Source organism: Bombina bombina, chromosome 5, assembly GCF_027579735.1.
Source record: "Bombina bombina isolate aBomBom1 chromosome 5, aBomBom1.pri, whole genome shotgun sequence".
Classification (NCBI taxonomy): Eukaryota; Metazoa; Chordata; class Amphibia; order Anura; family Bombinatoridae; genus Bombina; species Bombina bombina.
In genome coordinates, this window is record NC_069503.1 from 877,870,524 (window position 1) to 877,942,612 (window position 72,089).

Here is a 72,089-nt window from a genome sequence, read left to right on the forward strand (position 1 = left end):
AAGTGTTATCTGATGATCAGGGGGTTTGTCAGGCTGTTAATGCTGATCCATTCCCCTCAGTGTATGCTCAGTATGAGCATTTTGATAATGTCCCTAATGTGGATGATGCTATTTTTGCCTTTGTTAACAAAAACTACTCTTCCTATAGAAAATTGTTTCTCTTTTAAAGGCACATTAGATAGAAAACCTGATTCCTTGTTAAGAAGGTCTTAGCTCCATTCTGGTTATATTTTTAAATCTGCTGTTGCTATTGCTTATGTCAGTTGCTATCTCTAAACGGTTAGTGAATTCCTCTGTTCAGCTTCTTGTTAAATCTGACAGAGACAATTTTTAGGAGTTTTTGTAAATATTTAAATATGCTAATGTTTTTGTGGGTGATGCCATTCTTATCAGATTAACTCTAAGATTTTGTGTCTTTCAGTTGTTGCCAGACGTGCTCTATGGCTTAAAGGGACAGTTTACTAAAAAAATTTCTTCCCTATGATCCACTTTACCTGCTGTGTATTAAATTGTTTACAAGTATTTCCATTACCCTTATATTGGCATTTGAAATAGTTTATTTAGCCTGTGGTATCCCCACCCATCCTGAAAGTTTTTGGGCTCAAGGCCAAGCTGTGTTAACACAGCCAGTAGAATAAATTACACACCCAGTGGGTTATAGAAGAGATAAGGTAATCAAATGTTAATTTTCTATTGTTCTCTCCAAGTACTGGTGATTGGTTTATGTACAAATATAAGATAAAGAAGCAGGTATATGTACACAATGTGATAAAGTAATGAGATCTGATTATACCTACAAGCTCAACCCATTTTATTAGGGTGTGGCTTCAAAACACAAAATCAGATAATTCATATACACAAATAAACCTTTAAAAAAGCAAATCTCATACATTTTATACCCTGCAGCTGGTAAAAAAAAAAAGTAATTGGAAGCACATTAAAGGGATACTGAACCCAAATTTCTTATTTCGTGATTCAGATAGAGCATGCAATTTTAAGCAACTTTCTAATTTACTCCTATTTTCAATTTTTTCTTCGTTCTCTTTCTATCTTTATTTGAAAAAGAAGGTATCTAAGCTAAGGAGCCAGCCAATTTTTGTTTGAGAACACTGGACATCACTTGTTTATTGGTGGGTGAATTTATCCACCAATTAGCAAGAACAACCCAGGTTGTTCACCAAAAATGGTCTGGCATCTAAACTTACATTCTTGCTTTTCAAATAAAGACACAAAGAGAATGAAGAAAATTTGATAATAGGAGTAAATTAGAAAGTTGCTTAAAATTGCATGCTCTATCTGAATCACAAAAGAAAAAATTTGGGTTCAGTGTCCCTTTAAGGAAAAACTATTTAATTGTATACTGTCCATTTAAATATTGGTCTGCTGATGCAGCCTCTAAGAATAAATTACTTTCCATTCCTTTTCAAGGTTATAGACTCTTTGGGACTGAACAATATTATTTCAGCAACTACTGGTGGCAAGAGTATGTTTCTTTCACAAGATAAGAAGTTTAAGGGTAAATGTAAAACTTCTGGTCAATTTAGTTCCTTTCTTCAAAATAAGGACCAAACGTTGTCTGCCTCTTCCTCAAATTAAAGCGGCTCAGGTAAGCCCGGAAGGCCTGGTGTCAATTGGCACAAGTCCAAGCAGTTCAAAGGTTTACCCCTACTTCTAAGTCAGCATAAAGGTGCATCCCCCAGTCCAGTATCTCTGGTTGGGGTAGGTTGATGCATTTTGTTCCTCTTTCAGAACAGGGGAAGAGTTTTTTATTCAAATCTCTTCATAGTTCACAAGAAAGAGGGAACTAGATTTGAACATTTTGATCAACTTTGTCAGGATTCCTACTTTAAAAATGGAAATTTGTCAAGGTTTTTATATGTTGACCATAGACTTAAAGGATGCTTACCTGTATGTTCCAATTTATTTGGATCACCACCAATTTCTGAGGTTTACCTTTTTGGACAAACTTTATCAGTTTGTGGCCCATTTGGTCTATCAACTGCACCGAGAATCTTTACAAAAATTCTAGGTGTCTTGGTCTCAGTCATAAAATCTCAGGGTATTTCAGTTTTTTCCTAGTTTGACAGTATTTTGGTTAAAGTTACATCTATAATTTTAGCAGAATCTCATTCAACCTACTGTAGTAATTTCTTCAGCTTCGTGGTTGGATTCCTCAGACAGAGATAACTTTTCTGGGATTTCAAATAGATTTAGGCTCTATAAGACTGTCTTTAACAGAGACAAGGATGTCAAAATGAATGTCTACCTGTCTGAATCTTCAGGCTCAGCCTTTCCCTCAGTAGCTTCCTGTATGGAAGTAATAGGTTTAATGGTGGAAGAATCAGGTGCAGTGCCTTATGCCCGACTGCGTATGAGGCCTCCTCCGCTTTGCAATTGCATGCTCAATCAGTGGAACAGGGATCTATATGAGCATCTTTATTTTGTTTTAAAAACGTCATGAAGCAGTTATAAGGGGTTAAAGTGAGGGGATGTGGGGTGTTAGAATAAAAACAACACTGAAAGTGCTTTTACATAGAGGTCAATGGGGGGGGGCGGCTGTGTTTTCACTATAATTATATATTATATCCTTATATAGATATATATTTATGTGTTAATATGTGTATAAACACATATAAACACATAAATATATATGTATATATTCATATATATACAGATTTATTTATTGCTGCCCAACGCTGCGTGAGTTGCCCCCTGCGCTGCGCTAGGTGGTTTGCTGTATCTATCAACATCAGAACGATACAATAAATTGATAGATGTTTTTATAACCTGAATATTTTATTATTTTATATCTATTAGACCTATATGCTTATTCTTTTTGACCACATATATAATTAAAGAGAGCACACACTCACAATACCTTATTCCTAATTGGATACTTCACACATATTTAGAAGGTATATCCTGAACACTCAATTACCTTACTTTTTTAGCGCCTGTTCAAATCTCTTTTTTGCCTAATATATGATTACACTTGGGAGGAGTGTATTCCTAGAACGTGGCACAGGTACACAACTAGCGCCTCTGACTATCTCACTTCTATTATCCTTGCCTTTATGGTTGCAAAGTTTCCAAGGTTCCTGTTGCAGTGTTATCGAAAACCTGCCACCATAATTGTACTGAAACCAAGGGGGGAGGTAGACAGTGACGGAGAAGCAGTTCCTCTTGATGGTGCCTGTTGATTTCTGTGTGTTATTTTTTGCTGATAGTGCGGGTTACTTGTGATGACAAGTTCTCAAGTGCCTGTTATTTTGAGTGATTGTGACATAGCATGATGAGCAATAAGCGATTAGCATTTTTTTCAAATGCTTCAACAGCTGTTTTTCATGTTTATATTTCATATTTTTACTATTAATGACAAGCTATTTACAAAATACAAGGACAAAAGAGTGTTACAAACTTGCCTTAAAATGCCCAGGACTAATCTTGGTCCCAGTCTGGCCTTGAACATTGCACTTTCAGCTAGATCACAAGTTTTGCGTTATGAGTGAAAAAGCATTGTTATGCTTTATAACGCTGCTTTTTCCCTAACGCTGCTATTACAAGTCTTGTAAGTATAGCTGTACCGCACACCTTTTTGGCTGTCACGCAACGTCAGTACCGCACTTTTAAAAAAGTTTGAAACTTTTTCAATGGGACTCCCATAGCGTCGGTATTACGAGTTTGCCTGGGAGGCCAAAAAGTGAGCGGTACACCCTATACTGACAAGTTCTGTGCCGCCATCTAAAGTCAGTAGTTATGAGTTTTACGTTACAAAGCTGTAGCATAAAACTCTTAACTAAAGTGTTAATAAACCTAATAACCCCTAAACCGCCACCCACCCGCATCGCAAACACTATTTAAAGATTATTAACCCCTAATCTGCCGTCCGCCCACACCGCCGCTATAATGAACCTATTAACCCCTAAACCGCAAGCCCCCCACAACGAAATATACTAAAATAAGTTATTAACCCCTAAATATCTAACCTCCCACATCACTAACTTTACATGAATATATTAACCCTAACGTAACCCTAAGTCTAACCCTAACGTAACCCTAAGCCTAACACCCCCTAACTTTAATATAATTAAAATAAAGCTAAATACACCTTACAATTATTAACTAATATATATACCTATTTAAAACTAAATACAAACTTACCTGTGAAGTAAAACCTAAACTAGCTACAATATAACTAATAGTTATATTGTAGCTAACTTAGGTTTTATTTTTATTTCACAGCTAAGTTTGTATTTTTTTTAACTAGGTAGACTAGTTAGTAAATAGTTATTAACTATTTAATAACGACCTAGTTAAAATAAATACAAAGTTACCTGTAAAATTAAACCTAACCTGCCTTACACTAAGGGGGATATCTATCAAGCCGTCAACTTTGTTGCATTCAACGGCACCAATACGCTTGCCTAACATCGCAGCCGCAGACCTGAATACGATCTGCATAATTATAAAAAAAGCCGGCAAAAAGCCGCGCACCAAGTACGGGACGATGAGCATCGGACTGTTGTTAACTAACAGTCATCGATCTCGTATCTATTCGGCTTTTTACCAACTTTATTTATACCCTGTCACTAAACGCCGCCACTATAATAAAATATTTAACCCCTATCCCGCCGCTCCCAGACCCCACCGCAACTAAATAAATGTATTAACTCCTATCCCGCCGCTCCCGGACCCCACCGCAACTAAATAAATGTATTAACTCCTATCCCGCCGCTCCCGGACCCCGCAGCAAATAAATAAATGTATTAACCCCTATTCCGCCGCTCCCGGACCCCACCGCAATTAAATAAATGTATTAACCCCTAAACCGACAGCCCCCCACATCGCCATAAAATAAATTAAGCTATTAACCCCTAAACATAACAACCCGCTAACTTTACATTAAAATTACAACATCCCTATCTTATAATAAATTAAAACTTACCTTTAGAATTAAAATAAACTATATTAAACTATTATTTAACCTACCCTAACTATTATACTAAAATTACATTAAACTAGCAATTAAATTAACTATATTACAAATTAAAAAAAAACAACTAAGCCTACTCAAATTATTTAAATCTACTATTAAAAATTACTAAATTACAAAAAAAAATAAACGCTGTTAGAAAAAATAAAAAACACTATGTTACGAAAAAAACCCACAGTATCAAAAATAAAAATGAATTACACCTAATCTAATAGCCGTATCAAAATAAAAAAGCCCCCCCCAAATAAAAAAAACCCTAGCCTACAATAAACTACCAATGGCCCTTAAAAGGGCCTTTTGCGGGGCATTGCCCCAAAGAAATCAGCTCTTTTACCTGAAAAGAAAAATACAAACACCCCCCAAGTCAAACCCATCACCCAACCAACCAACCCCCCCAAATAAAAAGCCTATCTAAAAAACCTAAGCTTCCCATTGCCCTGAAAAGGGCATTTGTATGGGCATTGCCCTTAAAAGGGCATTTAGCTCTTTTACATGCCCAGACCCTACTCTAAAAATAAAACCCACCCAAAAAAACTTAAATAAACCTAACACTAACCCCCGACGATCCACTTACAGTTATCGAAGTCCGGACATCCATCTTCATCCAGCCGGCGAAGTCATCATCCAGGCAGCCTCTTCTATCTTCATCCGGGCGGCAAGAAGTCTTCATCCGGGCGGCAAGAAGTCTTCATCCGGGCGGCTTCTTCCATCTTCATCTAGCCGGCAAAGTCTTCATCCAGACGGGCTCTTCTATCTTCATCCATCCGGCACGGAGCGGGTCCATCCTGAAGACAACCGGCACGGAGATCCTCTTCAATACGGTCGCCGCCGTAAACTGGAACTTGAATGCAAGTGACGTCATCCAAGATGGCGTCCCTTGCATTCCTATTGGCTGAAAGGTTCTAATTAGCCAATAGGATTAGTGGTGCTAAAATACTATTGGCTGTTGATTGGAACAGCCAATAGGATGAGAGCTCAATCCTATTGGCTGATTGGAACAGCCAATAGGATTTTAGCAACTCTAATCCTATTGGCTGATCGGAACCTTTCAGCCAATAGAAATGCAAGGGACGCCATCTTGGATGATGTTACTTGCATTCAAGTTCCAGTTTACGGCGGCAACCGAATTGAAGAGGAACTCCGCGACAGATGTCTTCAGGATGGACCTGCTCCACGCTGGATGGATAAAGATAGAAGAGGCCGTCTAAATGAAGACTTCGCCGGCTGTATGAAGATGGAAGAGGCCGTCTGGATGATGACTTCGCCGGCTGGATGAAGATGGATGTCAGGGACTTTGATAACTGTAAGTGGATCGTCGGGGTTAGTGTTAGGTTTATTTAAGTTTTTTTTGGGTGGGTTTTATTTTTAGTGTAGGGTCTGGGCATTTAAAATAACTAAATGCCCTTTTAAGGGCAATGCCCATACAAATGCCCTTTTCAGAGCAATGGGGAGCTTAATTTTTTTTAGATAGGCTTTTTATTTGGGGGCTTTGGTTGGTTGGGTGGTGGGTTTTACTGTTGGGGGGTGTTTGTATTTTTCTTTTCAGGTGAAAGAGCTGATTTCTTTAGGGAAATGCCCCTCAAAAGGCCCTTTTAAGGGCCACTGGTAGTTTATTGTAGGCTAGGGTTTTTTTTATTTTGGGGGGGGGGGCTTTTTTTATTTTGATAGGGCTTTTAGATTAGGTGATATTCATTTTTATTTTTGATACTGTGTTTCCACCCCCCCATAATTTAGTGTTTTTTTATTTTTTGTAACTTAGTGTTTATTTTTTTTTTGTAATTTAGTAATTTTTAATAGTAGATTTAAATAATTTGAGTAGGGTTAGTTTTTTTTTCATATGTAATATAGTTAATTTAATTGCTAGTTTAATGTAATTGTAGTATAATAGTTAGGGTAGGTTAATTAATAGTTTAGAATTAGTTTCTTTTAATTCTACAGGTAATTTTTAATTTATTATAAGATAGGGATGTTGTAATTTTAATGTAAAGTTAGCGGGTTGTTATGTTTAGGGGTTAATAGCTAAATTTAGTTTATGGCGATGTGGGGGGCTGGTGGTTTAGAGGTTAATAGGTTTAGTTAATGGTAGTGATGTAGGAGGCCAAAGGTTTAGGGGTTAATACGTTTATTTAGGTGACAGCGGGGTCCGGGAGCGGCGGGATAGGGGTTAATAACTTTATTTAGTGACGGCGGGGTCCGGGAGCGTTGGGATAGGGGTTAATAACTTTATTTAGTGGCGGCAGTGTTGGGGCGGCAGATTAGGGGTGTTTAGACTCTGGGCTTATGTTAGAGTGTTAGGTGTAAACGTTACTGGTTTTCAACCATAGAAATTAATGGGATACCTGGCAGCATTAAACATAAGCTTTCGCTGCTTTCAGACTCCCATTGATTCCTAAGGTATCCGCGGCCTCCAGGGTGGCGGATTGAAAACCAGGTACACTGGGCCGGAATAGCCGAGAGCGTACCGGTTAACTATTTGATAACTTTGAAAAAAGTGTCAAATAGTGCTGAATGTGTATTCGGAACATCTGTAATGACATAAGCATCGATCTGTGTCGGATTGAGACTGGTGGATTGTAGGTTTCGTCACAGATTTCAACTTTTGCCAGTCTGTAGGCTTTGATAACTAGGTCGAATCAAGCTTGCCACAATTACGCTGTGGAATTCCAGCATATTTGCGGGTGACGGCTTCATAAATATCCCCCTAAAAACTAACATTACAATAAAATAAAATAAATTAAATTAATAAAATACAATTTACTAACTTACAAAAAAAAATAAACACTAAATTACAAAAAATACAAAAAGAAATTATCAAAAATAAAAACGAATTACTCCTAATCTAATAGCCCTATCAAAATAAATATAACTATTATAATATAACTATTAGTTATATTGTAGCTAGCTTAGGTATTATTTTACAGGTAAGTATAGTATCTCACAAAAGTGAGTACACCCCTCACATTTTTGTAAATATTTTATTATATCTTTTCATGTGACAACACTGAAGAAATGTCACTTTGCTACAATGTAGTGAGTGTACAGCCTGTATAATTTGCTTTTTTTCTCAAAATAACTCAACACACAGCCATTAATGTTCAAACCGTTGGCAACAAAAGTGTGTACACCCCTAAGTGGAAATGTCCAAATTGGGCCCAAAGTGTCAATATTTTGTGTGACCACCATTCTTTTCCAGCACTGCCTTAACCCTCTTGGGCATTGAGTTCACCAGAGCGTTACAGGTTGCCACTAGAGACCTCTTCCACTCCTCCACGATGACATCATGGAGCTGGTGGATGTTAGAGAACTTGTGCTCCCCCACATTCCATTTGAGGATGCCCCACAGATGCTCAATAGGGTTTAGGTCTGGAGACATGCTCGACCAGTCCATCACCTTTACCCTCAGCTTCTTTAGCAACGCAGTGGTCATCTTGGAGGTGTGTTTGGGGTCGTTATCATGTTGGAATACTGCCCTGCGGCCCAGTCTCCGAACGGGAGGGGATCATGCTTTGATTCAGTATGTCACAGTACATGTTGGCATTCATGGTTCGCGCAATGAACTGTAGCTCCCAAGTGCCAGCAGCACTCATGCAGGCCCGGACAATGACACTCCCACCACCATGCTTGACTGTAGGCAAGACACACTTGTCTTTGTACTCCTCACCTGGTTGCCGCCACACACGCTTGACATTATCTGAACCAAATAAGTGTATCTTGGTCTCATCGGACCACAGGACATGGTTCCACTTGCAGGCTGACCCCCCCACCCCTTCGACCTCTGCAGCAATGCTGGCAGCACTCATACGTCTATTTCCCAAAGACAACCTCTGGATATGACGCTGAGCACATGCACTCAACTTCTTTGGTCGACCATGGCGAGGCCTGTTCTGAGTGGAACCTGTCCTGTGAAGCCTCTGTATGGTCTTGCCCTCCTTGCTGCAGCGCTAAGTTTCAGGGTCTTGGCAATTTTCTTATAGCCTAGGCCCTCTTTATGTAGAGCAACAATTCTTTTTTTCAGATCCTCAGAAAGTTCTTTGCCATGAGGTGCCATGTTGAACTTCCAGTGACCAGTGTGAAAGTGATAACACCAAATTTAACACACCTGCCCATTCACAACTGAGACCTTGTAACACATTGTAGCAAAGTGTAATTTCTTCAGTGTTGTCACATGAAAAGATATAATAAAATATTTACAAAAATGTGAGGGGTGTACCCACTTTTGTGAGATACTGTATGTATTTAGTTTTAAATAGGAATTATTTAGATAATAATTGTAAGGTTTATTTAGATTTATTTTAATTATATTTAAGTTAGGGGGTGTTAGGGTTAGATTTAGGCTTAGGGTTACGTTAGGGTTAGGGTTAGGTTTATGGGTTAATATATTTATTTAGTGTTAGTGATGTTGGAGGCCAGAGGTTTAGGGGTTAATAACTTTAGTATAGTGGCGGAGACATTGGGGGTGGCAGATTAGGGGTTAATAACTGTAATGTAGGTGGCGGCGATGTTAAGGGCGGCAGATTAGGGGTTAATAACTGTATGTAGATGGAGGTGATATCGGGAGCGGCAGCTTAGGGGTTAATAGTTTTATTTAGGTGGTGGCGATGTTAAGGACGGAAGATTAGGGGTTAATAACTGTATGTAGGTGGCTGTGATGTCGGGGGCGGAGGATTAGGGGTGTTTAGACGTGGTTTATATGCTAGGGTGTTAGGTTTAAACATAACTTTTTCTTTCCCCATAGACATCAATGGTGCTGCGTTACGGAGCTTTTGTTTCCGCAATCGCAGGTGTAAGGCTTCTTTTTTGCCGGCTCTCCCCATTGATGTCTATGGGGAAATCGTGCACGAGCACCTCAAAGCAGCGCTTGTATTTGGGTACGGTATGGAGCTCAACGCCACCATATCGCCCGTACAAGCCGACTTTTTGTAAACCTGTAATAGCAGCGCTATAGGGAGGTGAAATAACACCGCTTTTGAGGCTGTCGTTAATTTCCCTATAGCGCTGAAAACTCGTAATCTAGCTGATTATGTGCACAGGTATTCCTGAGTGGAGCGCAAATATCGCACTCACCTAAGCGCAATATTGCGCTCGACTCGTAATCTAGCCCAAAGTCATTCAAATTTTGTGCAACTCTATTTCTTTATTTTAAAGCAAAAAAATAAAAAATAAAAACGTTTCAACACTGCGAATGACAATGCTACATATTATCTACATTGAATTTTTCATTAAAGTACAATTTTGTTTTTGAGTATGTTAAGCTCCAGAGTTGACTCCCCAATAGGTAAATCACAAAAAGCTGATTTCTCTGACTAAATTCAGTATTTTATGTGGTTTGCAATTACAATAATATTATATGGTCAAGCAAAGAATTTAGAACTGTTATTAACTTAATCAAACTGGCACCGTAGGATTTCTTCTTTTATTCATACAATCTCTCACTCATTCTTTTATTCATGATATTTTTAGGATTTCAAAAAATAAGTGGTAACTCCTATTTGTAGAAGGGGAATTAGCTCAAATGGTAGAGCGCTCGCTTAGCATGCGAGAGGTAGCGGGATCGATGCCCGCATTCTCCAAATACTTTTAAAATTGTATTAATGAATGTTACACTAATCTGCACCAATATATCTTCATAGTTTTAGAATATTAATGAATGTTACACTAATCTGCACCAATATATCTTCATAGTTTTAGAAAGACGAGTAATTGATTATTAATTATATATTTGCAATAGATGTCCTCCTCTTCCTTTATATTTATTTGTGTACGTATTATGCCGTTTACTTTGTTTCTTCTCAGTGTTTATTTAAATACAAGTTAATATGATAACGGTTTCGTAACTTTTTTTCTGGTTTATATTCTGTTTGTGATCAAAACAATGGTTTACTAAAAGTTAATATGATATAAAAGATTATTTGTTGTAAAGTGCCCAGGAGACTAATTAAATAGATATATATCTTGAATAAATAAACACCTGGATAAATTAATCATTGCACTATAAACAATAATAAGCTAACATTTTTATGGAAAACATTTATTTTAGCATTAAGGAGTTCACTATTGGACTAAAAAAACAATTGGAGAATGCGGGCATCGATCCCGCTACCTCTCGCATGCTAAGCGAGCGCTCTACCATTTGAGCTAATTCCCCAGCCATACTGGAGTGATTTTTCGTCATTTCTTTATTCATTTGAAGGTTTTAGCGAGTCTAATTCTAAATGTTTTAGTGATTCTATTACTATCTGTAAAAACAATGCTGTGCATCGCGCACATAGCATAAGTAGGAGGAGTGTTTGTAATAAAATGTAATGGCAAGAAAAAGGACAACACTTTGCAAAATATATCAAACATATCCATGGGAATTACTTTCTTTTCTCTGCTTTGCTCTTGTAAGATACATTAAAATGATTTATAACAAAGTAAAAAGGTGGAAAGATAGAGCAGTAAGGGGAATTAGCTCAAATGGTAGAGCGCTCGCTTAGCATGCGAGAGGTAGCGGGATCGATGCCCGCATTCTCCAGAGCATTTTTATGCTTTACAGGTATCTGTAATTCTAAAATAAACGCTGCGGTACACTTTACATTCTATTTTATTGTAACGTATAAATATACTTTATTTTGATACGATGCAAAAGAATATTGTACATATATACTGAATAAGCAATTGTGTAATAATTGTAAAAAATAACGTATATAAGCAGCATTTAAATTAACTGGCAAGCATACTACGTGTGTTGAATATTATACACATTTATTTTTCAAAATAATAGAAATAAAATTATCCTGGAGAATGCGGGCATCGATCCCGCTACCTCTCGCATGCTAAGCGAGCGCTCTACCATTTGAGCTAATTCCCCTTGCAAATTCAAATATAATGCGCGCTGTTTCGATTCTCATAAGCTCATTTGTAGTCTGCAACAAATATCTATTGGGTCTTGCTGGAAAAGGAAGTGACGACTCATTTCGGCCTGAGGTTGGTAATCGGTGTTTCTTTTCTACGCGCTGACGTCAACTTAGTGCGTGGGCTCCGGTCCAGGGCGGCGGAGAACATGGCGGTTTGTACAGGTTTGTGTTTTTCGGATAGGGTGGGTCTGTTTTCTAGGTAACGTCATTAAAGAACTGTTAGCATTTTTTAAACTGTGCTACCCTTATGTTTTCTCCTTATATCTAATTCCCATCAGCTCCTCGCTACCACTCTCAGTTCCGCTGCCTCACAATGCCTGGCCCTGCTGATCACGCAGGGCCTACCGGTTTTACTGCTTGCTCCGCGCTATTCATTCATTCTGGTCTCTTATTACTGTTATGGCCGCCACGTATTACTAGGTGCACAAAACATTAATCTGCACTCAGCGCCGCATTTGTTTCATTACTGCGCCTTCTCATTCTGGCATTTCCTCTCCCTTTATTTTATTCTCCGACACAGTATGTCCCGACGGCGCATCTGGCCCCAGTTCCCTTCATCATCCTTACATTTACTGCTTCCTTACACTACACGTCCTTAACCATTTGGCCTCTCGGCCACACTTCTGTCTCTTGTTCCCTTCGTCTTGACAGTTCCTTCCTCGTCCGTCACTCCCCTCTGGCCTTTTTTTTCCTGTGCCATTTTTTCATTTACCGTTTGTGTCTCACTAAGCTACTCTGACACTTGCCTCCCTATATTTTCCTCTCATTATTTTTAGCTTAATCTTTCCTCACTGAAACTTCTTGACCCCTCACATTCTGTGTTTTCTTACACTTCATACTTATTTCATTTCTTTTTTTCAGTTTGCAATTCAATAAGAATCCTGACCCTGGTTATTTATTTTCTCTATAGCTTATCTTTAGTACGACAGCTCCAAAATATTATTCTGATAAGATACAGACCAGTAGGTCCTGGTCCCCAACACGTTTGTAATTAATACTAATTATGAGTGAAAGAAGTTTCTAAATTACTGTTAATAATAATAATAATAATTTATCGTGCATACTTTAATACTGAAATGGTTATAAAAGATATGTTGCTGCAAAGGGTTCTACATCTATTTAAAGCGGACTATTACATTTCTATATAATTATGATAGGGTTAGAGAGTATTTTTGGTTTTATATGCATATACATTTATTAAAAAATAAATTGGTGTGTAATAATAAATGATTACTATAGATGTAAACAAAATGCTTAAAGAAAACTTTAACCTTAGTATCTATTTAATACACACAAGTTGACAGTCTGTACTGTGCTACACATGAGAAGTTATTCCAGGTGCATGTTTGTCAATATGTATCGCATTCTGTCACCATTGCACAGTAGTAATATTCAGAGGGATTTCAGTTTCACCCTACAGACATGATTTACACAGACCTTCCCCTATTTGAAAGGGACAGGCCCTGATTCTGAGCTTTGCCCCTATTTACATAATTTCCCTGAGCACTACCCACAGACCCCCCAGAAACACAATCTCGCCCACTAACCACCCATGATCACTCCCCTCCCAGCATGGCTCCACCCACAAAATGGTGACAGGCTCCTTTCAACCTCCTGGGTACCTCATTCTCAGCCACAAGTGTTGGGAGCTATTGATTTACATTTCAGAGGCCAGTGTCCCTTTAAAGGGACAGTCAACCCGAAAACCGTTTTGTTTTACCTATAAACTTTCCATGGATCATCATTTACCAATGTAGCCCAGTTTTCTAATATATAGTGTTTGTCAGTTAAATCACTTACTGTTCGCCCCACCACCGTTTCAAAATGTCCGTTAAACCCCTCCCCTTTTTTGTCAACAGTGACATGTTCTTGTGATTTGTAATTTTTTTATGCTACTCGTAACCAGCTTTTGCGCATGCGCAATGCACCTATTGTATTGAACGTTAGGTACATTAAGCACAGTTCATATATAACAATAAAACTCTAGCCACAGCAAGTGAGCAAATGTATTGGCATTAAATCAAGTGGATAATAAACAGTAGTAATGTACCCAACGTTCAATACAACAGGTGCATTGCACATGCGCAAAAGCCGGTTACGAGTAGGATAGAAAAATTACACAAATCACAAGAACATGCTGATGTCACTGATGATAAAAAAGGGATGGGGCTTAACGGACATTTTGAAACGGCGGCGGTGCGAACAGTATGTGATTTTACTGAAAAACACTATATATTAGAAAACTGGGCTACATTGGTAAATGATGAGCCATGGGAAGTTTATATGTATAACAAAACGGTTTTCGGGTTGACTGTCCCTTTAAACAGGCTTCTCAAAGGGTCTAAATGTCAAATGCTTTCAGAAAATAAGGTGTTAAAGTGATAGGAATGTCAAAATGAAAGGTGCATGATTTGGTTAGAGCATGCAATTTTTATAACACTTTTAACCTTTTTCGTGACAGGGTTAAAGTGCCTACATCTGAACAACTGTTCCAATGTAGACAAATTGAAACTACGCGATCGTGCATACGATCTCGAGATTTCAATTATTGGATCGCATCTGGGGGGCGTCCCTACAATCCTAGGAACGCCCTCCAGACCGCGATTAAATCCTTGAAGCACAGAAGGCTTCAGGACAGCCGTTAGCTATGACGTTCTATTCCGTCATAACGGCTTTAAAGCCCAGTCTAATTATGACGGAATAGAACGTCATAACGGCTTTAAAAGGTTAAATTCACTTCTATTTTCAAATGTGCTTTGTTTTCTTAGTATCTCCTTTGAAAATGAATACACACATATCCTGCACTAGTGGGAGCTGGTTGCTGATTGGTGCCTGCACACATTTGTCTCTTGTGATTGGCTAACTGGATGTGTTCAACTAGCTGTCAGTGGAGCAATGTGGTTCGTTCAGCAAAGGATAACAAGACAATTAACTTTCCAATTTACTTCTATTATCAAATTTGCTTCAAATTGCATGTTCTATCCAAATCATGAAAGAAAAATTTGGGGTTTCCTGTCCCTTTAAATCTATATAATCATTTGGTAATCAATTCAATTATCCAACTGTTATCTAGTATATAAAATTTAAGCAATGATTTTCAGATTGAACTTCATGATATTTAAAGGATGGGTACATAAAGAATCATGGAAATATTTTGTTGTATGTTAAAAGGTTTTATTAAGGGATAATAAACTCCTGGGTACAACTATAGTAACATGGTTACTACTCACCATGCTAGTGTTGCTTCTGTACCTGCAGCTCTCTGTAAAGGGACATAAACCTCCCCCCCAAAAAAAATCACGATTCAGGTAGCATATCATTTTAAACAACTTTCCAGTTTACTTCTATTATCAAATTGTTTTTGTTTTCTTGTTACCCTTTTTTGAAAAGCAGGGATGTAAGCTCAGGAGTGTGCACGTGTCTGCAGCAGTTTATGGCAGCAATTTTGCAACAATGGTATACATTAGCAGGAGCACTAGATGGCTGTACTATTTCCTGTCATGTAGTGCTTCAGGCATGTTCCTAGTGCCTATTTAGGTATCTCTTCAACAAAGAATAATATGAGAACGCAGCAAGGAAACTGGAATTCTCTAGCTGAATCATGAAATAATTTTTTTGGCTTTCATGTCCCTTTAAAGTCTTTCTATAACCCACTACAGAAGCCAATTGGTAAAGCGAGGTGTCTACACTGGGAGCCGCCATCCTGTAGCAAGCATATTGTTGCATCCTGTGATAGAAGCAGTGAGTTTTCACAGATCTGTGATGTTACTTGCTTTTGACAGATGTACCTTGCACTTTATATTATCTCGCACAATAGAAAGCAGAAGCTTTTATATATTTCCAGTTGAAAAGTTACATCACAAATATAAAAAGCCCCTAAGGAATAATATAGAGAAATAAAAAGTAGCACAATGCTTTAGGCAAAGGGTAATGGCTCACTGCCCCTGCAACATATTAACCCTTATATAGCCACATTCAGATCACTTTCTATTAAGAGATTACTCCTATTTTTGTTAAAGGTACATTGTTTAGTTTCAGTTACAAAATCTATAACAACATATTTACACATGTTCATGTTTCATTAGGAATTATGTTACAAATATTGACACCAATTAATGTTACTTATTAGCGAGAAACTGCTGACAGATCATTGGTGAGGTTTATTTATATCCACCTGTGAATTTAAACCCTATGGATATCTGGTGTCTAAATACAATATCTAATATACCTCACTTCTATCCAGCAGTCTCTCCTTATCACCTCTAGTCTGTATGGGTATAAAATTAATACCCTGTATAAGTGTATATGCAATAAACTTGTGTCCAAAATGTCTTCCAACTGGGGTCTCAGATTCAGGATCCTTAATGGATCTCAAATGTTTCAATAATCTACCTTTCATAAACCTTTTGCTTCTACCTACATACTGTTTTTTGCAAGCTGTGCATTTGAGAAGATAAACTACATGGGTAGTATTGCAGTTAATTGGATGTTTAATTTAATAAATGGTACCTGTAGCTGCAGATTCAAAAGTTTCTCCTCCTTTGACAAATTTACATGTATTGCATCTTCTGCCTCTACACTTAAAGCAGCCTTGTCTCCTGGAAAGCCAGAAAGGGTTCCTGTTTTTAGGTGGCAACATGGAACGTGCAATAATGTTTCCATTTATTTTGGCTTTCCTGGAGACAAGAGGGGGCAATAGGGAGAGACTGCTCTATGAAAATGAGGTGTATTGGATATTTAAGACAATAGATATCCACAGGGTTAAATTCAGACATATATAAATTTACTTTATTAAACCCCACCAACCATCTGTCAACAATTTCTCACTAACAAAGTAACATAATTTGGTGTCAATATTGGAAACATAATTCCTAATGACAAATGAACATGTGTAAATATGTAATGCATTTTGTAACAAACTAAACAATGTTGTACCTTTAAGAAAAAAAGGGCTAGTTTCTTTAAGAAAGTGATCTGAATGTGACTATAAAAGGGTTAATATGTTTCAGGGGCAGTAAGCTAGTGATCAAGGGTGGGGATCAGCCTGAAATACGTACTGCGATGCTATTACCCTTTTCCTTCTCTAGCGGTCATGTGGTGAGTCTCCTCAGTGTGCTGATACTGAAGCACGCCAAAAAGGTAGATGGGAGGAAAGGCGAGCACCTGGTCTAAGTAGCTTAGCTTTAGCGTGAATTGCTTCAATCAGGGTTTATCATTAAATTGGTTAGGCTCTGGGAACTCACTTATCCCTTATTTGTATTTTGTATTGCTAACTGCCTTTAACCCTTTAAGTGTGTACAACACGTGGTCATCATCCACACTATGTCTTTAGTGTGGATGTTGACTACATATTGTCATCTTAGGAGAAGGGGGCGCTTTTAGAACGCCCCCCCCCCCCTATTTCCCGCACTTACCCTCACAAACGAGGTGGCCAAGTAGCCAGCATCTCCTTGAAAACCCGGGGGTAACATCACCACTCATGGGCAAGGTGATGTCACCAGCCCCGGAGATCCAGAAGTACAGGCAGCAGCTAGGAGCGTAAAGGGACATAATACTCATATGCTATTTTAGTTGAAAGTGATGCAGCATAAATATAAAAAGCTGACCGGAAAATAGCACCTGAGAATCTCTATATAAAAAAGGAAGATATTTTACCTCACAATTTCCTCAGTTCACCAGAGTAAGTGCTGTGTAAAACGCTGTCTTTCAGTTACTGTTCAGCTGCAGGTAAAAAAAAAAGGAACAAATGAACAGCAGCCAATAGGCATCAGCAAAGTCATGGACTCTCTTACTGTGATCTCATGAGATTTTACTTAAAGTGAAGGTAAAGTAAAACATACTGTATTAAATAATTCAATATTTCAATGCAAAATAATAGTAGTTTCATTCATGATTATTTTTATACCTCAATATAAATTTAGAATTCTTAGATTATTCTCATCGATCCGGCTCCCAGTAAATCAACCCGTTTTTTTGTTTTTTTTCTGTACAACGATCACGTTGTTTGAAGAGCCAATTGATTGTCTGGCCGTTAGGCGGCCGTCAATTGACGTCAGCATGTTTAGTACAGTATGCGCATGCGTAGCCTTCTCTTGTTCTTTGCGGCCAAGCGAGCGCGTCCTCGTTTCGCGCATGCGCACAAAGAAATTTTTGGGCAAGCAGTGAAAGCCCATCTCATCAAGAACGGCAACAAAATATTCGCATGCGCAGTTCCTCCATGCTCGATGTGCACGAGCTTACTAGACACGTATAGAGCGGGTGGGACCGCTCTATACGTCACAGCATCACAAACCAGGAAATGGAGGATGGGAGGAGATTCTGCAGGGAACGGTATGAGAAATCAAGTTAAAAATATACCGAAATAAATACATTAGTTTAAAAAACAAACCTAGCGACTGTATTTGAATAAGTAAAAGGTACATAAATACAATAGTTAATTAACCTAACTTTACCTTCACTTTAACTCTCGTGAGATTTCATAGTAAACTTCCTTAAACTGAATAGGGAAATAACATGAGTGCATGAGGCACGCTCCCTTGCAGGTCCTGAGACAGGCATACTGATTTGCTGCTTGAAGTCCTTTACAATGGGGTGTGAATACTTAGACATTTTGAGGTAAATATCTTTATTTTTTACATATAGATGTTGAGGTGATATTTTCTAGTCAGCTTTTTACAGCTATGCTGCATCACTTACAAGTGTTTCAACATTTGGGTATCATGGCCCTTTAAAGGTACATTAAACCCAACATTTTTCTTTCATGATTCAGATAGAGAATACAATTTTATCTAATTTACTTCTATTATCTAATCTGTTTCATTTAGGGTTGCACCGATACAGATACTAGTATCTGTATCAGTGCAGATACCAAGTATTTGCATGAGTACTTGTACTCGTGCAAATGCACCGATACTAACCATGCACCATCTTGTGGCGTTTTTCAAACTGCATGTTACCATTTCATTTTAAGCTGGAGTGGAGACTTAACTAAAAATGGCTCACTTCTGTTCTGCCAATACAAATTGCTGTTATTTGTATTATTGTACGTCAGAGCAGTGCTCCAAAAGCTGCTACTTTACAGCTGGAAGCTTACCTGGGAGAGATCACTGTACCTCATTCAGACAAACCCCTGAACTACTGGGCAGTTAATAAACTGAGATTTAATGGCCCAAAATATCTTTCTGACCCATGCAGTAGTGTGAAAAGTGAAAGACTGTTCAGCTTAGCGTCAAACGTCCTGACTGATAGCATAAACAGACTTATAGCTGAACATGCAGAGATGCTTCTGTTCCTTGCCACTAACTTTTTTGAAAAAATATTCTAATTGCTAGATTGCCTGTTATACTGCTAGTTCTCATCTTGCACAATTATGATCAAAACATACTGTACTCTGAGGAACATCCTTAGCCAGGGCTGGACTGGGAACAAAAAGCAGCCCTGGAAAAATATGAAGATCAGCCCTATTTTCTGTTGAATCAATAGAATGCAAATGCCCCATTTTTCTCAAAGGGGATAACTGGGATACTTCTTCCCCAATATTATTTTCAGAATTAAATTATATTACTTTGTATTAAGTACAAATGTCAGATTGATTAGTTATATAGGCACCCTACAACCCAATTGCATCCAGTAATCACCCCTTTAAATTGTAGCTTTCCAGTCCCAGCTGTTGCAGCTGTTATTTATTGTTGTCATTATTAATATATTTTATTGTAATATTTTTATTTATAAACATGTTCTGTGAACTTTGTGACAACAAGCACATAAAACTCTTATTATTTCAAAATGTCTTTTCAGATACAGTTCATAATTATAAAGAAGCGATCTTAAATCATTAGTCTGTATTGTGCTTGGTAAACTGTCATATGACATAAAAAAACTATCAGGAATTGGTATCGGAGAGAATTTGAAAAAAGTATCGGTACTTGTACTCGGTCTTAAAAAAATGGTATAGGTACAACCCTAGTTTCATTCTCTTGGTTTCATTTGTTGAAGGAGCAGCAATGCACTACTGGTTTCTAACTGAACACATGGATGAGCCAATCTCAATCAATATATATATGCAGCCACCAATCAACAGCTAGAACCTAGGTTCTCTGCTGGTCCTGAACTTGCCTAGATAAACCTTTCAGTAAATAACAAGAGAAGGAAGCAAATTAAATAATAGAAGTACATTTTAAAGTTGTTTAAAATTGTATTCTCTATCTGAATCATGAAAGAACAATTTTGGGTTTCATAAGAGAGCTGGATGGAGGGCTAAATATTCAAAACCTTCAATATCGTCTCTCTTAAAGGGACACTGAACCCAAATTTTTTCTTTCGTGATTCAGATAGAGTATGCAATTTTAAGCAACTTTCTAATTTATTCCTATTATCAAATTTTCTTCATTCTCTTGGTATGTTTATTTGAAAAGAAAGAATGTAAGTTTAGATGCCGGCCCATTTTTGGTGAACAACCTGGGTTGTCCTTGCTGATTGGACAGCACCAATTTTTTATTTTTATTTTTTTATTTTATTGAGGAGCAGGTTCAAATATACATCTGTAAGACAATCAAACAATAACACAAAAACTTCATAATGAACAATAATATCAACCACTTATACGACATGGGCTAGCATCAAAACTGTACGAAGTGCTTATACCAAAATCAACAACCTAATCCACTTATAATTTTTAGAATGGTTATTGTACATAAAGTCTAGAACCCTGTACCTCAGAGTTTTTTCACATATAGTGACCAATAGGAAAAACGTAAAAATAAGACTGGGAAAAAGAGAGAAAAATAAAGGTAAATAAAAAAAAAAAGCCACACATAAGGGGGGGGGGGGTCTCTTCCCCGCACCACCGACAGAGTGGGACCACCAGACGTTATACGATTACTCCACTACCAATTTCTCCTCAATACTGCATTCTGAATCCATTCAGAGTGTTTAAAAGGTTCAATGAGACTTCTTTGAACTTTTAGTGGATTGGAGAAAATATACTCTCCCCATTTCCTAAAAAAATGATCAATTTCTCTTTCAGAAGATATCTGAGTTTCATATTGTTCATAAATTAATTTGGAATTTAGCATGTTCAGAAGGGTGGTAAACATAGGGCTTCTATTAGATTTCTAAGAGGAGAAAATATTTCTGGCACATAGGATTACAAAATTAATAAATTTTATATTTTCCTCCCTTCCTTCATATTCCCTTAAAAAGATAATTTCCTCCATATTCAGGAGGATTTTGGACTTTAATATTTTTGAGAGCCAAAATGAAACTTTTCCCCAAAACTGTTTAACTTTGGGGCATGCCCAAATACAGTGAATCAAGTTAGCGTTTGGGTGACAGCAGCGTGCACATTCATACCTTTGCATTTTATTCCACTTCCCTAACTTCTCTGGGGTGATGTATGTCCTATTAATTAGTCTAAGGTGAGATTCGCGCCAGGATAGCAAGGGAGTCGCTGACCAAGCCCTAACAACACTTTCTTGAATTGTCTTAAGCTCTATTTGAGGAATGTCTAGTGACCATCTTTCGCAAAGCCGTTCCATACCATATAGTCCTTCTTTAACCAATAATAAGCTGTACCATCGTGATATGGATGCTTTGCCTATCTGGCAACAGATCAGGGCTTTATTTAAAGTTTCCCAGTTTGTGTTAAAGTCTTCAAGTGCTGTGGTATTGAGAAAGTGCCTAATTTGAAAGTATCCAAACATGTCACGATTAAGGAGATTATATTTTTCTTTTAGGTAACCAAATGTATGTATAACTTGTCTATCCAAATCAATACATTGTACAAAATACACTAGACCCTCTGCCTTCCACCTCTTGAAAATTTCGGTGTCAGAGCCTGCGGGGAAGACTGGATTATTTTGTATTGGCAAATATTTAGAACACTAGAAATTAGCACCGACAGCCGAACATAGTTTTTGGCAGGCTATGATAGAATATTTAAATGTATGCATCTCTTTAAAGGGCCACTGTAAGTAAATATTTTCTATGCCTGTTACTAACTAACTACCCCAAATACGCTTTTTATCAATAGCATTTCATTAACATATCTCTACCGTATATCAGAAATCTTGTCTGCAAATGTAATTGTTTTCCAAACCCACTCCATGGGTATCCTTTGCTCTGTACCAATCCGTTTACAATACCTAGGTTTCAAAATGGCGCTTTAAACGCAAAGTTATTGGTTTAAGTATTTTGAACACGCAGTGCTGAAAATAGTGGGCAGGATAACGTGACATCATCAGCAAATAAAAGAGAACTTTTAGAACGTTATGAAACTTCGTTTTGGAGAAAATATAGGTCAGTAGGTTTTAATTAATGTTTATTAACTTTAATATGTTAGTTGTTTAGCTTAAAAATTATAACAGAAAGTAATCCTTTAAGTAGAGGAGGCCAATCTTTTTGCCTCATATGTATTACAGCTTTTAAAGTGTAAGGTTTGAAAAAACTATTTTTTATATCTTTAAGCGCTAACTGTCCCTTGTCTAATAGCCAGTCTGGGACTATCTTCATCAAACAGGCCAGATTATAGTAATTGAAGGGAGGGCAAAGCCTGCCTTTTCATTTGGTTGATTTAGTCTTTTTAGAGATAACTTATGCTTAGCTTTTCCCCATAAAAATCGTTTAATATTTTTATATCTCCTTTTCGGAGGAAAAGTGGGATGTTCTGCATTATATACAGGAGTTTGGGCAGTGCGATCATTTTTATTAGGTTTGTTTTAGCAGCTAATGTTAATGTAAAGGATGTCCATCTAGAGACATCCTCTAAGATTTTCTTAATTACACCAGCAACATTGACTCAATACCACTCTTCCGGGCAATTTGTTACATTAATGCCCAAATATTTTACCATTTTGACCTCCTTAAAGGGCAATGCCGCCAGAGATTCTCTGGACCTGTTTAACCACAAGATCTGATTTTTTTGAATTTATTGCATAACCTGAGAATGATCCGAATCTATCCAATAAACTCAATCAGATCGTCTACATATAAGGAGATTTGAATATCTATCTCCCCAAGTTTAACCCCCTTAATGGAGTTGTGTAATACTATAGCCAAGGGTTCAATGCAGAGGTTAAATAGTAATGGGGAAAGTGGGCACCCTTGTCGGGTACCCCGCGCCAATTGGAAACATTCTGTACTCCTACCATTCACTATTAAGGCGGACCTTGGTTTATCATATAATGCTTGTATGAAGGAGAGGAAGGCACCCCTAATTCCAAATTGTTCTACTGTGGTAAATAAGTGATCCGAAATTATGGAATCAAATGCCTTTTCGGCGTCAAGAGCAATGATTGCCTTATCCTCCCTGTCGACTCTGTGTGATTTCTTTCTGATATTATAATATTCTGTTGTTAATAATAATTTCCTTAAGTTTGAAAAAAGGGACCTACCCTTTAAAAAACCAGTTTGATCTGGATGAATTAGCTTGTCCAAAATTTTTTGTAATCTAGTCGCCAAAATGCTTGTTAATAGTTTATAGTCAGCGTTGAGTAAGGATATGGGACGATAGGAGTCTAAGTTTTCCGCATCCTTGCCCTTCTTTAAGATTAACACTATTAAGGAAGCACTAAAGTTACTCGAAATAGCATGTCCTTGCAAGTAATATGCATTAAACAATTTGCATAAAGGATCCGTTATTTGCTGTATAAGAATTTTATAGTATTCTGCCGGAAATGTATCCGGACCTGCAACTTTATTAAGCCTACTTCCTTTTATTGCCTGAGTGACTTCCTCTCTATTAATTGGTGCGCACATAGACTTGCATGCATCCACATCCAATGTAGGAAGCCTACATGTATTCCAAAAAGCTTTTTTATTAGCTTCATTAATATCCTTAGATAAAAAAATTTGAGTATAATATTCTAGAAATTTTTCGCTTATATCCTTAGACTGTGTTAACCTTCTGCCGTTAACTGATATTGCAGCTATATAATTAGAGCCCCGATTTTGTTTAACTAGATTAGCTAAGTTTTTACCTATCTTTCCCCCGTACTTATATAATCTTGCATTGACCCTAGCAAGTGTGCTGGCAGCTTTTTGTTGAAGGAATATATCTTTCTTTTTTTGCATTGGCATAACTCTGCCAATTAGACGGCAAAGCTATATGTAAATAGGTGTTATAAGCATTTGATAGCTGGTTTGTTAACTGTCCCTCCCTGAGCTGTTTTTTTTCCATAGCTTATGTAAGTATGCTTTTATTTCGCCACAAAGTACTGCCTTCGAGGCCTCCCAGTATGTCTCAGAGCTTTTAACTGAATTCTTATTAAAACATTCATACTTTTTTCCAAGAATCTATTAACCAATTCTGAAATTTAAGATTTGAGTATAAATATTTTGGGAAAGGATATGTGGGGTGATTTTTTCTGGAAGAACCAATTGATAGGGATAATGATATTGGAGCATGATCTGAAATAGTAATCATGTTTATGTCTGCCTGAACAATCCCTATGAGCCTTTAGTTTATTAATATATAGTCTATCCGTGATAGCGATTTGTACGTGTTGGACTTACATGTATAACCTTTTAGCTCTGGATTCGCCAAACATCCTTTAGATTTAGCGCGTTCCTGAATTTTCTAAAGCGAGTGATATTACATTTTTCTCGACCCATCCCTCTCGTCTTGAGCGGCCATCTATCTAATGGAAGTTGAGCTATTAAATTAAAATCACCAGCAACTATCAGATTGCTTTCTATATATGGTGTCAATTTAGCTTTTATTTGGACATCACCTATAAACAAGTGCTGTCCATGGTCTGAACCAACAATTTGCTGGCTCCTTAGCTTAGATGCCTTCTTTTTCAAATAAAGATAGCAAGAGACCAAAGAAAAATGATAATAGAAGTAAATTAGAAAGTTGCTTAAAATTGCATGTGCTATCTGAATCATGAAAGAAAAAAATTGGGTTCAGTGTCCCTTTAAGCCATAGAAACACCCAAGACCCACCGTTTGAAAGGCAATTGCCTGCTACTTCCAATGGTGTGTGTCTTGGGTATGTGAAATTTAATACACATTGTAATAAAAAAACACACACATTTTAAATGCACTTATTCTTATAATAGACATCAAAAAGGCATAGGCACCCCCATTATAAAGCCCATAAGCACTTTAAAAAAAGCACTTTTATGTTTTACTTGCCATGCGAGCACTGAGGTAATAGGTAATTTGAGTAGAGGCTTATGGGACCCCCTGTGTGCAAATCAAAGTTATATAAATATACCCACAAGCCCTGAATTATGAGGATGACCCTTTCTTATTTAGCTATTCAGTTTAGAAAAAACACACACCATTGTCTAACTTTAATTATAACATATAACACACACAAACGCACACACACACATATATATATATATATATATATATATATATATATATATATATATATATATATATATAATATATATATATATATATATATATATATACACACATATATATATATATATATGTGTATGTGTGTATATGTGATATGTGTATGTATGTATGTATATACAGGGAGTGCAGAATTATTAGGCAAGTTGTATTTTTGAGGATTAATTTTATTATTGAACAACAACCATGTTCTCAATGAACCCAAAAAACTCATTAATATCAAAGCTGAATAGTTTTGGAAGTAGTTTTTAGTTTGTTTTTAGTTATAGCTATTTTAGGGGGATATCTGTGTGTGCAGGTGACTATTACTGTGCATAATTATTAGGCAACTTAACAAAAAACAAATATATACCCATTTCAATTATTTATTTTTACCAGTGAAACCAATATAATATCTCAACGTTCACAAATATACATTTCTGACATTCAAAAACAAATCAGTGACCAATATAGCCACCTTTCTTTGCAAGGACACTCAAAAGCCTGCCATCCATGGATTCTGTCAGTGTTTTGATCTGTTCACCATCAACATTGCGTGCAGCAGCAACCACAGCCTCCCAGACACTGTTCAGAGAGGTGTACTGTTTTCCCTCCTTGTAAATCTCACATTTGATGATGGACCACAGGTTCTCAATGGGGTTCAGATCAGGTGAACAAGGAGGCCATGTCATTAGATTTTCTTCTTTTATACCCTTTCTTGCCAGCCACGCTGTGGAGTACTTGGACGCGTGTGATGGAGCATTGTCCTGCATGAAAATCATGTTTTTCTTGAAGGATGCAGACTTCTTCCTGTACCACTGCTTGAAGAAGGTGTCTTCCAGAAACTGGCAGTAGGACTGGGAGTTGAGCTTGACTCCATCCTCAACCCGAAAAGGCCCCACAAGCTCATCTTTGATGATACCAGCCCAAACCAGTACTCCACCTCCACCTTGCTGGCGTCTGAGTCGGACTGGAGCTCTCTGCCCTTTACCAATCCAGCCACGGGCCCATCCATCTGGCCCATCAAGACTCACTCTCATTTCATCAGTCCATAAAACCTTAGAAAAATCAGTCTTGAGATATTTCTTGGCCCAGTCTTGACGTTTCAGCTTGTGTGTCTTGTTCAGTGGTGGTCGTCTTTCAGCCTTTCTTACCTTGGCCATGTCTCTGAGTATTGCACACCTTGTGCTTTTGGGCACTCCAGTGATGTTGCAGCTCTGAAATATGGCCAAACTGGTGGCATCTTGGCAGCTGCACGCTTGACTTTTCTCAGTTCATGGGCAGTTATTTTGCGCCTTGGTTTTTCCACACGCTTCTTGCGACCCTTTTGACTATTTTGAATGAAACGCTTGATTGTTCGATGATCACGCTTCAGAAGCTTTGCAATTTTAAGAGTGCTGCATCCCTCTGCAAGATATCTCACTATTTTTGACTTTTCTGAGCCTGTCAAGTCCTTCTTTTGACCCATTTTGCCAAAGGAAAGGAAGTTGCCTAATAATTATGCACACCTGATATAGGGTGTTGATGTCATTAGACCACATCCCTTCTCATTACAGAGATGCACATCACCTAATATGCTTAATTGGTAGTAGGCTTTCGAGCCTATACAGCTTGGAGTAAGACAGCATGCATAAAGAGGATGATGTGGTCAAAATACTCATTTGCCTAATAATTCTGCACTCCCTGTATATATGTGTGTGTGTATATATGTGTGTGTGTATATATGTGTGTGTGTATATATGTGTGTGTGTATATATATATATATATATATATATATATATATATATATATATATATATATATATATATATATATATATATATATCTCTCCATCTCCAGATAGGACAGCACAATCTCACCAGTGATAGAAATGCCACGGTGCACTGCTGTACATCATCCAAGTCATCCAAAAATGCAGGCACTCATTGGTCTTTATAGTAAAAGTATAAACTTTATTGATCCATATTAAAAGTGAAAGACATAACGTTTCGGCACCAAATCGTGCCTTTGTCAAATGTCACACAGCATCAATAATAATGCAATCACGCACCTAAAATCAGCTAACACACATTTAAAAACATACCCCTTATAAAGCCAAAGTTGAATAAGCTTTGCCGCCACCCGTCCACTCACGTCTTCCTGTTTGGAGCAATGACGTCACGCAGACATGTTAACGTCCCTAGCGTGATGACGCATGGCACGACGTTGTCATAGTAACGTTTGTTATGCTAAGTGGCAGAGAGTCTGACTACATGAAGGATCCATGCTGCGGCAATGTGCATGCGTGGAACGTGCCTGCTCACAGGACGCTTAGGTAGTCAAGGGCAACCAGTAGTAAATAAACATAAAATAGCCGACAGTACTCCGAAACTTATATACAACAGGTATAGACGGGTGGTGGCAGATCATCATAAATGACAGATGCCCAATCAGCACGCTCACTGTGTAGCCATGTCAGTCAGATCAGCTAACGGATCATAACAAAAAGATTTTTGAGTGACAAACACTCACCCCACACATCCAAACGTGCTGAGAAACAGGCAACTGAGACCTATTAATATGAAGACAGATACAGCAGATGACAAGTTAGCAAAAATGAATAATTAAATGATTCTTACATAAGGGATAAGGAATACATCGGGTACCACAACAAATGGCGATATTGTCAGTTTTAATCTAACAGCCAACATTAGATCATAAGCAACATCCAGGAGCAACACGTCTCCATGGAGTATTATTAGAAACTTTCCCACACAGTGAGCACCCAGCTGAGGAAAAATGTAAGTCCAATAGACCCAAGTGAGTATTCCAAAAATGGGCAGTACAAGTTAGTAGAATGGGCTGAAATCCAGTGACGTATTCAGGCCCTTTGGAGCCAGAGTGTCCAGTCTGTGGATCCACCTACTTTCTAATTGTAAGAGTCTCCTAACTCTGTTGCCACCTCTCGGCATAGATGGTACATAGACCTGATACTTGAGACAGAATGTTTATGCTTTACACAGTGGTGTGCTACAGGTTGATCGGATCGGAGTTTCTAATAATACTCCATGGAGAGTGAGCATGCTGATTGGGCATCTGTCATTTATGATGATCTGCCACCACCCGTCTATACCTGTTGTATATAAGTTTCAGAGTACCGTCGGCTATTTTATGTTTATTTACTACTGGTTGTCCTAGACTACCTAAGCGTCCTGTGAGCAGGCACGTTCCGCGCATGCGCATTGCCGCAGCATGGATCCTTCGTGTAGTCAGGCGCTCTGCCGCTTAGCATAACAGACGTTACTATAACGACGTTGTGCCATGCGTCATCACGCTAGGGACGTTAGTGTCTGAGGGACGTCATTGCTCCAAACAGGAAGACGTGAGCGGACGGGTGGCGGCAAAGCTTATTCAACTTTGGCTTTATAAGGGGTATGTTTTTTAAATGTGTTAGCTGATTTTAGGTGCGTGATATATATATATATATATATATATATATATATATATATATATATATATATATATATATATATATATATATATATATATATATATATATATATGTATAATATTAATATGGGGGATCTCTTGGCGCTTATAATAGGCTTTCAAAAAGGACCCCCAAGAACCCTTGTTTTAAAGCATAGAAGCCCTCTAAAACTGCTGGGTCTGCTTCGAACAGGAATATACAGTATGTGTGGGTTTCTCACTAAATAATGTCCTACAGTAGGGTAAATGTTAGCAGACTCTAAAACAGCTCAGCACAGGGCTGGAAATGGCTGAGCAGTTAAAGGGACAGTAAACATTAAACAATTTTACATAATTCTGCACTATTTGCAGAATTATGTAACACTCTACTGACACCTTCAAAAAGGAAAGCGTTCTGAGAGATTTAACCCCTCAAATGTATACTTAACCTCTACTCCTCACCAGCCTCTTATGATTCCCCCTCCTCTTAGGTGCTTTACGGGTGCGCTGTGTTATCACATTGCAGCCGATCGTGGCATTGAACTGAATGTAGCACGCTCCTGCATCTGTAGTAGCCAGTGTGGAAGCGTACTATATTTAACAGCATGCCCGTGATGCACTTTTGAAAAAAAACACAGAATCAGAAGAGGCAGGTGAGGAACGGAAGGTAAGTATATCTGTGGGGGGTTACATTTCTCACATTGCTTTCGTTATTTAAGGTGTCGCTAGGATAATTATGTAACATTATTATTTAAGTTTACTGTCCCTTTAAGATGTTAAGGCAGCACTTGCCAAATTTCTTTCAAGTTCAGGAGCCAGCCTCAAAAATTATTTTTGGCGTTGCATTTTCTATAATGAAAGTGCACACGCTTATTAAATATCATATCGTTTTAGGGGGCATATACTTTGTATTTTGCATATTTGTTAAATATCAAGGTAATGTTTAATAATTATGCTTAGAATAAATTTAATGTCCTCTAAAATAGCATAATATTTAGGAATATGTCTATGGCACACATTTTACAATGACTATAATATATTCTTGTGTTGTATAAATTATAAACATAAAAAATGTTGGCAATAACAAGTCTATGAAGACTTTTGAATACGTTTCCTGGGCAAATAACCTTTATTGGGACACATTGTATAAAATTATACCAGTATCTACCATTCTGGTGTTCATAGTATATTCTAATATGAATTATACCGTATCTGGGGCCAATTCAAAACGAAAGCAGCCTGATTTCAGTGAAAATAGCATCCGTACTAACTGCCAGAATACTTGACAGACAGTAGCTCTCCCTGTGACAAAGATTTGTGCTCGTTATTCAGAACTTTTCCCCCCTTAAATTTCCCATTAATCTGTCACATTTTGTTCTCATGGTATTCTTTGTTAAATAGCTTGCCTAAGTAATTAGTATATAGCCTCCATGTGTCTGGAGCACTAGAAACGTTTAACCATTTTATACAATGTTGAACACTAGATGGCAGTAGTGTTTGCACAATGTATAAACTCCAGACATGTCATGAAAGAACTTGCTTCCTGTGAGTATGATCCTACACTTTGTTTTCTTGGGGTGTCATTGGTCTGGGCTGCCAGCTAATTGTCACACCCTCAGACCCATGGAATCATATTCCCAGGAGCGAAGGTGAGGTATCCAGCTGTCAGGCCTTCACTTCTCTACTTCCAAGGAGCAGGACAAGGGCTTTCTCCAAGGTCCAAATACTTTCACGTTTAGGGTTTATTTTAATTTTTGTTTCCTTTTCAGCTTATAATATATTTTTTTTATTAATTTTATAAGCTAAGCATTCAAAAGTTGTAGCTTAAAGTGATGGTAAATCCTAGCATTTTTTAAACAGTAGGATTTACCAGTGGAACAAATAAAGGGGGCTTTCAGTCATGAAGCATAAAATACTTCATGCTGAAAGTTCCTTTATTTGTTGGAAGCGTTCACTGCACTGAGCTTCTCAGGATTATTTGCAGAGGCTCAGATGTGTGCTGGGTATGTGTTATACATACACACACAGTAGACTAGAACATAACATTATGTTGTACTGTGCCTTTAATTGCATAGACAAATATTTAGGGAAGATCATTTAAGTGCTTGTTTGGGAACTCTGTTTAGTTATGTCTATGATGAAGCCAAATGGTAATTGTGTATAAAGTTACTTGGATTAAAAAGTATATATTTTTTTCATATTGCTCAGTTAATAGAATATCTGATTCATTTTAAGAAATAAACAGTAATTTATTTATCTGATGCAAAATGTCAAACCAGGGGTGTCCATTCTTTTCACATCAGGGGACACTTTTCTATAACACTTTAAATGAGCACTACTTCAGATAGGTACTCACCATAGTTTTGGCATGTGCCAATATCTGCATAACAAGCACATATCAAGACAAATTTGTACAGGATCTCAACTAATAATCTGTTCCATTTATTCTACTGTACACATTTTGTTCTTTAATGTAAATATAATTATATCAAATTATGTTAAAACAACAAAAAACATTTTTTTTCAGACAAAGTTTGAAGAATTGGAGGACCAGATAAAATCTTCTGAATAGTCATCAGCAGTGTGGACATAATCTAAAGGGACAGTCTCTACTCAAGAATTTTGTATAGTTTGAAAGATAGATAATCCCTTTTACCAGTTTAGCATAACAAACACGGCTATATTAATATATATTATTTTTACCTCTGTAATTACCTTGTGTCTAAGCCTCTGCAAACTGCCCCCTTATCACAATGCTATCTACAGACTTGCACTTTAGCCAATCGGTGCAGACTCATTTGTTACTCCACAGGAATGAGCAGAGTATTCTCTGTATGACACACGTTACCTAGCACTGTCTTGTTGTAAAAACCTAATAAAATGCACTAAAGGTGGCCTGCACGCAGAGATTTAGAGTTTTAAAAGTTATAAAAGTATAATGGATAGTAAAGGCTTTATCTTTCTTTTTAAACAATAATATTTTTTGGAGTAGACTGTCCCTTTAATGGAAACTTAAAAAAATATTTTCATTAGCTCCTCCTGCCATAGCTTTCAAATTAACAATATTTTGTTAATCTTAAGAGTTTGTTTCTAAGAGGTACTGTCTTTTTCTTGTGCTTGTTAGGGAGTGAAGTTTTTCAATTTTTATTTCATAATTTGTTACATTAGAAATGTCATAACTTTTCACTTTTAAAGGCATCTTAAAGGGACATGAAACTTTCCAATTTACTATTATCAAATGTGATCCTTTTTTTTTGTGGATTGTTTGTCGAAGAATAGGCTTAGTAGCATCAATGCACTACTGGGAGCTAGTTTAATGCATTGGATGAGCCAATAACAAGAGGCAAATATGTGCAGCCTACCTAGGTATGCTCTTTAACAGCATTGTTTAAAATTGGATGTTCTCTGAATCATGATAGTTTCATTTTGACTTTGTCTCTTTAAGTTAAAAAACAAACAACAAAGATAGGCCTAAATTCAATGCCAGATCTCTAGACAAGGAGCTGCCATAATATTAAAGCTCTTGTCAGGAATTATAAATATACAAATAAAAGTTGCACAGATCTATACCCGTTGGCTCTTATACAATCCTGCTCCCACAAGCAGGTAAAATAATGGGATCAAACTGAGCCACACCGCTTGTAACATCTGTTTAACAATTAAATGGAGTTATCGAAAGCTTGGATACATTTGAACAAACTTAGCAAACTGAAAAGAGGTGATACTTATTAGTAAAGTAAGAGTAACACATCGGCCCACTAAACTTTTTCTAAAAGACATTCTGTGGAGAATCTATTGGCACAGTGATTTTCAACTTTTTTTTGCCGTGGCACACTTTTTTACATTTTACAAAATCCTACATTGTAGCCTAATACAGCATATATACAGTGTATGTATATATATATATATATATATATATATATATATATATATATATATACACTGTACTATGCTGCCATGCCTCCTACAAACTATACATGACATATTGACATTCATTTACAATCATAATGATTGTCTGTGAATGAATGTCAATGTCATGGTTGTAAATGATATAACAAAGAAAGATAGGGTACAGCGCTAGACCAATCCTACTATGCCTAACTATGGTAATTGTCTCCTCCCTAGACAATTCAAAAGATATAAATTAGTAATGCAATAGGTATAGAAGGCGCTAAAAAGCAGTCGAATTTATAGATATGTGGTATCACTTTGTAGATAAATGAACCAATACTAGTATAAAATGAAATAGCAATTTTAATCAATAAAAAACACTCAGAGTATAACTAAAACCCATCAAAGGTTAAAATTCAAAATTCAGATAAAAAATCTCATAAACAGCTAAAACATATATGTGTTGTTACCAGATAAACATTCACACTGCTCATTCAACATTACAATCTCTCAGAATCTTATAGTACATAACAAACTATATAGTTGCCAGTATCACAAGTGTCCAGCTGATACTTTCTCTTATGGGGATCCCCAACTTAGATTCTTATAGTTTCGGGCTAAATTGGGCTAAATTATCTGCAGTTATCCAACACAAGTTACTAATATGTGTGTCCCCGGATGTCAGCGTCCTCGCTTCACCTTCAGTAGCTTATTTTCACTATGGCTACAGATCAAAGTGATTTATCTCATTCCCTTACCGCTGTATTAGTGATTGGAACAGTCAATGGTACTGAATTGAGCTGGGAGGCTCTCTTACCTCCTCTAAGTGTCTACTTGTCGGCCTCCTCACCTGACCCGACACTACGGCTTCTCCTTCGGTTCCTGGCGTTCAAATTTCCGTGAGTGACGTCACCCGGTTCCCGGATCCTAGGTGACTACTTGCGCAAGTAATTTCCACGGATGTATCCAGACGATCCTCTGCACTTCAGTACACCAGGGTACGCAGAGTTCAGCTTAGCTGCAAATGTCAAACAGCCCACAGTAAATGGCAGGAAAGTCCTCTACGCGTTTCAACCCCTTTCAGGGTCTTTATCAAGATACCACTTCCTGCATCCTCTGTCCTTAAATACTCTCTCTATACAGGTGATTCGCTGTTGCTCCAATTCCTTTTCAGCAGGTACGTATTTCCTGGGGGGGAAAAAAAACGGTAGCCACACATGTTCATTCTTCACATAGCCATTTTCGAAACATCTAATACCAGTCCCATATTACTGGAATCTCTAATATTCAAATTCAGACAACACAACTTCCATACAATCAAGCTAAACATATTACCAAACTGAGAATACTTAAAACTGAGAATACTTAAAATGGAAACTCCATTCTAAACCATGTTAAACATAACCAATGGATAAAAGTACAAATCATATCTATAAAATTATGTCTATAAAAATCTATAACAATTAATACCACCACTATTATAAAAATATATATATATATATATATATATATATATATATATATATATATAAAATGACTTAAGATATAGACTGGTTGTAAATGATGCCTGATGAGCCTGTCGCATACCTCCCAATATTTCAAAATTTGAAAGAGAGACACCCCCGCACTGTTGTCAGTCTGCCGCGGCACATCTGAGGATCTCTCACGGCACACTGGTTGAAAAACACTGTATTAGCATATTCTTATACACTGTGACCGGTCACATTTTAATAATAATTTATTTTAATAAATTTATTTAATTTTGTATGAAATTTGTGAAAAATCATTGAAGATTAATTTAATTTTCTCCCTTTTTTTGCTGTGAGCGCTGTTATACTACACACCTTTTGTCCATGCTCTTGTAAGGAAGCATGTGCAGCTTGGGAGACCATGTGATATTCGTCACAAGTGTGAAGGCTGAGACTTGTATCAATACTCTTCCCTACATTCAAAGAAGTAAACTGGAACATTGTTTAAAGGACAGTCTAGTCCCAATACTTATTATTTATTACTTATTGTTACTTACCAGACAACATCTTGCAACAGATTCCACATATGAGCTTGTAAGTAGTACATGAAACTTTAAATGATAGTTTATTAGCAGCCCAAAATGGCAGCCAAGCTCCGCCCACAGCTTTCTTCTAGTCTACTTAGCTGTTATCTTGTATGATAGTTTAGCAGTGCACAAAAGAGGGATGGAGCAAAAGAGAGGGATGGAGAGAGACGGAGGAAAAGAGAGGGATGGAGAGAGAGAGAGCAAGAGGTGGGACCGCTGTACTGCAAAAAATGGCCCGTGTAAACTGGCTTTAGGACTAGTATCCATTATATTTCACTGGGATTCATGTGATCGTAGGCATGTCTGACACTTTGGAACTGTACTGCTGACTCTGAAGGACCAAATTCCTTGACAGATGTACTATTTGTGTTGATCATCAATATCTTTTAAACTCATTCATAAGGCTCATTCACAACAAACATTTATTAAAGGGACAGTCTACACCAGAATTGTTATTGTTTTAAAAGATACATAATCCCTTTTTTACCCATTCCCCAGTTTTGCATAACCAACACAGTTATATTTATATATGTTTTACCTCTGTGATTATCTTGTATCTAAGCCTCTGCAAACTGACCCTTTATTTCAGTTCTTTTGACAGACTTGCAGTTTAGCCAATCAGTGATGGCTCCCAGGTAACTTCATGTGCATGAGCACAGTGTTATCTATATGAAAAACATGAACTAACACCCTCTAGTGGTGAAAAACCTGTTAAAATGCATTCTTAAGAGGCGGCTTTCAAGGTCTAAGAAATTAGCATATGAACCTCCTAGGTTAAAGGGACAGTATACACTCATTTTCATATAACTGCATGTAATAGACACTACTATAAAGAATAAGGTACACAGATACTGATATAAAAATCCAGTATAAAACTGTTTAAAAACTTACTTAGAAGCTTTCAGTTTAGCTTTGTTGAAAAGGTAGCTGGAAAACCCACTGCAAGTGGGAAATAAGACACTCCCCCCTCCCCCTTCTTTTGCATATGAAAAGACCCTTTACACAAACAGGAGCAAGCTGGAGAAGGTAGCTGGCGGTATTCACATAAAACTTTGGGGCTTGGTTAGGAGTCTGAAAATCTGAGCAATGTTATTTAAAAATAAGCAAAACTAAACATTTTTTTTTTTTTTTAAACTTAATGGGCTATATAAATAGATCATCTACAAAACATTTATGCAAAGAAAAAATGAGTCTATAATGTCCCTTTAAGCTTTCAACTAAGAATACCAAGAGAACAAAGAAAAATTGGGGATAAAAGTAAATTGGAAAATTTGTTTAAAATTACATGCCCTATCTGAATCATGAAAGTTTTTTTTGGACTAGACTGTCCCTTTAACAAGGGTTTTGGCCTTGTTGAAAGTGAGGCTACTTTAACCTCTAGTCTTGGCTCTAGTTGCTTTTACTTTGTTTTCCTTTTGTGGAAGCTGCCGCCAAACTTCAATGAATCAGCCACCAGCTTTTGACTTCCCAGATTTTTCTGAAAGCTTCTTTCCTGTTCATTGAATTTTGCTAAATTAAAAGTATGTTCTTAACCATTTAAGAAATTATAGTTTACTGCAGTAGTTTAAAATGTGTATAAATGCTAATTCATTACAGCAGGTAATTTTAAAACAAGTGACCCTGCAGGGGTTAAACACATAGTGTACTGCTTGGGAGCTGCAGACATGGTCACTGACCCAATTGGAGGCAGAAGTCGCATTACTCTTTGTGCGACTACAGCTGCTGATTGGGTGACCAGAAGTTTCCACTTGGAACCAGCAGTACTTTATGGCTCCTAAGCTGTACTTTAACTGTGTTTAGTCCCTACTGGTTAAACACCTGGTGTGCTGTAGGGTTGCTAGTGTTTAAATAACATGCTCTACTGAATGTACCTTCAAATAAAAAAAAAAAAAAAAAAAAAAGGAAAAACCTGTCATACTGAGAATCCACCACTAGACTGCACCAATACATAATAAACATCATAAATCCAGAAATATAAATGGACATAATAGCACTTATCAAAGTGGGCCTATTTGGCGCCCTACATGATCCTTAGAAACGACTATTTATACATTTTATTATCATTATTATTAAATCAAAGTAATAAGACCATTCCTTAGGTAAAACAATGGAACAGATATGAAATTGGTTTTTAAAAAAAAGAAAGTTTATTTTTTTTTAACGTGTTGTCTGATGACTGTCTTTAGAAACACTGAGGAATGCCAGAGGAGGTAGTCTTGATGCCATCAATATCAGGAAATTTACAGAACGTGTGAACTAATCAGCTTCTCTGTAATTTCTATTAGCCAGAGACTGAAGTTCTCCATAACCTGTGGAATAGCGCTTTTGAATATATACCCCAGATGACATGTGCCCAACAGCTTGTGATCAACAGAAAACTTAAACAATTCAGAACGTGCAGCAGTTCTTCAGTGCCTCCACCCTGACATAAATACATGGGAAGTGCAGATTGCACGTAAAATCCTTGCTTGAAAAATAGTCTTGTCCCTTCCTTCTTTAAAGCAAATTGCATTGCATGCTGTATTGTTATTCTGCTTTATTATTTTGGTTAAACATCCCATCACAGTGCTAGAATTGGAGCTAATAACATCCTGCATTCTTCAGAAGAGTATATAGAATAAGAAAAATAACATTCCTCAAGTCTTCTTAACAAAACTGAACCTTTATTGTTGCTATAAGGGGGTCCAAACAAAAAATGCAAGTTTGAAACGTCCTGCATTTTTTTTTACACCTTTTATTGTTGCTATAAGTGGGTCCGGTTTTAGTAAGAAGACTAGAAAGCTGTTTTTTTCTTATTCTATATATTCCATTTATAGTGAGAGTAGGGCTCCCATTGTTTAAAGGAACAGTCTACACTAAAATCGTTATTATTTGAAAAGATAGATAATGCATTTACTACCCATTTCTCCAACATAGGTGTGTCCGGTCCACGGCGTCATCCTTACTTGTGGGATATTCTCTTCCCCAACAGGAAATGGCAAAGAGCCCAGCAAAGCTGGTCACATGATCCCTCCTAGGCTCCGCCTACCCCAGTCATTCTCTTTGCCGTTGTACAGGCAACATCTCCACGGAGATGGCTTAGAGTTTTTTAGTGTTTAACTGTAGTTTTTATTATTCAATCAAGAGTTTGTTATTTTAAAATAGTGCTGGTATGTACTATTTACTCAGAAACAGAAAAGAGATGAAGATTTCTGTTTGTATGAGGAAAATGATTTTAGCACCGTAACTAAAATCCATGGCTGTTCCACACAGGACTGTTGAGAGCAATTAACTTCAGTTGGGGGAACAGTGTGCAGTCTCTTACTGCTTGAGGTATGACACATTCTAACAAGACGATGTAATGCTGGAAGCTGTCATTTTCCCTATGGGATCCGGTAAGCCATGTTTATTAAGATAGTAAATAAGGGCTTCACAAGGGCTTATTAAGACTGTAGACTTTTTCTGGGCTAAATCGATTCATTATTAACACATATTTAGCCTTGAGGAATCATTTATTCTGGGTATTTTGATATGATTATATCGGCAGGCACTGTTTTAGACACCTTATTCTTTAGGGGCTTTCCCTAATCATAGTCAGAGCCTCATTTTCGCGCCGGTATGGCGCACTTGTTTTTGAGGACAGCATGGCATGCAGCTGCATGTGTGTGGAGCTCTGATACATAGAAAAGTCTTTCTGAAGGCATCATTTGGTATCGTATTCCCCTTTGGGCTTGGTTGGGTCTCAGCAAAGCAGATTCCAGGGACTGTAAAGGGGTTAAATATAAAAACGGCTCCGGTTCCGTTATTTTAAGGGTTAAAGCTTCCAAATTTGGTGTGCAATACTTTTAAGGCTTTAAGACACTGTGGTGAAATTTTGGTGAATTTTGAACAATTCCTTCATACTTTTTCGCAATTGCAGTAATAAAGTGTGTTTAGTTTAAAATTTAAAGTGACAGTAACGGTTTTATTTTAAAACGTTTTTTGTGCTTTGTTATCAAGTTTATGCCTGTTTAACATGTCTGAACTACCAGATAGATTGTGTTCTGACTGTGGGGAAACCAAGGTTCCTTCTCATTTAACTATATGTATTTTATGTCATAAAAAAAAAAAAAATTTAGTAAAAATGATGCCCAAGATGATTCCTCAAGTGAGGGGAGTAAGCATGGTACTGCATCATCCCCTCCTTCGTCTACACCAGTCTTGCCCATACAGGAGGCCCCTAGTTCATCTAGTGCGCCAATACTCCTTACTATGCAACATTTAACGGCTGTAATGGATAATTCTATCAAAAACATTTTAGCCAATATGCCCACTTATCAGCGAAAGCGCGACTGCTCTGTTTTAGTAAATTCTGTAGAGCATGAGAACGCTGATGATATGGTTTCTGAAGGGCCCCTACACCAGTCTGAGGGGGCCAGGGAGGTTTTGTCTGAGGGAGAAATTTCAGATTCAGGAAACATTTCTCAACAAGCTGAACCTGATGTGATTACTTTTAAATTTAAGTTGGAACATCTCCGCGCTCTGCTTAAGGAGGTGTTATCCAATTTGGATGATTGTGATTATCTGGTCATTCCAGAACCACTATATAAAATGGAAAAGTTCTTAGAGGCCCCGGGGCCCCCCGAAGCTTTTCCTATATCCAAGCGGGTGGCGTACATTGTTAGTAAAGAATGGGACAGGCCCGGTATACCTTTAGTACCTCCCCCCATTTTTAAAAAATTGTTTTCCTATAGTCGACCCCAGAAAGGACTGATGGCAGACAGTCCCCAAGGTCGAGGGGGCGGTTTCTACTCTACACAAGCGCGCCACTATACCCATAGAAGATAGTTGTGCTTTCCAAGATCCTATGGATAAAAAATGAGAAGGTCTGCTAAAAAAAGATGTTTGTTCAGCAAGGTTCCCTTCTACAACCAATTGCATGCATTGTCCCTGTCACTGCAGCCGCGTGTTTCTAGTTTGATGAGCTAGGAAAGGCGATTATTAGTAATTCTTCTTCTTATGAGGAGATTATGGACAGAATTCGTGCGCTTAAATTGGCTAATTCTTTCACCCTAGACGCCACCTTGCAATTGGCTAGGTTAGCGGCGAAAAAATTCTGGGTTTGCTATTGTGGCGCAGAGCGCTTTGGTTAAAATCTTGGGCAGCGGATGCGTCTTCCAAGAACAAATTGCTTGACATTCCTTTCAAGGGGAAAACACTCTTTGGCCCTGACTTGAAAGAGATTATCTCTGATATCACTGGGGGCAAGGGCCACGCCCTTCCTCAGGATAGGTCTTTTCAAGACCAAAAATAAACCTAAGTTTCGTCCCTTTCGCAGAAACGGATCAGCCCCAAGGGCTACGTCCTCTAAGCAGGAAGGTAATACTTCTCAAGCCAATCCAGCCTGGAGACCTATGCAAGGCTGGAACAAAGGAAGCAGGCCAGGAAACCTGCCACTGCTACCAAGACAGCATGAAATGCGGGCCCCCGATCCGGGACCGGATCTGGTGGGGGGCAGACTCTCTCTCTTCGCTCAGGCTTGGGCAAGAGATGTTCTGGATCCTTGGGCGCTAGAAATAGTCTCCCAAGGTTATTCTCTGGAGTTCAAGGGGCTTCCTCCAAGGGGGAGGTTCCACAGGTCTCAGTTGTCTTCAGACCACATAAGAAGACAGGCATTCTTACATTGGGTAGAAGACCTGCTAAAAATGGGAGTGATTCATCCTGTTCCATTAGGAGAACAAGGGATGGGGTTCTACTCCAATCTGTTCATAGTTCCCAAAAAAGAGGGAACGTTCAGACCAATCTTAGATCTCAAGATCTTGAACAAGTTTCTCAAGGTTCCATCGTTCAAGATGGAAACCATTCGAACACTTCTTCCTTCCATCCAGGAAGGTCAATTCATGACCAAGGTGGATTTCAAGGATGCGTATCTACATATTCCTATCCACAAGGAACATCATCGGTTCCTAAGGTTTGCATTCCTGGACAAGCATTTCCAGTTCGTGGCGTTTTCTTTCGGATTAGCCACTGCTCCTAGGATTTTCTCATAGGTACTAGGGTCCCTTCTGGCGGTGCTAAGACCAAGGGGCATTGCTGTAGTACCTTACTTGGACGACATTCTGATTCGAGCGTCGTCCCTTCCTCAAGTAAAGGCTCACACGGACATTGTCCTGGCCTTTCTCCGATCTCACGGATGGAAAGTGAACGTGGAAAAGAGTTCTCTATCTCCGTCAACGAGGGTTCCCTTCTTGGGAACTATAATAGACTCCTTAGAAATGAGGATTTTTCTGACAGAAGCCAGAAAAACAAAACTTCTAGACTCTTGTCGGATACTTCATTCCGTTCCTCTTCCTTCCATAGCGCAGTGCATGGAAGTGATAGGTTTGATGGTAGCGGCAATGGACATAGTTCCTTTCGTGCGCATTCATCTAAGACCATTACAACTGTTCATGCTCAGTCAGTGGAATGGGGACTATTCAGACTTGTCTCCGAAGATACAAGTAAATCAGAGGACCAGAGACTCATTCCGTTGGTGGCTGTCCCTGGACAACCTGTCACAAGGGATGACCTTCCGCAGACCAGAGTGGGTCATTGTCACGACCGACGCCAGTCTGATGGGCTGGGGCGCGGTCTGGGGATCCCTGAAAGCTCAGGGTCTTTGGTCTCGGGTAGAATCTCTTCTACCGATAAATATTCTGGAACTGAGAGCGATATTCAATGCTCTCAAAGCTTGGCCTCAGCTAGCGAGGGCCAAGTTCATACATCAACCATCAGGGGGGAACAAGGAGTTCCCTAGCGATGGAAGAAGTGACCAAAATCATTCTATGGGCGGAGTCTCACTCCTGCCACCTGTCTGCTATCCACATCCCAGGAGTGGAAAATTGGGAAGCGGATTTTCTGAGTCGTCAGACATTGCATCCGGGGGAGTGGGAACTCCATCCGGAAATCTTTGCCCAAGTCACTCAACCGTGGGGCATTCCAGACATGGATCTGATGGCCTCTCGTCAGAACTTTAGAGTTCCTTACTACGGGTACAGATCCAGGGATCCCAAGGCGGCTCTAGTGGATGCACTAGTAGCACCTTGGACCTTCAAACTAGCTTATGTGTTCCCGCCGTTTCCTCTCATCCCCAGGCTGGTAGCCAGGATCAATCAGGAGAGGGCGTCGGTGATTTTGATAGCTCCTGCGTGGCCACGCAGGACTTGGTATGCAGATCTGGTGAATATGTCATCGGCTCCACCATGGAAGCTACCTTTGAGACGAGACCTTCTTGTTCTAGGTCCGTTCGACCCACTCCAGCTGACTGCTTGGAGATTGAACGCTTGATCTTATCAAAGCGAGGGTTCTCAGATTCTGTTATTAATACTCTTGTTCAGGCCTGAAAGCCTGTAACCAGAAAAATTACCACATAATTTGGTATATCTGTTGGTGTGAATCTGCAGGATTCCCTTGGGACAAGGTTAAGATTCCTAAGAGTCTATCCTTCCTTCGAGAAGGATTGGAAAAAGGATTATCTGCAAGTTCCTTGATGGGACAGATTTCTGCCTTGTCTGTGTTACTTCACAAAAAGCTGGCAGCTGTGCCAGATGTTCTAGCCTTTGTTCAGGCTCTGGTTAGAATCAAGCCTGTTTACAAAATTTTGATTCCTCCTTGGAGTCTCAACCTAGTTCTTTCAGTTCTTCAGGGGGTTCCGTTTGAACCCTTACATTCCGTTGATATTAAGTTATTATCTTGGAAAGTTTTGTTTTTGGTTGCAATTTCTTCTGCTAGAAGAGTTTCAGAATTATCTGCTCTGCAGTGTTCTTCTCCTTATCTGGTGTTCCATGCAGATAAGGTGGTTTTGCGTACTAAACCTGGTTTTCTTCCAAAAGTTGTTTCTAACAAAACCATTAACCAGGAGATAGTTGTGCCTTCTTTGTGTCCTAATCTAGTTTCAAAGAAGGAACGTTTGTTGCACAACTTGGATGTAGTTCGTGCTCTCAAATTTTACTTAGCAGCTGCTAAGGATTTCAGACAAACTTCGTCTTTGTTTGTTGTTTATTCTGGTAAACGGAGAGGTCAAAAAAGCAACTTCTACCTCTCTCTCCTTCTGGATTAAAAGCATTATCCGATTGGCTTATGAGACTGCCGGACGGCAGCCTCCTGAAAGAATCGCAGCTCACTCCACTAGGGCTGTGGCTTCCACATGGGCCTTCAAGAACGAGGCTTCTGTTGATCAGATATGTAAGGCAGCGACTTGGTCTTCACTGCACACTTTTTCTAAATTTTACAAATTTGATACTTTTGCTTCTTCTGAGGCTATTTTTTGGGAGAAAGGTTTTGCAAGCCGTGGTGCCTTCCATTTAGGTGACCTGATTTGCTCCCTCCCTTCATCCGTGTCCTAAAGCTTTGGTATTGGTTCCCACAAGTAAGGATGACGCCGTGGACCGGACACACCTATGTTGGAGAAAACAGAATTTATGTTTACCTGATAAATTACTTTCTCCAACGGTGTGTCCGGTCCACGGCCCGCCCTGGTTTTTTTAATCAGGTCTGATAATTTATTTTCTTTAACTACAGTCACCACGGTAACATATGGTTTCTCCTATGCAAATATTCCTCCTTAACGTCGGTCGAATGACTGGGGTAGGCGGAGCCTAGGAGGGATCATGTGACCAGCTTTGCTGGGCTCTTTGCCATTTCCTGTTGGGGAAGAGAATATCCCACAATTAAGGATGACGCCGTGGACCGGACACACCGTTGGAGAAAGTAATTTATCAGGTAAACATAAATTCTGTTTCCCCAGCTTTGCACAACCAACGCTGTTATATTAATATACTTTATAACATTTAAACCTCCAAATGTCTGCCCGTTTCTAAGCCACTAAAGACAGCCTCTTATCACATGCTTTTTTTATTAGCTTTTTACAACAAGAGACTGCTGGCTCATGTGGGCCATATAGATAACTTGTTCACGCCCGGGGAGTTATTTATAGGGGTACTAAACCCAATTTTTTTTCTTTAATCATTCAGATAGAACATGCAATTTTAAGCAACTTTCTAATTTATTCCTATTTTTCGTTGTTTACATTCCTGCTTTTTTCAAATAAAGATAGCAAGATAATTAATACAAATTGATAATAGGAGTAAATTAGAAAGTTGCTTAAAATTGCATATTCTATCTGAATCATGAAAGAAAAAAAAATAGGGTAGCTATTAGTATCCCTTTAAGATTTAGCACAACACAGTACTAAATTCAAGTCAATAGATAATAAATAAAAATTCATGTGATTAGGGGGCTGTTGGAAGATGCTTAGATACAAGGTAATCAGAGGTAAAAGGTATATTAATTCAGTGCTTTACGAATATGTTCAAAAATTAGGAGCCAGTAAGAATATTAAGGAGCCAGGCATATTTTTAGGAGCCAGATAGTTGGATTTGTATACAGATATATGGAGAATACCCCAAAAAGTTAGGAGCCAGGGGTAAAATTCTAGGAGCCAGTGGCTCCCAGGCTCCTGGGTTTGTCGAGCCCTGTATTAATTTAACTTTGTTGGTTATGCAAAACTGGGGAATGGGTAATAAAGGGATTATGTATCTTAAAAAAAAAAAAAAAAAAATCTATTGTAGACTGTCCCTTTAATTATTCTCCTGCATTTTGCTAGAATGTATTTGTTGCATCTTTTTTTTGTCTTTCTCACATACTGAGGAACCTCTAAACCTTGGCCAGTTTGCCCCTAAATCAATCTGACTTTGCAATCCAGACTGCAATGCTGAGCAACCCTATATTGCAAATATAGAAATGTATAAAAAATATAAGATATAAGACCCTGTAACTATGATTCAGTTCCAAGAAAGAAGCAGCTACTGTGAGTAAAACTGTTGACTAAGAGTACTTTATCTTATAGCATTTTATCATGTATTGCAATGGCAACAATAGCCATGTCAGTGGTATTTGCTGCCTTACCAGCCCAGTAACATTGAGACTAGTGGCATTTAGCATGTGCACACGGCATACTTGTGTATGCTTTGTGGGTTGTGAGCACAAGAAAAGTTACCCTAACGTCTGTGATAACATTTCTTGCAAACACTAGCATATTGCAAAGCACATTCAGTTACATGTGTCTGTTTTGTTGTTTTCTTCATCTCTGTATTCATTTCCAACCTTATAAAGGACTACAATGTTTTCCCTACTTTATTTTGGGCACATATTATTAATTATAATTATTATTATTATTATTATTATTATTATTATTATTATTATTATTATTATTATCATTTATTTGTATAGCGCCACCAAATTCCGTAGTGCTGGGTACAATGATAGGGGTATACAATGACAAAGATTTGTGATACAATACAAAACATAACAAGACTAAACAAATCTAGCACATGAGGAAGAGGACCCTGCTCCGGAGAGCTTATAGTCTATAGTTGATATCCTTAGACTCAAACTTATTACAGAAAAGTCTGCAATTCCAAGTTTTCAAAGCATTATCATTAACTTAAAATATTACAATGAAGTCCCATGAATGGGGAAAAAAAGTTAATTATGGTTCCAGACAATTTTTATTCAGTGGTGTAGTTTGGATGTAGGCAACCTATGCCTCAAAAATCAATGAATTTAAATGTTCATTTCTTGAAAAATAAGAAAAACTATTTGTTGCCCTTATCTTTTAAGATGCAAGGTTTTGTCAATTTAACATCAGCTTTGATGTTAAACAAGACTTAAAGTGATGGTAAATCCTAACGTTTGTGAATCGCTAGGATTTACCATTATAACAAATAAAGGGGACTTTCAGTCATGAAGTATAAAATACTTCATGCTGAAAGTTCCTTTATTTGTTTGAAGCGTTAGCTGCACTGAGCTGATCAGAACTCTATTTTGCTTTGAGGTAACGTTTCCACCTCTTAGTAAATAGCCGTGTGGGCCCGCTGGCGACAAGCTGGCGAAAGGCATGGTTGTCTCCTGTACTTTCTACTTACTACAAAAAGCTTGTCCCCATGAACTGACATAGTTCAGAACTAATTTGGCTATAATTTACAGATGCAAGCTTTTTGTTAGAAATTTGTAAGTGCTGGTGTTTTACTCTTTATACTAATCAAGACGTTGGAGAGTTGAATTTTTTTGTTACGTCGTGGAGCAGCCAGAGATGCATTAGAAACTGAAGTTCAAGTTTGAAAGTTTACTGTTTCTGTAAAGTTGGGAAAACTGGAGGTAGATGTGAAGGCAAGGAATGCAATACAAGCAAAATCGCACTCAATGTCCTAATCCTCCATATTTAATATACTGTTGCTGCTTCTGTTTGACAATAACTAGGTAGGTATATTCTTTCCAAAGTTATATGAATCAGTTTAAATCTTGCATTTATGTTGGCTCCCATGTTTCAATTTTTAATGTTTTTTTTTTTTTTTTAATTCCTTGGAAATCTTTATAGTATAACATTTCAGACTTATGTCAATATATAAGTTAAAATACAGTGTCCTATAAATAGTTTTTGTTCATTTGCTTGATTTTTGATTTTCTTTCTTTCTGTTTTTACCAGGAATTAAGGTTCCTCGTAATTTTCGATTATTGGAAGAACTTGAAGAAGGGCAGAAAGGTGTAGGAGATGGCACAGTCAGCTGGGGCCTTGAAGACGACGAAGATATGACTCTCACTAGGTGGACAGGAATGATAATTGGGCCACCCCGGGTCAGTGTTAACAGAAATACTCATTATTTATTAGAGCTTTCAAATTAAACAAATTGGTAACCTTTGGTTACCTGAAAGAAGTAAATAGCTGAGGTGTAGGTAGACTACCTTATCATTTGTTTTTTATTATTGCATTAAAATAATATTCCCTAAGTGTTCATAACTTGTAAATAAATACTTTATTTGTGGTTTTGCTTTTTGTTTACATAGCTCTTCTATAACACTGCATTATTGACATTTTTTGCATAGGCGTTGCCACCCAGCCAGTATTTTACTGACATGGCTGTTATTTTTTAAGATTCAGATTAAAGTTGAAAATAAATATTAAATATAGAATTAACTGCTACCATAGTCCGACTTCTTCAAACTGTATTGGAATCTAATTATAAACTAATGACCATTTAAAATCTGCCCTAGCAACTTTGTTCATGATTTATCCTGTATCATTATTTATGCTTATAAGTTTGGGCCATATTTTCTTTTCCTTCAGAGTGGCAACTCTGTGTGTAGGTGGTTGATACAACAGGCAAAACAGCTATTTCACTTGGTAAAATAAAGATTAAGGAGCTATTTGTAAACTATTTTATATACTCCAGCAGAAAAAGGGGAGTAAAAATTGTATTAAGACAAGTGGTTCCTATAGTATAGCTCAATACATTCTTTATTCATATCCGCGCTTTTAAAGAACTGTTAATCTATATATGCAGTTTTATAAGTATGTTATTGAGGTTATTCCCCGCCTTCCTCTAGTTATGGGTGCTGCCGTGCCCAAATCTGTTACCACCTGGCTACTTCATAATGAAAACAAAACTTTTTTTTTTCTCTTGCAGACAAACTTTGAAAATAGAATTTACAGCTTGAAAATAGAATGTGGACCTAAATATCCAGAAGCCCCTCCAACAGTTAGATTTGTAACAAAAATGAATATGAATGGAATAAATAATTCAAATGGAGTGGTAAGAGAAAGCTATATAATATTGTAACTGTCTTTTAATGTGACAACATTCTAATTGTGTAAACATGCCAAGCATTCTAGGTGTTTGGAGCACTACATGGCAGGAAATAGTGCTGCCATCTAGTGCTCTTGCAAATGGATATTCTTGCGAAACTACTGTCATATAGTGCTCCAGAAAAGGGCAGGCTCTTAAAGGGCCATTGTACACTAATTTTTTTTCTTTGCATAAATGTTTTGTAGATCTATTTATAAAGCCCATAAAGTTTGTTTTTTAATTTTTTTTTTATAATTTTGCTTATTTTTAAATAACATTGCTCTGATTTGAAATTTCAAATAAAACAAGCCCCAAAGTTTTATTTGAATACCGTCAGCTACCTTCTCTAGCATGCTCCTGTTTGTGTAAAGGGTCTTTTCATATGCAAAAGAAGGGGGAGGAGGGAGTGTCTTATTTCCAACTTGCAGTGGGCTTTCCAACTGCCTTTTCAACAGAGCTAAACTGAAAGCTTCTAAGCACGTTTTTAAACCATTTTATACTGGAGTTTTATATCAGTATCTGTGCATCTTATTCTTTATAGTAGTGTCTATTACATGCAGTTATATGAAAATGAGTGTATACTGTCCCTTAAGTGTTCATCCCTACTTTTCAACCAAAGATACTAAGAGAACAAAGACAAATTGATAACAGAAGTAAATTTAGAAAGTTGTTTAAAATTGCGTGCTCTATTTGAACCATGAAAGAGAAATTTTGGGTTTCACAACCCTTTAACCCTTTGAGTGCTAAGCACTTTCCCACCTGGGTGCTAAGGTTTTTTAAATTTTTCTTTTTTCTTTTTAAAAATTATTTTTTTTTAAATTTTTTTTTAAAATTTCAAAACCCTAAGACTTACACTGTTGGAAAGGTTAGGCGATTACCTTTCCAACGGTGGGTCTTGGGGGTCTGTAGCTGCTTAGATGCCTGAGATACAGGCTTCTGATTCTGGTAAGAGGCTTCTGATTCTGGTAAGATCGTTTCTATATATTTGATTAGACAGGGTCACAGTGTGGCTCCTTTTATCTTATAAAATATAGGGTAATACCCTCGGAAGGGGGCTATTGAACAGGGGGGATTTTATTATGCATAAAAATTGTGTTTTACTGCATTTGTTTGAGATGAGGCTGTGTGGAACACAGTTCATAGCGAGAGATTGAGGCAGGCTTTTTTGGCGTGTTCTCTCGAGTGCAGGGGCGAGCACTCCATGTGACCGAGTGTGGCCTCTGCAACTTCCTCTTTCTCAACCTGCGTTCGGAGGAGACAAAAGCTGTTTCTTGTAGTCCGGGTTATAGGAGGTGGTGAGTGGCCTGGCCATTGGGATATAAAGGTGCTATTTATTTTTTGATTAAGTCCGCAATAAAGGCGCAAGCTATGGAGGACTCTGATATATTAGAGGATACTCCCTCTTTATCTAAAACCATTAACTGTGTATATTGTGAGGAGGTTCCAGTTGCACCGCCGACGCAACTCTGTTCCACATGCTTTGACAATATTGCTATTTCCAAAAAGAATAAAGTATTTAGTACGACTGAGCCGTCTACCTCTGAGGGTTCTCCGCCCCACAAGGTGCCTTACCTGCAATTATCTCCGATTACAAAAGCAGTTCCCCAGGACACTACTAATCCTGCTGCGGGAGGGGCCCTTTGGCCTCCATACATCTCCGATCAATTACAGACGGCGGTTTCTTCGGCCATTAATGCGATGCCTCATCCTACTAAGCGCAGGCAGAAGGTACAGCACTGGCTATCCATCCCAGGGGTCTTCAACTCCACTGGATGTCTCTGACAGATTATCCGCTGAGGAGGACAACTCCGACTTATCAGAGGATGTCGCTTCTGGGTTGGAATCCGCTACGTCTAGGTCTCCGTGTGCGGAGGAGCCAGATTTTACATTTAAGATGGAGCATTTGCGCTTTCTGCTGAAGAGGTGCCTGCTACGTTGGAGGTTCCGGAACCGAAACTCCTGGAGGAACCCAGTCAAGATGGTTAACATTAAGAATGATTGGGAGAAACTTGGTTCGCCCTTTTCCCCCTCTTCTTTTAAAAAACTTTTCCCCGTTCCAGACGCGCAGCTTGAACTGTGGGGAACCGTCTCTAAGGTGGATGGTGCTATCTCCACGCTCGCTAAGAGAATGACTATTCCGCTTGAGGATAGCTCCTCTTTCAAGGAACCCATGGATAAAAAGATGAAGTCCATGTTGCGGAAGATGATGTGGCTACCTACTGGTATGACGCTCTATCAGCAATGGTCGAGGTGGAGAAGTCTCTCGATTAAATTCTAGAACGAAACAGGGCCTTGAGTGGCACATTCGTTCATTTGTGATGCTAACATGCAGATTATTCGCCTGAATGCGAAGACGTCCGTTTTTTCTGTTTTAGCCCGCAGGGCTTGTGGCTAAAGTTGTGGTCTGCTGACATGATTTCTAAGTCTTGTTTGCTTTCCCTCCCATTCAAGGGGAAGGTGTTTTTTGGCCCGGGCCTGGATTCTATCATATCTACAGTCACGGGTGGCAAGGGTGCCTTCTTGCCTCAGGATAAGAAGGCTAAACCTAAGGGATCTACTTTTCGTCCAGACAAGTCTCAGCGCCAGCAGCCTGCCGCAAAGTCGGAGCAATCCAAGGGATCTTGGAAGGCAGCTAACGCTTGGAAAAAGTCCAAGCAGAACAAGAAGCCCGCCTAATCAAAGTTGGCATGAAGGGGAGGCCCCCGGTCCGTCCTCGGATCATGTAGAGGGCAGACTATTTCTTTTTGCGGAGGCCTGGAGAAGAGACGTTATAGACCCTTGGGTTCTGGAGGTCGTATCCCAGGGTCACAGAAAAGGTTTCAAGTCTTATCCGCCCAGAGGCAGATTCCTCCTGTCAAACATATCTTCGAGACCAGAAAAGAGAGATGCCTTCCTGGGGTCTGTGAGGGATCTCTCGTCTCTTGGGGTAATCATCCCAGTCCCTCTGGCAGAAAGAGGTCTGGGGTATTATTCAAACCTTTTTCGTGGCCCCAAAGGAGGAGGGTACGTTTCGTCCAATTCTGGACCTATCGGCCCTAAACAAATTTTTGTCAGTTCCATCATTCAAGAGGGAGACGATCAGGTCAAATTTGCCCCTGGTTCAAAGGGGCAATTCATGACTATAGACTTGAAGGACACTTACCTTCACATTCCAATCCACAAGGATCACTTTGGGGTTTCTAAGATTCGCCTGTCTGGACCAGCACTTCCAGTTTGTGGCCCTTCCGTTTTGGTCTGGCGACTGCCCCAAGAGTCTTCACAAAGGTTCTGGGAGCTCTTCTCGTAGTAGCGAGAGTCAGAGGAATTGCAGTGGCACCTTATCTGGACGATACAAAAATACTAGTAGATGTTAGATGCGCATATTGCATGTGAATATATGTCTACTAAACAAATGATAAACAGTGTGTTGCTGTGAGATATGCTAATGTCAACACAAATAATGAGTGTATATTGCAAAAAAATGCAAGTGAGTGCAAAAACATACAACTGTTCTCTAGTAAGTGGACAGTGAACAGCAGTAAATATACGTTTAAATGTGTTAATTGTAAAAGTCTGCTCTTAAAGCTACCATATACAGTCAATAACATAACATATTATCAAAACAAATATACAAAAATCATGTAATTCAATATACTTGTGAGTACCAATGTCCATGAAAAATCCCAAAAAGACGTGTACCAAAAAAACTCCTTCATATGTATCACAAACGAACAAAAAGGAATGCGAGAGACCGGAGGCTGCAAACTTCTTCCACAAACTTGGTGGCGATGCAAGTGTAGTATAGAGGTAGAACAGAAGAGGGCGCCACAATAGTGCACAATCAGTGTTACTTGGTCTCAATACACACAATACAAATTATACTTACAAAGTATAAATTACTTGATAAGTGCCACAAATGCCTGCTGGACCTTTTATTAGCTGTCCAGAAAGCTATCCTCTCGATGTTGTTGTGCAGTAACCCAATCGAAGCAGTGCTCTCATAGGTTATGTAGAAGACACCCGTAGGACAAATACTTCAGGTTCTGTTAGATTAAGTAAGGAATTCTCCTCAATGCGCTGAGAAAAGGTTTTAAACAGCGGGTGGAAGCTAAACACCGTTAGCTATAGCGGATTCCAGAAAGTGATTATTAAGTTGTGAAACAAATGTCCAAAAATAATATAGACTTTAATTAAAATGTGCAAGTAACACACAACATGTTTCCCGGTCGTAGTGACTGCTTCATCAGGTGTGTAAAAACATAAAATGTTTCACGACTTAAAAAGCCCTGTTCGGCATCTATAACCATCTAGGGCGCATGAGGATAGCTTTCTGGACAGCTAATAAAGGTCCAGCAGGCATTTGTGGCACTTATCAAGTGCTTTATACTTTATCTGGCCGATATCCTGGTCCAGGCTCCGTACTACAGTCTTGCAGAGAATCACTCGAGAGCTCTTCTCCTTCGGTCCCACGGGTGGAAGATAAACTAAGGAAAGAGTTCATTGGTCCCCAGCAACAGGGGAGAATTCCTGGGTACGATAATAGATTCTTCAGCAATGAAGATATTTTTGACAGATCAGAGACGTTGCAAACTTGCGTCCAACTGTCTAGCTCTTCAGACATCCTCCAGGACATCTGTGACCAGGTGTATGGAGGTGATCGGGCTCATGGTATCCAGCATAGATGTGATTCCATTCGCCAGGTTCCATCTCAGACCGCTTCAGCTGTGCATGTTGAGACAATGGGACGGCGATAATTTCAGATCTGTCCCATCAGATATCTCTAAACAGACCGGTGAGGGAGTCCCTATCTTGGTGGACCCGACCGGGGCAGTTGTCTTGGGACATCCTTTTTGAGACCATCCTGGGAGATTGTGACCACAGATGCAAGTCTATCAGGATGGGGAGCTGTTTGGGGTGCCAAAAAGGCACAGGGCAGATTAACTCAAGAAGAGTGGACTCTACCTATACATATTATGGAAATTTGAGCGATATTCAACGCTCTGAGGGCTTGGCCCCTTCTGGGGTCGTCCTGATTCATCAGATTCCAGTCGGACAACATTACCTCGGTGGCTTACATAAACCATCAGAGGGGGACGAGAAGCTCCCTAGCCATAGGGAAGTTTCTCGGAGCCTGGAATGGGCGGAGACTCACAATCTGGTCGCGATTCAGGTATCCCCAGGCGTAACTGATAGATGCCTTAACGGTACTCTGGGACTTCAACCTAATTTACATATTTTCACTGTTACCTCTTCTACCTTGGGTAGTGGCCCACATCAAGCAGGAGCAAGCTTCGGCTATTCCGATTGCTCCGTCGTGGCCATGGAGGATGTGGTTTGCGGATCTGGTGGCGATGTCGTTATCTCCGCCGTGTAAGTTACCTTGTTGCAGGAATTTGCTGGTTCATGGTCACTTTCTACATGAAAATCTCGATTCTCTGAGGCTGACTGCATGGAGAATGAACAGCTAGTCTTAGCCAAGAGAGGATTTTCTAAAAAAGTGATTGACACACTTGTTCAGACCAGGAAACCGGTCACTCGACGGATCTACCACAAGGTGTGGAGGACCTACTTGTCCTGGTGTGAGGAACGAGGATATCCCTGGCATAAGGTCAGGGTATCCAGGATTTTGGCCTTTCTCCAGGATGGTCTGAATAAGGGTCTTGCCACAAGTTCCCTAAAGGGACAGATCTCTGCATCATCTCTACTGTTGCATAAGAAGCTTGTGGAGCTTCATGACATTTAGTCCTCTCTTCTGTTCAGGCTCTGGTTAGGATCAGGCCTGTCTTCAGGAATCTGGCTCCTCCTTGGAGCTTAAACTTGGTTCTTAAGGTCTTGCAGAGGGCTCCGTTTGAGCCTATGCATGCACTTGACATTAAGGTTCTTTCATGGAAAGTCCTATTACTGGCTATTGCATCGGCGCTCAAAGTCTCTGAGTTAGCGGCCTTGCAATGTGAGCCTCCCTACTTAGTTTTTCATGCAGATAAAGCTTTTCTTTGCACTGGATTAGGATTTCTTCCCAAGGTGGTGTCTAGTTGTAATATCAATCAGGAAATAGTAGTTCCTTTTTTGTGTCCTTACCTTCTTCTTTGAAGGATAGGTTACTTCATAATCTGGACGTGGTTCGGGCGTTGAAGTTTTATTTTCAGGCCACGAAGGAGTTCAGGCAGACTTTGTCCTTATTTGTTGTGTATTCAGGGGGCTTCTGCCACTTATATCTTTTTGGTTGAGGAATATGATCCCTCTGACATATGAGACAGCGGAACACAAGTCTCCTCAGAGGATTACGGTTCACTGGACTAGAGCTGTGGCCTCTTCTTGGGCCTTAGATTTGTAATGCGGCCACTTGGTCTTCCTTACATACTTTTGCAAAATTTTATAAATTTGACGTTTTTGCTTCGGTGGAAGCAACTTTTGGGAGAAAGGTTCTGCAGGCTGTGGTGCCCTCAGTTTAGGGTCTGTCTCCTTTTACCCTCCCATTTTTTTTCATTCAATGTCCTCTAGAGCATTGGGTATTTGTTCCCACAAGTAATGAATGAAGCAGTGGACTCTCCTCCCCATTAAGATGGAAAACATAAATTATGCTTACCTGATAATTTAATTTCCATATGTGGGAGGAGAGTCCACTGCATCCACCTGTTTCTCTGGTGGGTGGACCTAAATGTATTCTTAATCTTCTGGCACCATTTATTCCCTGATATTTCTGCTACTGTTCCTTGTTCCCTTGGCAGAATGACTGGGGGATGACGGGAGTGGGGGTGGTATTTAAGCCTTTGGCTCCTCCTGGTGGCCAGGTTATTAATTCCCACTAGTAATGAATGAAGCAGAGGACTCTCCTCCCACAGATGGAAATTTAAATGATCAGGTAAGCATAATTTGTTTTTTGCAATATGCTTTCATTATGTATTAGGCCTGCTTTACCTGTGTCCTTTTTTTTTTTTTTTTTTTTTTCTTTCTTTTTTAATTCTAACAATTGGAAATGCACACTGCAGATTTCAAAAGCCTAACCTTGCCAGATATCTGTCCCTAATTGACCTCAGAACTGTAGCACAATAGTTATTTTGCTAACATAATGACAGTGGCCAGCCTTGCTATAGTAACAAGTCTGTATTTGCTTCTCTAAATGATGCAAGTGGTGAGTGGGGTTTGACTTGAAAGACAATAACAGTAAACAAAGTGTTACATTGTGCCAATTAATTGTAATTCTGCATATAAATCTTGTAATTGCGAGGTGTTTACTGCCATTTTAATGTTGGTGCTTGCTTCTCAGAATACCTCCTCCTAGGTTGTTTATAATCTACAAAACAGCTGTTCTATCAAAGAAGACGTGTCATAAAGATGTTGGTTCAACTGACACATGAAATTAGTATCAGATGTTGGGAGCACCTCTATTTTTTCCATTCATTTTGTTATAGCTTTTTATTTATTTGCAGTTATATTTGATCTCTTTTACACATTAGTAATATGCTGGTCAGGAACAAATCAGATGCCTGGAAAAATGGAGTATCTTATAGGAAATACATGACAGCGAAGTTTGAAATACTTTAGGAAATACAGTTTTGTTTCTCATTTTGCCCTATTCTGCATTCCCAAAACTTGTCTTAAATCCACCTTTATATAAACAAGTCACTCCACTCCAAGAGAGGGATCTCATAATAGAATCTTATAATGGCCTGAAAAGTTCCATTCATCTTCTGTTTATTAGTACTGGTAGGGGATGTAGCATTACAGTATGCAATGCACCACAGACATTAAACCAAACATTTTTCTTTCATAAATTCATATGGATCATAACATTTTAAACCACTTTCAGATTTACTGTGATTATCAATTTGCTTTGTTCTCTTGTTATACTTTGTTGAAGTAACAGCAATGCACACATTGGTAAGCCAATAACAAGGCATACATGTGCAGCTAGCTCCCAGCTTCTCAGCCTAGCTAGGTATGCTTTTCAACAAAGGAAACAGAACTACACAAATTAGATAATAGAAGTAATTTGGAAATTTGTTTAAAATGGTATGCTCTATCTAAATCATAAAGGAACATTTTGGGGTGTTATATCCCTTTAATATATTGTATACATTAAGAAAACAATATATTTATTTCTATGTGTTATATCTGTTATGTAATTAATCAAATTACTTAACATTTTTCCCTTTTTCTTTTTTTGTGTGTTTATAGGTGGATACACGAAGCATACCTGTTTTATCTAAGTGGCAAAATTCTTATAGCATTAAAGTTGTTCTTCAGGAACTTAGACGCCTGATGATGGCCAAAGAAAATATGAAGCTTCCACAACCTCCAGAAGGACAATCCTACAATAATTAATTAACAAAGGAAAATGTCCATTCTTCTTCCTTAGCCCCCTCCCAACACACACAAATTTTATAGGGGCTTGTAATGTTTAAAGTTGCATGCCTCTTCCACTTTGAGAGGGTTAACCCTTTCAACCCTGACCAGCCTCTTTTGGCACAATTTGCACATGACTCATTCTATGTCAGAACGTGTCCACCAGTTATGAAGACTTATTGAATGGCTGTTCATCATGGATTCTTTATACATCTGTTACTAAGTCTACAACTCTTATTGCAACCTGACTATAGTGTGTCCCCAAGACACAGATACAAGTATAAAAAAATAGAGTCAGGGGTGAAGGGGTTGCAAATTCATATTATAATAGGGATTGTCTTTCACAGAGTATTTACACATGGGCATTTCTAAAGAGCAGCAGTTCATGTTCTGATATTAACTGAAAAATAAAGTCCCTCTGTTTACTTTATTATACTTTGAGATGTAGCCAATTATAAATAGAGGCCTGTTGAACATGGGATTGTTCTTACAACAATCTTATTGCTTACATTTTCTGCTCTTCACTATCTTTATTTTAAATATACTTCAGAACAATTTATTCATGAAAGCTCCAAAATGATGCATTAACCTAAATTGGTTACTTCCAGTCCATTGTGTATCATTCACAGACTATGCACACACGCAAACACACTTTTTTTTTAATCACCTAAATGTGTTTACTGTAGTAGCAGGTTCTCAAGGCTGGTCTTTGCCTAGGGAGAGATCAACACAGTGCTGTATCTAGATAATTGGCAAGAAGTAGCTTTTGGGAGCAAGCGTCTGTGCTCATATTGGCTTAAGCAGTACAGTCATTACATTTGTTACATGTAGATATACATTATCTAGGTGTAAACATGGACTGGAGGTAATAAACTGACGAGTACATCAATTCCTTTTAAGGAACACAAAATATACAGTAAACATTCAAACATAAGCATTTATTATGTCAGAATGCCTGCTCCTACACAGTCAAAGGGTTTTTTAGCATGTTTCACTCACCTACAACTCTGGATGTGTCATCTTGTATTTAAATATCAATTTGTTGTTATTTATTTTTTTTCTTTTTAGCTAGTAAACTTGATTTTGTATTTTAATTTAATTGGTTAGTGAAACATGACATTGTTTTAATATAGAAGTGATTCCACAAAACCAAGTTACTTAAAATAATATTGATCCTATGCTGAAAAGGCACACTTGCCTGGTGTGTTCTTTTTTGCAACCACAAGGGGGCTTTCTTGGTTTATCAGTCATACTTTTTTCAAAAGAGAGAAAATCATATTGTGTAGTGTCATTTGGTTCACTCAGTGTTGCAGGAACTTCAATCAGAGGATAGCAAGAACAGCGTATCTCAGTCATAATTGTGTTGATATTAATCATCTGTTTCACACACCTGTATATTCAGGCACAGGACAAAGTGGAAGGCTGTTAAACACCCTTGTGTTTCTTTACACAAAATGCCTTTTTTTTTTTTTTTTTTGTATGTCTGTCGTATAAAGGTTTCACAACATAAAGGCATGGAAGTTAGTTTGCTTTTGAGTAATTTTATGTTTCATAAAGAACTAAAAATGTAAACAGATTGTATTGCTATTGCTTGGGAAGGAATATGAAGTTTACATTTTAAAGTAGATAATTTGATGGGTACAGTTTTTTTTAAGCCATTTGTTAGTAATGTCATTGTAGTAAGGCTTGATCTTGCTGTATTTATGAATAATAGGATTGATTTCTGTAAAGCAGTTGAAGCTTAATACATATAACATACAACAAACCTTCAATTACAAACTTTCCCAAATGTTGCATTCAAGTTTTAGTGCCACAGACTATGGAGGGGAAACAGGTAAACTGAAAATGTGATGTTTTAAGTTTCCAGCTAGTCCTGCAATGTAAATAAAATGTGGAAAGTGATAATTGTTTTTTTTCCCCCTTTTTTTCCCTCTAAAAGCAAACATTGCTTATTTAGGTTTGGTAAATTACTGCACTTTATTTGTTTTTTTTTCTAAGTCATGATCTGCAATCAGAAATTCCACTTGCATTGATTTCAAAAGTATAATCTTTTGACATTTGCGTTTCCCCCCAGACATGTTATAAAGAACTTGCTTTGCTTAGACTTATATACGAGTCTTCAATTGAAACTAAAAATTGTAGTTTACTCTATGAGAAACTTGACTGCATTTATATATCTTAAATGCACAGGGATATCCGATTCCCTTTTTTTTTTTTTTAACACCACATTTATATATCTTAAAGGCACACGGATATCTAATTCCTTTTTTTTTTTTCAACACCACATTTATATATCTTAAATGCATAGGGATATCAGATTCCTTTTTTTTTAACACCACATATATTATTACATGGTTGCATTTGCTTTTGTGTTGCCTAACCCCTTCCCTCTCTATATACACCCACACTTTGTGCGGTGATCATGCTGTTCTATTAGCACTAGATCAGAAATAAAGCTTCAAATTCAGGTTCCCAATAAGCTGTACCAAGCAGACCAAACCACATACAATGCATAAGTGGATTGCAAAGATACCAGTTATCCAGATTTCCCTGTGAGGGCTTCTAAGCAGCTGCTCCATGTGCCAAATGAAATGCCCAGTCCTTACAATACTTAATCTGTCTTGAAAGTACAATGGTAATCGATACAAAAGAGGAAATGTTAAACTAATAACATAGGTAATCTACTATTCTATAATATAAGCAGCAACCTAATAAACAAATATACAATTTGATGCTGGTGCAAGACACAAAAAATATCCTAATTTTTGAGTGATGCACCCACTGTGACTGGTTCAGAGCTTCATCTATTGGAAGAACTTTACAAACACCTATGTTAAATACAAAGCCAAGTTGCTATGTCATATGATAATAAATAAAACACACTCACTTGGGGAACAGCTGTCATCTTACTGAATATCATCCATTTCAGTTAGTGCTTTGCGGAAACCCAAGTATTATAGACAAATCATTATTTCCACAGTAATCATTACTTTCAACTTGTGCTGTTTTGTGCAGTCTGAGCTCACTGCAGATGTGACCATCACTTACTAAACCATCTGAACACTCAGTGAATAGGCTCTGCAGGGCAGCAGTGCACGCTACTGCAAATGCCTTGGTAAAAAAGATGAAATTATAGCATTTGAGCATGAATATTCATTTTATAAAGTTATTTACTATATTTTACTTTTTTTTTTTTTTGAGACCTAAAAGCAACATGAGTTTTAACTTTATTTTTAACACTAAAAAAAAAAATATGAAAGAACACAAGTTTGTGTGCAGATGACTGAATTAAACTATGTGTAGGGCTCATGCATTATACCCATACACCTGAGCAAGGTATGAACATGAGGTGAACACTACACTGCTGTGTTCATAAGTAATGCACATACAGCAATCCTGCTTCTGTTTATGGAGATATAATAGCTGGTAACTATTTGGGTACATTTTTAGTGTCTGTATTAAAGCTATTGCTCATGCTTACTTTGTCCCTTCATTGAAAGTAAATGCTGCACAGATATGCTACTACATCTTCATTTTCCAAGATGGAATAGGTCTTGTAATCAATATGCAGATTCAGACTGCAGAGCCAAATAGCCCTGGCGTTTACTGTGTAGATAGTTCTGTGTTGCAAGCATATTAAAGCAATGTCTTCTGTATGGTGACCTTAACATTGGATCAGAATAAAGTACTCCAGGTACTGCATGAATGTATTTACATAGCAATGAAATGAGAACTACTAAGGGTGTAAATAAACACTGAAAAGAATAAACTGATTAAAGATATTTCAAATGGTTATTCCAGTTTCTAGTCTTTATATTGGGTTTTCATTGGCAGATGGAGAAAGCAAGTGTCCTTCCTGCTGGATATTACATATTTATAGTCTGTTGTAAGAGAGAGTCTCAGAATACATCATTTAAAGGGGCAGTCTAGGGCATTCAATTTTAAACTTTCCAGTTTACTTTTATCATCAAATTTGCTTTGTTCTTTTGGTATTCTTTGTTGAAAGCTATACCTAGGTAGGGTCATATAATTTCTAAGCCGTTGAAGGCCCCACTAATCTCAGTGCATTTTGACACTTTTTTTTAAGTTTAGACAGCTCCAGTTCATGTGTGCAATATACTGTAGATAACATTGTGATTCAACACTGATTGGCTAAAATGCAAGTCTGTCAAAAGAACTTAAATAAGGGGGCAGTCTATAGAGGCATAGCTACAAGGTAATCACAGTGGTAAAAAGTATATTATTATAATCTTGTTGGTTATAGAAAACTGAGGAATGGGTGACAAAGGGATTATCTATCTTTTTAAACAATTACAATTCTAGACTAGACTGTCCCTTTAAAGAACAGTCTAATCCATAATCTGTATTGTTTAAACAAATAGAACATGCCCTATCTGAATCATGAAAGTTTAATTTTGACTAGACTGTCCCTTTAAATTATATATCCTGAGACTCTCTTAGAACTAGTTAGAGGGGGCATAAAATCCCTCATTTTGAATAAATTGTCATTTGAATGTTGATCATGCGGTCAGTATGAAAATGGCAATGATCTATTTGCATTTTTTTTTTTCCTTTCATATTTTAATTCTTCAATGAAAATGCAAAATCAATTACAACACTCAGTCAAACAGATCATAGGCTTACATTTGGCTTGATAGTCTACCAACATCCAAACTCCAACATTTTGATCTCTTTTCCATATAACATCTATTGACAAATAGTTTGTTCAGAGTCTCTTCTGTGGATGATATATGGTCACTAAACTGAGAGCCTTCTAACGACAAATTTTTGTTGCTTATGTTGCAGTATCTTCGACATCTGTTCCTGTATAGCCTACACATCATGTAAATTAAATGTCTGATCCACTAAAATTTAAGCTGAGCGGGTAACATCTATTTGCATATTTTTGAGTTATTCATGTAAAAGTATCTGACGTTATGCTTGTTATGGACAAAAATATATTCATATATCCATAAATCCCATCTATGGCATAGATTACAAGAAAATATTATTGCTATTGTGCGCTAACACCTATCAAGATAAATCAATTGCCCTTTTATATTTGCTCTTATAAGTTTAAAGTAGTATATTAGTGCTCGAGTAAAAGTCTAAGGCGAGATAACATCTGGATGTCGGCATAAATGTGCTAAATCCTTCACATAAAATAAGACAGTCTTGTTATACAAGTAGAGAAAAAAGTATTTGAATGTTTACGGATCCAGGAGAGGTGCACCGCAGCCAACAGCACTCGGAAGTAACCAGATGAGAGATACATTTAGGTATCTAGATGTGGTGAAGACGACTTGCTGAAGTTCAAACCGAGCATCAGAATGGTGAAGAAAGGGGATTTAAGTGATTTTGAACGTGGCATGGTTGTTGGTGCCAGACGGGCTGGTCTGAGTATTTAAAAAAACTGCGGATCTACTGGTATTTTCAAGCACAACCATCTCTGGTTTACAGAGAATGGTCCAAAAAAAGAGATTACCGCAAAATTATCAGTTTCTCTGGTTTTACTATGTACATGGATTTATAGGTCTTCACAAAGATAAATCTGCCTGATTCCAGGTCATCTTCTCTGATGAGTCCAATATTCAGCTTTGCCCAACACCTGGTCGTCTAATGGATAGACAAACATCTGTAGAGGCCTACAAGCCACAGTGTCTCGCAACCACTGTGAAATTTGGTGGACGCTAGTTCTCAGATCAGTCATGCAACAGACAGGCAACAGGCTAGAAAGACAGCAAGGAATTCAATTGGACACACACAGGCAGCCCGACGAAATGATGTCAATCAAGTCACTGGCGGAGTTAGAATGTAAAAAAAAAAAAAAAAGACTTCTGCATTGGATGGTAGCAGCAGCCTAAACTGTGCTACTTAAAGAGGCCCTCCACTCTGACTTCACCAGCACTCACCTGCTGAGTCTGGCTACTATCGTCGGTCTGCTTCGCTGACAGTGATGGCACGCCCGAAATAATTTATATATAAAACTTTATTAAATAATGCGGTGGGTGGTACTTAAAGTGAAGGTAAACTTAGCAAGGTTCGATAATGTTACATGCAAATACATAGCAAATTAATGGTACTTTAAGTCATCAGTTTTTGGATTGTAAAATATTTACCTAGTTATCGCCGTTTTTCTCTCTAATTCTCATCGTTGTATAAACAGCCCGTTTTTTTAGTTTTTTTTGTCAGTCCGGTCACGTTCTTCTAGTAGCCAATAACAGGTCTGGCCGTTAGGCGGCCGTCATTTGACGTCACTACATTTCTGGACGGTCTGCGCATGCGTCGGCTATATTTCCTGTCCCTTCCAAGTCCTGCTCGTTCCTGTTTAGCGCATGCGCAATTCATCACACTTGCCGAGATGTATTATTAGAGAAGACAAGGGGAAATAGCGTAGTACTCTGCTTTATGTGCGCATGCGATGTCAATCGTGAACGCGCTTTTCAAATACGTATAGAGCGGGTGGGACCGCTCTATACGCTATACAGTCAGAAACCAGGAAATACATGGAGGGAGGAGCAAAGACCGGTCAAGAACGTTGATAAAACAGTGGGTTATACATTTATTTATATACCAATATGTGATAAAAAATAAGCGATCTTACATTGTAGTACATGGGTAACATAACACTGCTTTCAAAAATGCAAAACTTTACCTTCACTTTAACTACCACGAAGCCTACCGGGCATTTGCCCGGTATGCCCGACGTTCACTCCGGGCCTGGGCTGGGTGATGATCTGGGGGTGTTTTATCAAGGCTGTAATCGGGAAGACTTATCTTTGTGAAGGATGCATGAATCAAGGCATGTACAAGGTTAACTTGGAACAAAACTTGCTTCCATCTGCTCTGACAATGTTCCCTAACTCTGAGGATTGTTTTTCCCAGCAGGACAATGATCCATGCCACACAGCCAGGTCAATCAAGGTGTAGATGGAGGACCACCCGATCAAGACCCTGTCATGGCCAGCCCATTCTTAAAACCTGAACCCCATTGGGAATGTGATCAATAGGAATATGGATGGTCACAAGTCATCAAACAAAGCAGAGCTGCTTGAATTTTTGCGCCAGGAGTAGCATAAGACCACCCAACAACATTGTGAAAGACTAGTGGAGAGATGTATGAAAATCAGGATTATTCCACCAAAGACTGATATCTAAGCTCTTGCTAAGTTAAAACATTAGTATTGTGTTTTTAAAAATAAATATAAACTTTTTTTCTTTGCCTTGTTATTTTGACAAGTTGTCATTTTCTGCAAACAAATGCTCTAAATAAAAATATTTTTATTTGGAATGTGGGAGAAATGTTGTCAGTAGTTTATAGAATAAAACAAAAATATTAATTTTACTCATACACATAAATAGTAAACCCAGAGAAACTGATAATTTTGCAGTGGTTTCTTATTTTTCCCCAGAATGTGTGTGTATATATATATATATGTACACATACATACATATATAAGCAACCAGAACAAAAAATGAAGATACTGTACATTAAAATTAACACTAACTTTGCTCTGCAGCTTCCTTTCTCTATAGTGGGCTCCCAAAGGTGAAAGCAAGCCCTTTTAATGCCAAATGCTTTTAAAGACCCTACATAACAGCTCTTGAAAGTTGTGAGCACAAGACAGTCTGAGAATTAGACATCATGCTGCCACTGGGTGCCCAAGCCTGAACGGAGGCGGCATTAATATTATCTTCTTTTATTTACTGTATTTAAATATCTAAAAAATATAAAACGTACAAAGAAAGACTCTATACTCTAAATAGGTATAGTTTAGAGGATAGAAGGGAAAGAGGTGACATGATAGAAACCTTCAAGTATATGAAGGGACTTAATAAAATAGAAGCTAAAAGCATTTTTCACAAAACAATAAATGTCAAAACAAGGGGTCACAATCTAAAGTTAAAGGGTAGCAGATTCAGGAGAAATTTGAGGAAGCATTTTTTTACACAAAGGGTGGTGGATTCATGGAATAAACTTCCATTTGAGGTGGAAAACAGAAACGGCCAGATTACGAGTTTTGCGTTATGAGGGGTGCGGTACTAACTTTCAAGTTATTGTCACTGCTCACTTACCTACAGCGCTGGTATTACAGGTTTTTCTAAACCCGACGTTAAAAGGCAAGAAGTGAGCGTAGAGCAAAATTGTGCTCCATACCACACTCCAATACCAGCGCTGCTTAAGTCAGCGGTGAGCTGGTTGTACGTGCTTGTGCACGATTTCCCCATAGACATCAATGGGGAGAGCCGGCTGAGAAAAAGTCTAACACCTGCCAAAAAGCAGCGTAAAGCTCAGTAACGCAGCCCCATTGATTCCTATGGGGAAACACATTTTATGTTTACACCTAACACCCTAACATGAACCCCCGAGTCTAAACACCCCTAATCTTACACTTATTAATCCCTAATCTGCTGCCCCCAACATCGCCGACACCTACATTATACTTATTAACCCCTAATCTGCCGCTCCGGACATCACCAACACCTACATTATATTTATTAACCCCTAATCTGCTGCCCCAACATCGTCGACACCTACATTATATTTATTAACCTCTAATTTCCTGCCCCCAATATCGCAGCAACCTACCTACACTTATTAACCCCTAATCTGCCGCCTCCAACGTCGCTGCCACTATAATAAACATTAACCCCTAATCTTCCGTCCCTAACATCGCCACCACCTACCTAAATTTATTAACCCCTAACCGCCACTATACTAAATTTATTAACCCCTAAACCTAAGTCTAACCCTAACACCCCCTAACTTAAATTAATTAAAATAAATCTAAATAAAACTATCATTACCTAAATAATTCCTATTTAAAACTAAATACTTACCTATAAAATAAACCCTAAGCTAGCTACAATATAACAGGCAAGTTTGTATTTATTTTAACTAGGTAGAATAGTTACTAAATAGTTATTAACTATTTAATAACTACCTAGCTAAAATAAAGACAAATTGACCTGTAAAATAAAACCTAACCTGTCTTACACTAACACCTAACCTAACCCTACAATTAAATAAATTCCCTAAATTAAATACAATTAACTAAATTCAAAACAATTAGCTAAATTACAAAAAAAAAACCCACACTAAATTACAGAAAATAAAAAACAAATTACAAGATCTTTAAACTAATTACACCTAATCTAATAGCCCTATCAAAATAAAAAAAGCCCACCCAAAATAAAAAAAATTCTAGCCTAAACTAAACTACCAATAGCCCTTAAAATGGTCTTTTGCAGGGCATTGCCCCAAAGAAATCAGCTATTTTACCTGTTAAAAAAAATACAAACAACCCCCCAACAGTAAAACCAACCCACCCACACAACCAACCCCCCAAATAAAACCCTAACTAAAAAAACCTAAGCTCCACATTGCCCTGAAAAGGGCATTTGGATGGGCATTGCCCTTAAAAGGGCATTTAGCTCTATTACGGCCCAAAGCCCTAACCTAAAATTAAAACTCACCCAATACACCCTTAAAAAATCCTAACACTTACCCCCGAAGATCCACTTACAGGGAGAAGTCTTCATCCAAGCGGCAAGATGTTCTCAATGAAGCCGGCAGAAGTGGTCCTCCAGACCAGTGGTTCTTAAACCAGTCCTCAGGACCCCACATCCTGTCCAGGATTTAGGGATTACCCAGTTGTGTTTTTTTGGAAAACACCTTAGACACGCCTGGGTAATACCAAAGTCCTGGACTGGATTTGGGGTCCCAAGGACTGGTTTAAGAACCACTGCTCCAGACGGGCAGAAGATTATACGTTTTTGGGAGCAGGGCTGACCACTGTATGCATTAATTTATGTTGCAATGCATAATACACTTTTAATATTGTATTTGTTTTATATTGCTATCTGTCCTATACTCAGTATTACAAACAAGTCAGATATCTATATTAAAAAGAAGATGGAGAATCTAAAGATTCAACATTAAACATAAAAGTGTCAATCTGTAGTCCTTGCAAATCATGTCAGTTTGTCTTTTTAGTGTATTTTGATAGCAATGTTTTTGCATCCTTTATACATGGAATAATAAATAGGGTACTTGAGAAAAAAAAAAAACACAAGAAAAACCTTTAATTAAAAGACCATTATAGAGCAAAAATGGTATGTGCTAATTTGTTAGGGCATAACATTTTAACACTAGCATCCTGGAAAATCTGTTTTTATCCCTTGCAAAAGGTTAAACACATAGGAACCATTATCTAAAGCTCCCTGGGCTTGTTAAAAATTTCTAAGACTCTTCACCAGTACTACGAGACCGCTATCTTCATTCTATAAAGGCAGTTTTTAACTTGAGAACAGTGTGTGTCACAAATAGGTGTTCCCCACTTTTAAATGAACATTAACCACTAAATGCATTTTAAAAGCACAGTATTGAGGTTATTCCCACCTCCCTCTAGTCATGCTTGCCGCCATATTGAAATTTAGCTTTCATTGGATTTCAGTGCTGATGTGTTTGCACATTTACAGCAACTCTTTAAGATAAAAAAAACACAAAAAGGGGGAACACTTTACACAAACGTATAAATGAAAATGGTGCATGCAGTCATGAACAATAATATGAAAAAATAAACAAGAAAGAGCTAGCAATATGATAATTGCATGCCAAAGTGCACCTTTATTTTTTTTTTTTTTAACTTTATTTATTACTAACAATGAGCACAGCAATACAATGTGTACATCATTCCACCTCACAGAGTGGTTAAAGTAAATTATTATAACAGAGAAATGTGACAATAGTGATATTCTAAACAGTTGACATTACAGTTGTGATTATACAACAAAAAGCTTTTTACAGATAAAGGTAATAATTACTGTATATGGATTGTGTACTCATTATTGGGTTTTATTATAATTATAACTAAAGAAAACACAGAAACAAACTAAATTAAATTGAGATAGGTGCGTAGTACCAGGAAAAATATTGTGTTACCTTTGTATGCCCATATTTATATAGAGAGGTTGGAAAAGATATAGTGGATCTTATAAAATGTATGGTTTGCTCTGTGGTGAAACTAGCGTGCTAAAAGATTATTATTTTTTATTTTTTTATTGAGGTTTTTATATATTGACAAAAATAATGAAAGTACACAGTATTGACAGGGCAATTGAATGTAGCAGTTATACAATAAGATAATGCTTTGTTTTGAAACAGCTGTGCGATGAGCAGAACTTGTAAGTCAAGAATATACGCTGTAACATATCAAGTAATAACAAACAAGAAAATGTCAATAATAAGACAGAATACAAACCAATGAAACCTAATTTTTCTGTATATAGGAATTCTCCTGTCTCCTCACAGTACCTTTCACTGCATTCCTTCACCCCCCCCTCTTTCCTTCTCATCTTTTGAAGTTCACGCAATCCGCCTCTTCTCCCCTATAGCTCTTCGTGTTGCAGTTATCTATCGGCCCCCTGGCCCAGCATCACAATTTCTGGACCACTTTGAAGCCTGGCTTCCACATTTTCTCTCTTCTAATGTCCCCTCTCTCATCTTAGGGGACTTCAACATACCCCTTGATAAGCCTAACACACCTGCTGCCTCTAAACTTCTATCCCTTACCACCTCTTTAGGCCTGTCCCAATGGACAACATCTCCAACACACTGTGAAGGCAACTCCATAGACCTGGTCTTCACAAATCTCTGTGCTGTTTCCAACTCCCTTAACTTTCCCTTTCCTCTCTCTGACCACCATCTATTAACTTTCTCTCTCACTCTACCTGCTACATCTTTGTAAACACCCAAAAAACTGCTACCTCACAGGAATTTAAATGACTTGGATCTCACAGACTTTTCTACTCAACTGAGTCCTCTGCTCTCTGACATTTCATCCCTCTCTTGTCCAACCCTTGTGACTCTACAGTATAATTCGGCACTAAAATCAACACTTGACAAAACTGCACCCTCCACTCTTCGACGTACATCAATCACTCGACGGCAACCGTGGCACACTAAACAGACCAGATATCTTCAGCGATGCTCACGGGCCGCTGAACGGCAGTGGAGGAAATCACGCACCTTTGCTGATTTCCAACATTATAAATTCACCCTTAAGTCCTACAACTCTGCGCTCAGCCTGGCAAAACAAGTCTATTTCTCCTCCCTCGTGTCTTCTCACGCATCCAACCCCAGAAAACTGTTCTCAACCTTTAACTCCCTTCTACGTCCGCCTGCCCCCCCGCCCATTACCAACCTCACTGCTCAAATTATTGCTAATCACTTCAAAAATAAAATTGACACCATTAGAAAAGAGATCTGCACCTCGCACCCCGCAAACCCAGCAATCCTACCCACCCCTTCTATTAACAAAAATCTATGCTATTTCCCTCCTGTAACAGAGGAAGAAGTCTCTGCACTCCTATCCTCTGGTCATCTCACAACCTGCCCACTTGACCCTATTCCTTCATGACTTATTCCCCCTCTCTCTGCTTCACTAACCCCTACCCTAACTCATCTCTTTAACCAATCCCTCACTGCTCGCACATTTCCTGACACATTCAAGCATGCGTCAATCATACCAATCCTAAAAAAGCCCTCGCTTGACCCCTTCACGCCTTCTAACTATCGACCGGTCTCCTTACTTCCCTTTGCTTCAAAATTATTGGAACGACTAGTCTATAATCGGCTAACTCAATTTCTCACAACTAACTCCTTACTTGATCCACTACAATCTGGTTTCCGCCCTAAACACTCAACAGAAACCGCTCTTGCTAAAGTAACAAATGACCTGTTATCAGCCAAAGCAAAAGGCCATTACTCATTACTAATTCTTCTTGACCTGTCCGCAGCTTTTGACACAGTTGACCATCCTCTCCTCCTAAAAATACTACATTCATTTGGCATCCGAGACACAGCCCTCTCCTGGTTTGCATCATATCTTTCAAACCGCTCGTTTTCAGTTTCCTTTAACAACATATTGTGTGATCCTATGCCTCTCTCAGTTGGAGTACCGCAAGGCTCTGTCTTGGGTCCCTTGCTTTTCTCTCTTTATACATCCTGCCTTGGAAAACTTATAGCCTCCTTTGGATTCCAGTGCCACCTATATGCTGATGATACCCAAATCTATCTTTCCTCTCCTGATATCTCTCCCTCTTTACTCAACCAGATTTCTGACTGCCTCTCTGCAATTTTCTCTTGGATGTCTTCACACTACCTCCAACTCAATCTGTCCAAAACTGAGCTGCTTCTTATTCCCCCCTCTTCGAGACATCCGACACCTGACATTTCTCTGATGGTTGGAGACTCTATTCTCAACACCTCACCCCAGGTCCGCTGCCTTGGGGTCACACTAGACTCAGAACTCACATTCAACCCACATATACAAACGCTTACCAAATCCTGCCGGTCACACCTACGCAACATTTCCAGAATTTGTCCCTTCCTTACTCAAAATACTACAAAAATACTTATTCATTCCCTCATCCTGTCACGCATTGATTATTGCAATCTACTTTTAAATGGCCTTCCAAAACACCGCCTCTCCTCCCTCCAATCTATTATGAATGCTTCTGCTAGACTCATCCACCTAAGCCGATGATCTACATCAGCTGCTCCGCTCTGCCAGTCTCTACACTGGCTCCCCATACACTCCAGAATACAATTTAAAGTATTAGCCCTAACCTACAAAGCACTCAACAGTCTAACTCCCAACTATATCTCCTCTCTCATCGTGAAATACTCCCCATCCCGTCCTCTTCGATCAACCTCTGACCTACGTCTCTACACTCCTGTTATCTCTACATCCCACTCCCGCCTCCAAGACTTTGCACGTGCTGCTCCTGTCCTCTGGAACTCTCTACCCCGCTCCATCAGACTGTCTCCAACCTTGTATAGCTTCAGAAGATCCTTGAAAACCCACTTATTCAGAGAGGCTTACCATCTCTCCTCCATCCCGCATCCGAACCAAGCTAATACATGTACATGAACTGCCTGACTCACTGCTGCAAATACAACCGATGTAACAAGCTACCCCAACCTTATGTCTCTGCACCCTAAACCTATAGACTGTGAGCTCTCCGGAGCAGGGCCCTCTTCCTCCTGTGCTAGATTTGTTTAGTCTTGTTATGTTTTGTATTGTATCACAAATCTTTGTCATTGTATACCCCTATCATTGTACCCAGCGCTACGGAATTTGGCGGCGCTATACAAATAAATGATAATAATATATATATATATATAGAATTGAAATAACTATAACTTGGGCCACTCATGGACCAGGTAGATAAAAAATTAAGTATCAATAGGTAGTTACATGGAGGTCACGCATGGACCATGTGATAAATAATAAGGGTAAATCAGCAGGCAAGAGCTGCTTTAAGGTTGGGAGGGGGAAGGGGGGGCGTGTCCGAGGGATTTAACAATAAGTAGAGTCATAATTATAGGGCTCATTATCAAACTATGGAACCTTATTATTTGTTTGTGATAAAACAACTGTAACATTGTTGGGGGGGCCCTACAGAATATATGCAACTAAATGTACATTGGACCCCAGTAGGCTGTACATATAAACTGTTCCAATGTGAGAGTTGGGTTAAGTCTCATCTGACCTCTATTAGCGCAAAGTAATTTAGTTGGTTGGAGTAAACACTTACTGGGTAGTTTTTAGTGTTCTCTAAAGAAAGTATATAATTTCAGCTTGGATTTCAGATATCTTAATGGGAGGCTTATGGATTATACAGTTAGGAGAGTGAGCTGAACCATAATCAAGGGCTCTAAGGGAGCATCTGTCTACCTTGTCTGGGAGTATATATGGGGTATTACCATAGCTAGAACAACAATTAGGGTTATCATTAAAGTACTCATGTAGCAAATAACTAATATGTAGGAAGAGTACAAAGGAATCTACGCAAAAATCTTTGGTTCTGTCAATAAATATCCAGTGACCCAAAGAAAATAAATAGTCCATGGATTTGTCTTTAAAAATCCTTATGCTGTGATTATGAGTTAGGGTGTGGTATAGTGATCCCCAATGTCTCGGTCGCTGACAGAGGGGGCAGTTAACAGTTGTATAGGAATTAATAAGTATTTAATATCAAGGGTAATTACATTAGTACTACTTCTATGGATATATAAATAGGCTTTGGGGCATTAGGACTTGGACTCGAAATGTCACATGGTAGACGGGTCAGTATGAAATATGTTAATATACATAAATATCAAGTGAAGTAAACATCAGGAAGGCTATATGTGTTAGGGCAAAATGGCAGGGAAAGATGACTTGATAAAGCTAAACAAAACACAGGAACACTCAATATTAAAACGTGGTAAGCAGTATACTCCGTTTAAACAATAGTAACTGCAATTATGCTATCCTATTCCAACCCTCAGAGCATGGAGAGTGCTGAGGGAATAGTGTGTATCAAGGCACAAGTGACTCTGATGCTCTGGAGAATAAGAATTAGGGTTAGGACTCATAGTGTAATATGCTAAACAAGTGAGTAGGGAATATGATAATACATAAAAATAACATATGGGGTAGTAGGGAGGAAGTCCCCATACATTAGAACAAGGTGATGGGAAAGAATGAAAAGAAAAAACAAAAACACATATTTATGGTTCAGTAAGCTGTATGCTTCTTTAAACAAAAGTCACTGCAAATATACTATCCTATTCCATCCTTTAGGGCATGGGAACCACTGTGGGATAAGTATTTAACAGTGTACAGATGACTCCAATGTGCGCAGGGAAAGTCGTATGTACTGGTCTGACTTTGTGGTATCTTTGAGTGTCTCATAGTGGATCCGGTGAACATGGCGGCCCAGAGTTGTGGCCTCTCAGTGTGGCTTCCCTGTAGAGGTATGTTCATAGTCGTCAGCTGCAGGATAGAGAGAGACAAAGGTTTTTGTAGTGACTGTGACAGATCTAGGCCATTGGTTTGATTCGCCGTCACTCCTGGCTATTTCTTGAACTGAGAAGGCAGTTACCTTTCCCGGCTCAGTCAGCTGGACATTGGTTTCGGACTGGGTAACATCATCCTGTAACTCCCCCTGCCCGACCTGTTCCAGGTAGATACTCTCTACTGAGGTGGACAACAGGGAGTCAGCTGTAGCTGTCAGAGCATGGGTAAATATAGCTGTAGACTCTCGGTCAGGGAGTGAGGGGTAGGGCACTGTGCGCTCTGTTGATGTTGTTGGTTTTCTGTGTAGGGAGCTACAAACTTCTCTCAGAGAACTCCATTCTTCTTTGAAAGTATTGTGGAGCTTGGAAGAATGTGCGTTGAACTTAGCCTCCAGGTCCTGTAGCATTGAAATGATCGCGGCCTCCATTTTGAGTGCTTTGTTATGCCGGTGCGATGTTCCTCTGATCTGGTTCAGTGTTCTAGATAATTAGATAGTATAAGTCCACACTTTTGATATGTGCTTAGCCATAATTCTTCACCGCAGCTTCAACTTTAGTAGGATGAATTGAATAGTGAAACGATGCTAGCAACTGTTCACCCAGGGAAACCGGGGGAGGGGGGGGACTAGAGAGAAATTGATATGGCCGCCAGCAGCTCTCAAAC

General features: G+C 38.4%; 1 protein-coding gene and 4 non-coding genes across 5 annotated transcripts; 3 read left to right on the plus strand and 2 right to left on the minus strand.

Moving 5' to 3' along the window:
- The first annotated feature begins 10,490 nt into the window (after nucleotides 1-10,490).
- Nucleotides 10,491-10,563, plus strand: TRNAA-AGC (transfer RNA alanine (anticodon AGC)). Its single transcript has one exon. It is a non-coding gene; the product is annotated as a tRNA-Ala (tRNA).
- A 502-nt stretch (nucleotides 10,564-11,065) lies between these two features.
- On the minus strand, nucleotides 11,066-11,138 carry TRNAA-AGC (transfer RNA alanine (anticodon AGC)). Its single transcript has one exon. It is a non-coding gene; the product is annotated as a tRNA-Ala (tRNA).
- A 296-nt stretch (nucleotides 11,139-11,434) lies between these two features.
- Nucleotides 11,435-11,507, plus strand: TRNAA-AGC (transfer RNA alanine (anticodon AGC)). Its single transcript has one exon. It is a non-coding gene; the product is annotated as a tRNA-Ala (tRNA).
- A 263-nt stretch (nucleotides 11,508-11,770) lies between these two features.
- Nucleotides 11,771-11,843, minus strand: TRNAA-AGC (transfer RNA alanine (anticodon AGC)). Its single transcript has one exon. It is a non-coding gene; the product is annotated as a tRNA-Ala (tRNA).
- Nucleotides 11,844-11,943: 100 nt separating this feature from the next.
- On the plus strand, nucleotides 11,944-59,370 carry UBE2V2 (ubiquitin conjugating enzyme E2 V2). The gene is made up of 4 exons (XM_053715030.1): nucleotides 11,944-12,051; nucleotides 46,113-46,261; nucleotides 47,092-47,217; nucleotides 55,408-59,370. The coding sequence occupies exons 1-4, from the start codon at nucleotides 12,036-12,038 to the stop codon at nucleotides 55,552-55,554; spliced, it is 438 nt and encodes a 145-aa protein (XP_053571005.1). The 5' UTR covers nucleotides 11,944-12,035; the 3' UTR covers nucleotides 55,555-59,370.
- Nucleotides 59,371-72,089: the final 12,719 nt, after the last annotated feature.

Bases quoted from the DNA above. Each gene is read 5' to 3' on its own strand.
- UBE2V2 (XM_053715030.1), top strand. The intron at 46,262-47,091 runs GTCAGTGTTAAC...TTTCTCTTGCAG, and splicing joins TGATAATTGGGCCACCCCGG to ACAAACTTTGAAAATAGAAT. The intron at 47,218-55,407 runs GTAAGAGAAAGC...GTGTGTTTATAG, and splicing joins TAAATAATTCAAATGGAGTG to GTGGATACACGAAGCATACC.